At 39.4% G+C, this 60948-nt stretch overlaps 3 protein-coding genes across 3 annotated transcripts; all 3 read right to left on the bottom strand.

The window, feature by feature from the left end:
* Positions 1-3326: 3326 nt before the first annotated feature.
* Positions 3327-10020, bottom strand: LOC131822708 (high affinity immunoglobulin epsilon receptor subunit beta-like). Its single transcript, XM_059158996.1, has 7 exons — positions 9809-10020; positions 8639-8762; positions 7966-8100; positions 5552-5608; positions 4850-5005; positions 4393-4491; positions 3327-3541 (listed from the first exon to the last, which is right to left on the bottom strand). Exons 1-7 carry the CDS (start codon positions 9868-9870, stop codon positions 3443-3445), a joined length of 732 nt encoding a protein of 243 aa, XP_059014979.1. The 5' UTR covers positions 9871-10020; the 3' UTR covers positions 3327-3442.
* Positions 10021-21091: 11071 nt separating this feature from the next.
* LOC131822707 (membrane-spanning 4-domains subfamily A member 3-like) lies at positions 21092-31712 on the bottom strand. The gene is made up of 7 exons (XM_059158995.1): positions 31537-31712; positions 28712-28883; positions 27931-28065; positions 24744-24800; positions 23266-23424; positions 21972-22073; positions 21092-21361 (listed from the first exon to the last, which is right to left on the bottom strand). Exons 2-7 carry the CDS (start codon positions 28865-28867, stop codon positions 21332-21334), a joined length of 639 nt encoding a protein of 212 aa, XP_059014978.1. The 5' UTR covers positions 28868-28883; positions 31537-31712; the 3' UTR covers positions 21092-21331.
* Positions 31713-39509: 7797 nt separating this feature from the next.
* On the bottom strand, positions 39510-48672 carry LOC131812107 (oocyte-secreted protein 2-like). The gene is made up of 5 exons (XM_059141234.1): positions 48598-48672; positions 48186-48294; positions 42323-42501; positions 41222-41325; positions 39510-39630 (listed from the first exon to the last, which is right to left on the bottom strand). Exons 1-5 carry the CDS (start codon positions 48670-48672, stop codon positions 39516-39518), a joined length of 582 nt encoding a protein of 193 aa, XP_058997217.1. The 3' UTR covers positions 39510-39515.
* Positions 48673-60948: the final 12276 nt, after the last annotated feature.

Here is a 60948-nt window from a genome sequence, read left to right as displayed (position 1 = left end):
AAACCCCTCAGATTGTTTTTCAGAGTCCATAGTCTCTCATGGTTCACCTCCCCTTCCAATTTACCCCAATTCCCTTCTCCTCTCCATCTCCCCTTATCCTCCATGCTATTTATTATGCTCCACAAATAAGTGAAACCATATGATAATTGACTCTCTCTGCTTGACTTATTTCACTCAGCATAATCTCCTCCAGTCCCATCCATGCTGTTACAAAAGTTGGGTATTTATCCTTTCTGATGGAGGCATAATACTCCATAGTGTATATGGACCACATCTTCCTTATCCATTCGTCCGTTGAAGGGCATCTTGGTTCTTTCCACAGTTTGGCGACCGTGACCATTGCTGCTATAAACATTGGGGTACAGATGGCCCTTCTTTCACTACATCTGTAGATACAGATGTATCTACAGATACATCTTTGGGGTAAATACCCAGGAGTGCAATGACAGGGTCATAGGGAAGCTCTATTTTTAATTTCTTGAGGAATCTCCACACTGTTTTCCAAAGAGGCTGCACCAACTTGCATTCCCACCAACAGTGTAAGAGGGTTCCCCTTTCTCCACATCCCTCCAACACATGTTGTTTCCTGTCTTGCTAAATTTTTAAAAATCTTAAAAAAAAAAAAAAGGAAAGGAAGGAAGGAAAAGATAAATGAAAGTAGCATACCATGCTACCATGCTACCATGCTTACCAAGGGTAAACCTACCAAGGGTGTGGTCATGTGATCATTTCTTTAGTCCGAGGAAGCTAATATCTTCTGTCACTTTCTAATTTTGGCACTCTAAGTACATAAAACATAATTATTTTATTAATGACTTGTGAATACTACCACAAGATGATTTTTCAGGACTCATCTGCTTAGCCTAAGATGTGAACTACTTTTTCCTCCTCTTAATAACAAAGACAGCAACAGCAACATAAATATTTTGCTTACTTTTCTTCATAACTTGCTGCTGGTCATCTATTTTCTTAGTTCTCATATCACATGCTCTCTTTTTAAATGCCTCTGCAAATGTTTTATTCACTTACTTACCACCACGCTGTCGCTTGAATTTCTCTGCGACTCTGGCATTCATTCACCGTTGCAATTGGCTCTGCCCTATCTTTGTGCCTCACCTGGAGGCAGACTTCTCTCTCACCCATGCCGGGGGCAAGATTTCTCTTGTAGATGTCTCTCTTGCCCAAACCAGCAGATACTGTCTCTGATGGTGAGTTATTCTCTCTTTACTGAGCCTCTCTCTACTTTGAGCTGCCTGCTGCCTGCTGTTTCACAGTGCACTTTTCTGACTAATTCTTGTAACTTCTACCCTAGATTTGTTTTTCCTTCTTTTTTTCCCCCTGTGATGATCAGTATTTGAAGGTTAACTTGGCTTCACTTTTATCTAAAAATAATTTCCTCAGAGTGTTAAACGGCTTCATTTCACGATGATCTCTCTCATAATGACGCCAAATTTCATCTTTCCCCAAACTCTGTATTGGACAATCAGGCTCACTCCATGGCATTTCTCTTTGGTCTCCTAAAAATGAAAGTCTGAGACTGAGCTTAATTTAGGTCTATCTATGTTCTTCCCTCGTCGATTCATATTTCTGACTTCCTATCAGTTCTTTCGACTTTGGCTGGTGGCCTCCTTTGACCTGAGACCCAATGACAGAATGTGTTCATCAACTGGTTACTTGTCTAACTTTATCCTTTAACTCAACTTGTTAACAAGATCTACCAATTTCTCTTTCACTCCGTGTTTTAGGTATGACCATTTCTCTCCACTCCCACTGACTCCACTCCATGTTTTAGGTATGACCATTTCTCTCCACTCCCACTGACTCCATTTCAGCTCAAGTCTTCATTAATTTATTTTCATTTCACATTCTTCATTAAGTGATCTTTCCATTTATGATTTTCCTGTTTTCACCAGATATTGAGTAACTTAGTGAAACTTAGTGAAACTCCCCTCTGCCCATTCATCAATCTGCAAACATTATTGAACAAATTGTGTCAGTGAATGTAGTGGTGATTCAGGAAATAATACAGATCTTTATGAGACTTTGTGTCTGTGAAAAAGTATGCTATCATTAAGGGGATGTAAAAATACTTGCATGTGAAAACTAACATATATGGTAAGGTGTGTGTGTGTGCGCACGTGCGTGTGTGTGTTCCTACAACAGATCCTGGCAGGTAAATTATTTCCAATATTCTGGCAAGTAAATTACTCCTAATATCTTAATCTTACAGATGAGAAAAGCCAGAACAAGCAAAAAAAAATTAAATAACTTGCCACAGCACACTCTAATAAGCTATAGTCCTGGGATTCCAAAGCATTTTATAAGATGGATGATCCTTCAGCATTCCATGTTGGTTTCTCCATAGAAGATCACACATAAATAAGCAGGAAGCATCCATTGTTAAGTTGATATGATAAATATTCATCAAAATGATTCGTACAAGCATACAGGATTCTATTCAAATCTCCATCTGACTATCCTCCTAATGCTAATTATCTGCTAGGTTGCTCTCCTCACCTCCAAATTCACTTCAGAGTACTCTCTTTCTCCTCGTCTACTCTACCTCTCACCTAGCTTCATGGGATACTCTCCCAGAATGTTCACACATTCACTCTATCAATACACATTGAGCTCCCATGATGAGGGAAACTGGGAAACACAAAGTGAAAGAGACAAATGTGGGCAATTTCAAATGCCTAAATTGGTCTTCAGTGTAAGTTTCCTGTATGGGCTTTGCCCTCTAAGTGATTATAGTGCAGTAGGGAGACATTTATCAAGCACCTGTGTAGCTCTTGTGAACTCTGAAAAGGGCTAAGAGCCAAACATGATCAAACGGTCAAAAGTTGTTTTTTTTTTTTTTTAAGATTTTATTTATTTATTTATTAGATCAAGAGAAAGAAGGAGTGGGAGAAGGGACAGGGAGAGAGGGAAAGAGAGAATCACAAGCAGACTCCCCACTGAGCAAGAAGCCTGACATGGGACTCGATCTCACAACCCAGGAGATCATGACCTGAGCCAAAATCAAGAGTCTGACCCTTAACTCACTGAGTCACCCAGGTGTTCCAAAACTCTCAAAGTTTGACTCAGCTCTCAACCAGCCTTCCTCTTGTTTAGTGGGTGTTAAAGGCACACAGCTAATACTTGCTGATTACATGTTGATTTCCCACAAAAGTTCCTATGCGAAATAGCAATAGGAAACAAGAAAAGTAGGAGTGTATCACATATCCACAAATGGGCGGGGTAGGAGAAAGTTTAGGTGAACAGAAACCTCAGACAGAATATTACCATCTGGAGATGTAAACCTCAGACAGAATATTACCATCCTAATGTAAACCTGGAAGACCATAGACAGAACTGAATTTTTTCCAATATCCCCTTAAAGAAAGATCTTGGCCTATTCTAGACTTTTGCCATGAGTCAGGATGGTCTGAAGACACGATTCTTATGAATCAGCTGGAGAAGAGGCCTCCACTTTGTCTTCCAACTCACTGTAAATCGGTGAATATATGTTTAATTCCTCATAAAGACGATCTTCTGCAATCTGATGAGGGAAAAATGATTTAATATCAGACACGAGGAATTTTCTACCACTAGACAAAAAATTCATGCAACATAACTCATCTCTTTTTGCCTTTCTGAGTCTCATACTCTCCCTCATTACACCATAATTATTCCCTCCATCTCCAGCAAATCAAGCCAGACTGGCTGGTCAAAAATAAGTTGGCAAGGCTATTATGTGTCTGAACTTGGGTATATCTGCTGTCTTATTTATCTTTGGAGGAAAGCAATTCAAAAAGTCCACCAGACTTGAATGCTTCAGGCAAGTGGACAGATGGAGATAGTGTGTATCATCTGAAGATTTGAGTAAGTGTATGCACATCAAGCATTGGTGATTCTTTGTCATACATCAAAGGTAAAATGGATGGGAAGGCAAGTGAAAATGCAGCTGGTAACTGTGAATAAGGAAGGAAAGAAAATTGAGGCTTCAGAGCATGTAGGAAGATGAAAGCCAAGAGAAAGGAGAGAGCAAGAACAAATATAAGGGAGCTATTCTGGAAGAGAAAATAAGCCCAGATACCTGAATGTTTCCATCATATGCTACCTGCATATTCATCTCTCATGCTCAACATACTTAGAAGCATATCTGCAATTTCTAAAATTATGAAGATTCCACTTTCCTAATCCTCAGTCACGGGGCTATACTATGAGATTTATGCTCTTATGAGAGGAAAATGTGATTTAAAATAAGAGATCTGGAAATCAAAATACTGAAACATGGACAAAAAATTTTCTAGAAGAAATGTTGTAGGAAATCCAAGCCATATTTTTAAGTGATGAAGCTTAAATTCTTCAGCTTGTCATTCAGGATTGAGTAATCAGGCCTCTACCTACCTTGTTCCCTTGGACTACTTCTCCAACCCCATAGATTATGAGGGACACGGCACTACAAAATCCCAGAATGGTGAGAAACAGGATCATTGCCACAATTTCCTGTTGAACAATAGCCAAGACAAGTAGAGTCACAAGACAGGTACCCCGAAAGTGGGCTCCTTTATAGCAGCCCCTGATTTCATCACCATTTTATCACAAACCACCACCCCCTGACGTGATCAGTCCCAGTGAAGTGACACACACATGGGAAAGCCACAAAATGGTTCAATGCAGGTGACTCCAATGTCACAGGATTCAGCAGGAGAGGGGGCGGCAGCCAGCATCTCTGTGCATGAACATCCAGAACAGCACATTATGGGAGAGAGGTTACAGCAAAGGACGATGTTCACAGAAAAGGAAAAGAGGGATCTCACTTAGAGTGGGACCCAGATCTTAGCTCCCCACAAGTAATACATACAGTGGAAAAACAAGCCATAAAGCAGAAGTCCTCTCCGTAAACTTCCTGGCAGTTGTAGATAAAAGCAGAGCTCTTCTTCAGATTGACCGTCAGGATGAAGATTCCTATTCCGGCAGCTATGCTGCTGACAGCGTTGGCCCACAGGGTTCCCCACATCTGATGGCGAAGGACAGCACTCAGACCTGAGCCTCCATCTGCCCATGCATTCAGTAGGCCTGTCTGCATTTTTAGAGCTGGGTTGCCCACAATTAAAACCTTGCGTTGGATCAAAATGTAAATTAAAAAAGAAAATCTTGGAAATATACTCATTGTTTAATAAGGTTCTGTAACCTTCTTCCCAAGACTGTGTTTAGGAAAGACCACATGGACACACATCGTCTCTCCTCAAGCAATCTCCTTAATCAGAAACAAGTCACATATCTGATCAGATGATTGTACTTACAAGGACAAGTTCTGGTGTAAGGATATTTTTTAATCAAGTGCCAAGGTAATTATACTCTATTGTCTTCTAAAAAAGACAACTGATATTTTAGTGATTATTTTTTAATGGTTATATCCAACACAAGGATTGGGGGGGGGGGGGAAACCACATATCCACGTTCACTCATAATATGGGAGATGATGACACGTCTTCCTCAAGACTCCTAAAATTCCATCTTTCTTGTCTTCTCAAGGATGGATAAAGACAGAACGGTAACTCACCAGACAGGTAGTGTGTTTCTTTTCAGACATAATTGGCAAAAATCCAGAAATAGCAAACTGTACAAAAGGAAATGGGGGAAAGCCCAGTGAGTCTTAGACATTTATTTCCCCTCCAGCCCCATCCTCCAAATATGACGTAAAGTTGTGGGTACTCTATAATAACTTTTTAAAAAAGATTTTATTTATTTATTTGACAGAGAGATAGAGAGCACAAGTAAGCAGAGCGGCAGGCAGAGGGAGAGAGAGAAGCAGGCTCTCCGCTGAGCAGAGAGCCCGATGCCGGGCTCAATCCCAGGACCCTGGAATCATGACCTGAGCCAAAGGCAGCTGCTTAACCAACAGAGCCACCCAGGTGCCCCATGTGGGTACTCTATAAAGCTATGTATTAATATTCCCCAGAAGCTCATTATATTCTTATTCTTGTTTCCTATAGAGTGCTTCTCAATATTAAATGTGCACGTGAATCATGTGATGACCTTGGTAAAATACAGATTCTGTTTTTTTAATTGAAGTATAGTTGACACACAATGTGACATTAGTTTCAGGTGTATCACATAGTGATTCCACAGCTCCATCCATTATGCCATGCTCACCACATGTAGCGTGTAGCTGCCAACTGTCACCATATAACACTCTTAGAACACCACTGACTATATTCCCTGGACTGTGCCTTTTATCATTGTAACTTACTTATTGTATGATGGAAAGCCTATATCTCCCACCCCCCTCACCCATTTTGCCCATCCCCCCAATCTCTTCCCTTTTGGCAACCACCAGCTTGTTCTCTGTATTTATGTATTTCTCAAAAGGCAGACTTTTATTTAATTGGTCCTGGAGGTTTCTTTAGTTTCTTCATTTCTACCGGCCTCCCCGGTGATGCTGACCCTGACAATCCATTGTTACTTTCAGAGTAGCAAGGTCCTGCAGACCTGCTACATGACTATTATGGAATGACTCTAATTTGTTGTAATTACTTGTTTGTATGAGCATCCTGTGTGTTAGAGTGTAGTTCCTTTGGGCAAGAAACATGTGTTTGTGGCATGTAGTTCTCAAGTCTAACATATGTCATATAGACATATAGTAATTACAAAATGTACATGGGAGAAGATTCATTGAAAATGTAAATCAACAGCACAAATTCAAAACAATTTCAAAGCTTAAATTTCAAAATTTCATGTACGATGGGTTGAGAGACACCTAATAAGCTAAGCATACAGAATGAAGGACAGTAGAGAGAAGGGTTAAATAAAATACGGCAGGGGCACCTGGGTGGCTCAGTGGGTTAAGTCTCTGCCTTCAGCTCAGGTCATGATCTCAGGGTCCTGGGATCAAGCCCCACATCGGGCTCGCTGCTCAGCAGGGAGTCTACTCCCCCCTCTCTCTCTGCCTGCCTCTATTCCTACTTATGATCTCTCTTTCTCTGTGTCAAATAAATAAATAAAATCTTTTAAAAAATAAAAAATAAGAAAAAATAAAATATGGCAGAAGTTCAAGGAGAGTTGTGAACAGGTAGGTGACCTGATAATTCCTAAGTACTTAGCAGGTGCCAAGGGAATGCAATATTTCTTAGAGTTAAAGTATGTCCTTGTGAATGAGATGTCGATACAAAAACCAGCATGGACTAATTAAAAATAATTATGCTGAGTGAAGGAAGCCAGAGTGTAGAGAAAATACGCTGTGTGATTCTCTTTATATAAAATCCTAGAAAATCCAAACTAATCTAAAGTGACAGAAAGCAGATCAGTGTCTGCTTAAGAATGGAAAGTCAAGAAATAGAGGGAGGGATTACTAAGGGGTGTGAGGAAGCTTTTGGAGGTGAGGGATATGTTCATTATATTGATGTGGTAATATTATCACATGTGTATACAGGTGTCAAAATGTATCCAACTGTAGACTTTAAATATGTGCAATTGATTGCATGTCATTTATACATCAATAAAGCTGTATATTTTTGTGATCTCATTGAATCATCTAGTTTAGAAACAGTACAATGATTAAAGGAGATACAACGAGAAAGCACCTAAATGAGTTGCTAGGACGTAGTAGCAGTTCATCAGATGTCTTTGACCTTGTTTGACCTTGTTCTCCCCACCTCCTCAGTCTCTTCCTCCTGCCTTCATGAAGATAACTTGATGGATAAGTAATGTTAGGGATATTTTTCTGGAATTGGATCCTGAAAGTTTAGATTCATTTTTTATTAGCTAAATGTCCCTTGGGTAATTCATTTAACTTTTATCAATCTCAGGTTTCTCGTCTGACAGAAGTGTGCTAACATGTTTAACCCAAGTGCTTTGCAAACTACTATATGTTTATGCACTTTAAATACTGGAATAAATCATTGGTTGGACCTGACCTAGACAAGAGAAAAGCTATGTGCAGTGTTATTTCAAAAGCAAATGTAGATATTTACTCACAAACACGGCTCCCCAGAATGGGTAGCCTGCTTTAAATGATGAAAAAACATCTTCCTTAAGTTCTGAAATATTGATCACGGAGCAGACAATTGTTCCAAAACAAAGACATATCAAGCCAACCAGAATTTGTGTTACCTGTAAAAAATGCATATGTTTTGTAGACTAAGAAGGATTTCTCCAAGACTCCCTTAACACATTCACATTCCTTATGATTGAAGCCCAAACATGAGAAATTGCTTTGGTGTTTCAGGCAATCCTGAGACAGAATTCAAATGCAATATTTTCCAGTACCATCAGGTTGCTCTAAGGGTGGATTCAGGCATGACCTAAATGCAGGCATGGCCAATCATTTCTCATGTACCTTTATTTACATAGTCATGGTGGACATCAACAATTGTTCTTTCCGTTGAAGTGTAGACAAAAATTATTAATTGGATATTAATGATACTAATCTACCAGCAACTGACCAGAGTTGGCAGATCCTATTTGCCATTCTTATCCTAGTCTTCATGAAGAAATGCTTCTCTCTACTCAACTGGGCCCAATGTCACCTCTCCACCTACCAGGTTTCTCATGCCTCATGAATCCAAGTGGGGAAACCGTGTTCATGCACGCAACTACTCTTTCCTAGAGCCAGTCCTACTCTGGTTAAGGTCGGAAGATGTTCACTCACCCCCAGAAACTCCAGTTCCCTCTTCAAAAATATCAGCCATGTGTGGCATGGTGGGGATGAGGCAGTCTTCTGTAGTAAGGGGTTTTCATGGAGAGATACTTCTGAAAGCTCAATTTCAGGCGCACTGTGAAGTTCAAACAAAAATTCAGCCATGAGAAAATTCTCTCTCTCTGTGAAAAGTTATCAACTGACAGAAGAGGAGGATTTTGATTGTATATTTTTTTCAAAAACAATCTTGTAATTAAAATCTTCATTGAAATGTGTAAGAAGCTGAGGCTCAGGGGGTCCAAAATGGTGGCCAAAATCACTGTCTAGCCAGTGACGAGATGAATAAAATGGAACAGAAAAGGAATCAAGTCCTAATCCAGGGTTACTACACCAAATTCTTTCCCAGGGATCTATGCTAATGAGTAAAAATAAAAACAGGCCCGTTTACCCATGTGTGTCTCAGTATTTTTAACACAGAAATGTACCTGAATATATTTTGTCAAAGACACATTCATAGTCAACTTCCTGTGCACAGGAACAGCTCTGGCGGGTTAGTTCAATCTCTATTCCCTCTTTCATCCTCAGATGAGGCTAATTGCAAATACTGTCCCTTCTAAAACTTTGGAATATACTCAATATTTTGCAGTGATAGTCAATCCAATATTGAGAATCCAATATTGATTCTCAAACCTTTCCTAAAAACTTTAAAAGGAAAGTCTTAATAACAGGTTCATCTTCAGTATGCAGAGGAAAACAGAATCATGCTCCTCTACCATCCTCACTCATGAATGTTTCCCTCTAAACAGTAGGGCAGGATTCCCTTAGCCTGAGGTTCATAAAGAGTAACCAGTAAGGAATCCCAGGTCATGTTGAAAAGTTTCCCTTAACATACACCAGTTGCTGAGGCAAGAAATCTCAACTGATAGTACAAACTCTCCTACTTCAATCCCAGAAAGTGAGCCCCTGCTGCGAGAAAATTTATTTCCAGTTCACAAGCTATGTTTCAACTTCCTCATCACCCCGAGAGAACTACTGGCAAAGTATAGCAACATGTTTCTTTATAGTCCATATGTTAATTCAACCAGCTGGGTCTGTGCCTACATCCAGGAACTGGCATCTCCCTAGCACCGTGACTGTCTCTGGCCCACTGGGAATAGGAAAAAAAGAGTAGCTTGTACTTACCTGGAGGGCCCTTGTGGGTTTGGGAGAGCAAGACCTGCCCGGCCACTATTTTCTGGGTCCATCTTTTCATTAGCTGAGCTGTCCGCCGGTGAGGAACGTGGTTACAATGAGCCTCAGGGGCCTTCCTCCTACAGAGGGCTCCAGACGGACAGTCAGCATGGGTTGGCTAATGATACTGACGACTATCTTTACACTCAAGACATTTGTCAGATAAGATTCCCAGCTGATTAAGAGCAATAGGGTTTTTCATTTGTTTGTTAGAATGAAGAACAAAATTAAGGGACTGAACAGAGAGTAGTGTGAAACGAGGACATTTGAGAGTCCTGGAGAATGAATCTGCCTGAGACCAGCACCATTTACAGAACCAACCAAGGAAAGAGTTTACAGGAGACTGAGAAGGTGAGAGAGAATGGCAGAACAGAGAGAGATGTTCTTCCCTTCTGGAGCTTTCTCTCCTTGGCCATTTCTGTGCCAGAACTTTACCCAAGGTACCTCTGAAAAGCCTGTCTTCCCTGTTTAAGGCATAGGTGGCTTCACACATCATCTAAGGCTGATGCATGCTCACGAGTGTGTCTTAGCCTCTGAATCTCTGGATTTGCCTCTGAATCCGGTATTTGTTGTCTTTCTCTCTCTTCCTGTCTTTTGGGCATGACTCATATAGCTCTGTGCAGCAGATGGGCTCTAAAACTGGACAGGAAGAATGCTCTGGGCCACTCCTGATAGGGTGTGGGAGCTAAGTGTTCATCCAAAAGACTCTCTGGGCTGCTAAACATTAGACTGACTCTCTGCTCTTTTGATTTTTTTGAGGGCAAGGATGCAGCCATGAAGCCCTGAGGGGCATGAACTTGATAAGCATTCCATGAGTAGAAGGAGCAATGTATCTAAATTAGGGTCAGAGCTTAACTGATGTGTTCATCTTAATAGCTAACTAGCTAAACAAATAAATACATGGTAAAATGAATCACAGATGTGGGATTCTTTTATTTCAGATTAATTATTGACATAACCCTAAGTGGCTCTTCCTTAAACTGTAAGATACTCCAGATTGCCCCTCTAGTCACCTGTATTGTCTCTCTGGGATGTGATGAAACTTCTTCTCATTCTCCAGGAAACTAAGGTATGCTTGTGAATAGAGGACATTAAAAGATATATGAGGCATACCTTTCATGACAAAAATAAATGAAGCCATGCACCATCTTCCCACAGTGTCTTTGGGAACTTGCGGACTAAACCAATGTGTTACTGAGATTAAGGAATAAAACTTCTTTATGTACACATTCATCCAAAAAGGAGTTTGGGCTCTAGGTCAGGCATTGCTCTGTCACTGATGTCACTATGTCACCACCACACAGAGGTGGATACCATGGTATCAGCCCTTGTCCTGACTGCTCTCACAGGCTGTAAGAGTAGGTCACAGATAAATGAGTTCATGTTACTAGTATGCCAGATGTTGCTGGAACACACAAGAGGATGAAACAATTCTACCTGCCAAGGGGTGTGCAGAATTCAAGGAAAACCTTTCCCTAAGAAAATACCGTGGGAGCCAGGACTTAAAAATCATGGCCTCAGAAGTTTTCATCTGCAGAATGAGACCACATCTGCTGGCAAAAGTCCTAAAGAAATGCCCGTTGGTGGTGTTTTCTGGGAGCATGTAAGAGTGCATTATGTGTGCAGCAAATAATTAGAAGTCAGGCTTAAGGTTTAGACAGGAAACAAATTGTGGACGGTCTTTGGTATTTGGACATGATATTATTTTTCTTGTTTTGTTTTGTTTTTTAAATTTGTTTTTTTAATTTCTTTTCCGTGTTCCAGAATTCATTGTTTATGCACCACACCCAGTGCTCCATGCAATACGTGCCCTCCATAATACCCACCACCAGGCTCACCCAACCTCCCACCACCCCCCACCTTCCCAAAATCCTCAGACTGTTTTTCAGAGTCCACAGTCTCTCATGTTTTGTCTCCCTGTACAATTTCCCCCAACTCCCTTCTCCTCTCCATCTCCTCATGCCCTCTGTGTTATTCCTTATGCTCCACAAATAAGTGAAACCATATGATAATTGACTCTCTCTGCTTGACTTATTTCACTCAGCATAATCTCTTCCAGTCCTGTCCATGTGGATACAAAAGTTGGGTATTCATCCTTTCTGATGGAGGCATAATGATACTGTTTTGTGAGAATTTTCAATAGAGACTTGCAAAATGCAAACCAGAAACTAAAACCTATCTTCTGGCCCCCCACTTGCTTCATACCCTGGTTTCACCAGCACGTTCTTCTATTCCTCTGGAGATGCTTACCCAATCCTGTCCCCACATCTGAGTCCTTAGAACATGCAGTGTTGTCTTTTGCGATTGTGAACATTGAAACATATGCCAATATGACTTTTTTTTTTTTGGTGGAGGCAAGATTATCAAGATGAGGTTTAATTATGCCTCTGTCTGAAAGAAAGAGATACTAGAGAGATCATTTCCTGCACCGCTGGGTGTGTGTAACATCCCGGCAGAACATTTGCACATGCTTTCCACGAGCATTTTTTTTTTCTCAGTACACACTGGACTTACTCTTTCACACTCAGAAGAGATGTCCTTTCAGATCCCACCTCAACAATTGTATTCTCCAACTGAATACTCAATTTACTTAAAATAAATATGCACCAATTTTCATTTTACAAATGGGAAGATGATATTCCTTGTATTTTCTGATACTCCCAAAGGAATCATTACAGCTTTGTTCTCTCTGTCTCTCTGTCTCTCTCTGTGTGTCCTTTTGTCTCTCTCTTTAAGAGGCCCAGAAAGGCCAAAAGGGACACAAACACCAAGGTTCCATGGGAAGTTGGGTTATAAAAAAGAAGGAAATAAGAAAACATTGTTCAGAACTTAGAACTGGTGGATCTAAAAGCGAAAGCCATTGTCTCTTCATTTACATGACTTAAGAAATGCAAAGAGAAAGATTTACACAGACAACCCAGGTACTTAAAATCTCTTCAAACCTTTCCTGAAATTGGAGCTGATCTGCCTGCCATTGCTGCTTCTGGGCCACTCAACTGCCAAGGTCCTGCACGTGTCTGTTCTCTATCTGCTCCCACCCCTTCTAGCTCCCAAAATGGCAATTTCACAGGGAAAGTTATGTGTCTAATGTATTTGTTCTCTTGTGACCAAAAATTTCTGCTTAGTGTGAGGTTGTGGCAATTTCTCACCGGCTGCAAGCAGTGGTTGGTGCATGGTTGCAGGAACTGGGAGAGATTTTAGTCCTTTTCTTAAAAGCAGGAGATAAAATTCTTGGGTGATGGACTCTCTGCTAGGCAGGGAGCCTGCCTCCCTTCTCCTCTCTCTGCCTTTCTCTCTGCCTACTTGTGATCTCTCTCTCTCTCTGTCAAATTAATAAATAAAATCTTAAATATATATATATATTCTTGGTCGAAAATACTCTCCCTTGCTAAGTTCATCATCTTCCTTCCTGCGGCAATGCCCGCTGTGGGGAATGGTATGTGTGCAAAAGCACCCCCTGTAGGGCTCCCTAGTTCCATTTTGATTTGCCCATGAGAGGGGTAGAACACACTCTCCAGTTAAATGCTGAGAAAGGGTATCTGGGAGATAGAGTTTTTGTAGTTTTGCTGGCCTGAACATTTTCTTTTTACACCCCCCGTATTTGATTGAATTCTAGAGAAGTATGGCATTTGAACTGGAAAATATTCTTTTACTCAGAGTCATTCACTCTCTTTTCTTCTGGCATCTAGAGTTCATTTTGGCAATTCCAATATAATTTCACAATTATTTACAAAATTACAAATATTTGTATATGTCATGTATTTTCTCTCTAGACGTCTTTATAATTTCTCTCAATCCATAAAGGTAAAAATACATGATGTTAAGATTTAATGTAAATTTTATGCATTAATTCTACTGGATAGTCAGTAGCGTTTTCAAACTAGAGACCCACCCATGTACTATGTTCTAAAAAAAATGCCCATGTATTCTTTATGATACCTTCCTCATATTAAAAAAATCTTACTAGGATCTATTACTAGGGAGATGGCAGACATCCAAAATTTGTCTCTATTTTCATGTCCTTCTCACATATGCAATACACTCATTCCAGCCCAATGCCCCTAACTCATTCCAGCATCAGCCCAAAGTCTAAGTCCCGCGTTTTATCTAAGTATCACCTGCATCAGATATGGGTGAGACAATTCATCCAGAAGGGAATGCTTGTATAGATGACTCAAATTCATCTTTAACCATTGATCAAAATTGTGACTATTTATGTAACCCTTTGTCTGGTTGGGGTTTTATTTTACACATTTCACTTCATTTATTATTGTTCCATGAAAGTAGGGACAAAATGATTCCACAAGTTGCACTTTTATCTCTGAATTTTTAACAGAAGGACAAAGCATGTGGTAGAAACTCAATACTGAAGAAGTGAATGAATGAATAGATGAATCATTCATTAGGGAGGAAAGGGAACATTTCCCCCTTTACTCTTAGTTCTTTGGGCTGGTCTACTAATTAAAGTAAATTATGGGAGAAAAATTAATTTTGTTGTCTACTATGTGGAATCCACACAAACACGTGAAATTCCAAAGGCAAATAAAACTGGGCATGTATGTCAACCTAAACGAAGGAGGAGGGGTAAGTGTCTGGGACTTCAAAGGGACGGGAAGCAACTCACAGGAAGATGATAGAAAATGTTTGGTAAGCAAGTGTTTGTTGGGACATGCAGAAACAATGGAGCATAGGAGTTTCAACAGACTTTGCTAGGTCTCTCCGAGCCTCCTGCACCTGGTTCACATCATACTGTAGTTCTTTATGATGGTAGCTCTCCTTCCGGAGGATGTTCTCTATTGAAATGCTTTTAGGCAATTAGCAGAAAGGTCAAAGTTTCTTCTGGGTCTTTTAGGCCTTGGTTTTTTTCAGCTCAAAATCATCTGCATGCCAAAATGGCACATCATGGCCCAACACCCTCTGGACCCCTATAATTCCCACTATTCTAAACCCAACAGTGAACCACTGCCCTGACCCCAGTCTAACCCAAAATAAAACCCAGGCTTAACTGAAGGAATTTCACAAGACACAGTGGAGAAAAGATGAGCAGGAGTACTTTACAACCTATAGAAAAATCATTTAAAATTTTTGAGTTTTGGGGTGCCTGGTTAAGTATCTTCCCTTGGCTCAGGTCATGATCCCAGGACCCTGGGACCAACCCCCATGATGGGAGCCTGCTTCTCCTTCTCACCCCTGCTCATGCTCTCTGTCTCTGTCTCTGTCTCTGTCTCTCTCTCTCTCAGATAAATAAAATATTTTCCTGAGCTGAGGTTTTATTATTGCAAAGCTGTGCTACTTTCTCCAGGTCACAGGGCTTCTGTGGGGTGACAGGAGGAAAGCCTGAGTCAGGCAGAGTCTAAATTAAGGACCATATAAATGATCTTACAGCAAGTCAAAGATGGAATGTGACTTCCTACAAGAGAAGAATTCCCCCATATCCTTTATTTTCCCTCAAAGCTAAAAAGAAGGAGGGAAAGGAAAGGAAAGAGGAAAGGGAAAGAAGAGGAAAAAAAAAAAAGTCAACCAGGATAACTGTGGGGCTCAGGATGTGATGCAGACTGTGAAAAATGAATTAAACCTTAGTAGAAACACACGGAAACCTCACTGGAAGAGGAGGGAGTTAAATGAAGCTGACCTAAGTGGCTGACAAACAGCTTCTCCGACTGCAGACCACAGACAGAAGACAAAGGGAGCTGTACATCAGTGCCGTGCTCGTATTGGTAAATTTAGTATTACATAATACCGGCGAGCAATTCTGAAACAACTTTACAAGTATGCTAAGGTTAAACAAACACACAAATAAATGTTGAATAATCATTGCCAGATTTCCTACATGTTATAAACAAGGTTTATATATATAAACAGGTTATTAACAAGCAGGGCGGGGCTGCTGCTAGAATGAAGCCTGTGGGGCTAGATTTGAGTAGAAGAGATGAGTATGAACTCATGTATCCTTTAACATATGTGCGGATAACAGGTACAGCAATAAATATAAACATGTGTGCACACAGGTTAGTGTTTTATGTATATTTCTTCACCTTGTCCACTGAGGGGGTCTAAAACAGTGACTTTCGTAGCAATAAGCATACCTAACCCCATATTAGGTTTTTTAAAACATAATTTCCCTCCAAAAAGAAACCAGGTCTCCCTATAGAAATGGAAATTCTATGTCTGCAACAGGGAAATGAACCTGAACTATCTTCTGGTTCTAGAAAACAGCAAAGTGCTAAAAAAAGAAAGGGAACATTGGGAGCATGTCAAAACTACACAGAAAGTCAGTTCAGCTCTCAACAGCAAAAACTGGAACAATTGGACCAATTAAAAAAATATGTGTCATAACACAAAGAGTAATATAAATATGTATTAGTCCAGACAGATATAAATAAGTGATTTAATGAAGAAAGAAATGAGAGAAAAGGGACAAATCTTCTTTGCAGAATTCAAATAATAAAGGAAGAAGAAATGAGGGATATAAAAAATCAACTTTTGAATGACACAGAAGTAATTGCTGCAAAAAAATTCTATATGTGAATGATAAAATTAATGAGTGAAACTTTAAGGAGAAATAGGATATTTATATAGCCTCAAAATGTCTTTTCTAAAATATTTATTACAATGGTGGTTTTAACGAATGCCTGTCTTTGTTTTGATAGCCCTTTCTCCAGGAGGTGGAGCTCATTTCTCTTCCCCTTGAATGTAAACTAGACATTAATTCACTTCTAATGATTGGAGGATGGAAGAGAAAAAATAGCAACTTTTCAGTGAAGACATCTAAAAGATGTTGGGGAGGAAAAATTTTATTCTTCCCTTCAAAGTTTCCTTCAGCTGGTCCAAGAATTAAATTGACATGAGACAGATTAACCAGAGAAAATAAAATTTAATTTCTTATGTATGAGAGTTCCACATATATGAGAGGCACAAAGACAAAAAAGGTAAAATGAAGTCTGAGTTAAGGAATGGGAAGGGATCTGGGCCTTCAAAGAAGAGGAGGGAAAATCACGGGGCAAGAAGAAGAAAGGTACATGTTTGGTAACTGGATGTTTGTCCTGCCACACAGGTGGGTCACTCATATAAAATTTATCTTTGGTGGAGTGCCTGGGTAGCTCAGTTGATTGAACATGTGACTCTCGATTTCAGCTCTGGTCATGATCTCAGAGTCATAAGATGGGGCCCCATGTCACGCTCCACAATCAGTGGGGAGTCTGCTTGAGATTCTCTCTTTCCATCTCTTTCTGTCCCTCCCCTGCTTGTGCATGCTCTCTCTCTCTTTTTCAAACAAATAGATAAATCTTTTTAAAAAATTTTGTCTCTGGCAATAACTCTTATTCTGGGAAAGATCTCCAGTTTAGATCCCCCTAGGTAGTTAAGGGAGGGACAAAGTTTCTCTTGAGCCCACAGAGTCTTGATTGCCTTCAGCTCAAAACAGTCTACAAACTAGAGAGGCACATCTTGGGGAGACTTTAACCAAGTAATCATGGTTTACTACACCAATGACGCCATATTGATATCATGAGTATACTGGGTGTCCTTACATGATGTGATGAGAAAGGTACTTCAACTGTATGAAAGTCTTCCTCCAAAACCATAAATCTATTTGAATCATGGCATATATTATCACACTGAGAAGACATTCCACAAAATACCAGAACAGTGCTTTTCAAAAATGTCAAAGTCATGAAAACAAGGAGAGTCTGAGAAAATGTCTCAGATGCGAAAAGACTAGGGATATATATTGATCTTTAAAAAAGAAAGTAATTTTCCCACATTTGTAGATGTAAATATAATAAAAGATGAGCAAGATCTTGAAGGGAAAAATCCTATAGTTAAAGAGAACAATTAAAAACCATAAAATATCAGTGAAAAAAATTAAAGATGACAAAAATAGATACAAATATATTCCATGTTCATGGATTACAAGAATTGATACTGTTAAATGTCTATACTACCCAAAAATAATTGTGCAACTAAAACAATGTGTTATTTTTGTAACAACAAAGTCTCTGAAGTAGGAGGCTCTGGGTATGTGCATGAATGTATGTGAACTTCAGTATGGCAAATAAGGAGATATTCAACCAAAATATTCTAGAATTATTAGCTTTCCAAAAGGAGAATGATGATAATGATGGTGGTGATGATGATGGTGTCACTATAGAAAAAGTAAATTATGGATATATTAAAAATCTTAATATAAAAAGAAAATCTCCAAGGACTTGAGGTAAAGAAGAGTTTCTTGTCCAAAATGCAAAATGCATAAATCATGATGAAAAGTGAGTAAATAAAACAACAACAATTCACAGTGGAAGCAAAACAAGAGGTAACAGAAACACCAAAATAAAACAAAACAAAATCAGAATGGGAGAAGATATTTGCAACAAATGTTTAACAATAAAAACAGAATGTATGTGTTCATGAAACTTCTAATTCCAGATATGGGTTAAATTTCAGATGTGGGTAGGTTAGGGTTTGGTTTCTGTTTTCTGAAATTCTCTCACATTGCCTTCAGCTTACTACTGAGGTTGGTTTTCGCCACGGCCACTATAGCTACTAATTCTAGCTTCAGCTTAGTTCACAAATATGATGAAAGGGAAGGTCATATTTTACATTCATAAAAGAGCCTCTAACTTAATGTTGATGGTTCCACACATGAATCAAGCCCTGGTTAAGGGACATTTCATGGGCTGATACAATCAGGAATGGAAGTGTTCTTATGGGTTCAGATTTACCATGGTGAGTCCTGTAGTCTCCACCAAAATCTCAAGGTTGCCATCAAGCCAGGGATAGCTAGAATGGCTGCCAGACAGGCAATCCCAATGTCCACTATAGGATGTCAATATGTTTTGATCAAAATTTGTTAGCAGATATCTTTGGAAAAATACCAAAAAATGATTTGTTTAATTATAACATATTAAGAGGAGAAAAGTAGAAATAATGAAAAATGATAATACAAATGTTACTATAAATCACTTTTTTTCTGGAGAAGTCTATAGGCACCTACCATTTGCTTTGTGTACTGTATCAGACTCCTAATCAACCTCTTCTTCACAAACTCCTTGCAATACACTCTACATTGCAACCAAAAGGATATCTCTAAATTTCAAGCAAGTGTATGTCCTGTCCATATTTTCCCAGTAGAGTGCTGTAAATTTCAACAACTGGCTTTCCAGAGTTGGAGGGTGTGAGTGGGAATGTGACTTGCGGCTTACCAGTCTCTGAGGTATAAAAACTACCACCACAGCTAATTTCAAGTCACCTTGAAAATTTAAAATCAGCTCTCACAAGTCTATATAACCCAGCTCAACACCACTACATACAATTTTCAATTGCTTCTGAAGACTCATAGAGTTTGTCTTATGATCTCCTGTGATGTGTGTAATTTCCCTCTCTCTCTAAAGTTTTATCTTGCCATCTGCCTCTCACACATCATAGATACACTAAACTCTTTTGTTAGTTCCCTGAATATCCCCAATTCTCCCCAGCTTAAAGACTTTTGCATGCATCCCCCTTCATCTTGCCAACTCTAGTTATCTTTAAGAGCTCGGTTTAGAAGTCTTCTAAGAAAAAAATGTTATCCCCTCTTGCCTGAGTTAGAAACTCTTCCTACATCTTCCCAGAATCCTATACTCTTCCTATCATAGCCCTTATCACTCCATGTTGTAATCACATATTTCCATAGGTCTATATCTCTTACTATGAGCAACTTGAGAGCAAAAACTATCCATCATTCTCTATCATACATTAAACTTCTACCACAGCTCATGCACATAGTTGACACTCTCCAGATATTGTTGAATGGATTAAAAAGCAGATTAGAATACATATATATACATATATGAATACATATATATACACATACACACATATATATATATCCAGAGCATGCACACACATACACACTCATTTTATATATATGTGTATATATATGTATTATATATATGTATATATACATATATGTATATATGTATTCTAATATATATATTATATATATATATAATGAGTGTGTATGTGTGTGCATGCTCTGGAGAGGCAACAATAAGTTGAGAAGAGTGTGGAAGAATCTTTGCATACATGGTAAACAAGGAGCTAAGAGTAGCTATGGGTATGAACTTACGGACACTCTGAATGACACAGTTTAGTATCAAGAGAAGGGAATTCATTTATAAATGTGAAACATAAGCACTTCAGCAGTAGATAAATCAGGAATCACATATATCAGAAGGAGGTTTAACATCAAAATGCCACCTTGAAAAGATAACCATTAATATCCCTAGGGGATAGGAGGAGCCACACAGAAGTGAGGGTTTCTGCTATCTTCCCTGCACATCTGACCACCACCCCACCTCAGCCGTAGCAGCAGCAGCAGCACCATAACACCAGCATTATTTAGTACTTGTAGGTCTATTTTGCCTCATAACAACTGATAAGGTCATTGTTATTTTTTAAGATTTTATTTTATTTTATTTATGCACTTATTTAGAGAGAGAGCACAAGCAGAGGGACAAAGGGAAAGGGAGTGAGAGAACCTCAAGCAGACTCTGAGCTGAGCATGGAGCCCAGTGTGGGATTCGATCCCAGGACCCTGAGATCTTGACCTGGGCTGAAATCAAGAGTAGTTTTCTTAACCAAGTGAGCCACCCAGGTACCTGAAGGTCATTGATATTATCACACGTCTTTTATAGATGAGGAGAAACAGATCAAGGAGATTAAGTAACTTGCTCAAATTCACACAGGTAATAAGTGACAGTTATCAAAATTTAAAGCCAGATCTGTGAGATTCCAAAGGCTTATTTTTTACGTCTCTGTTTTGCAGTTTCTCACAATCCTTTGAAGAACAAATGTTGATACTGCTCTCAAAGTCCCTGGTCTCCACCATCCTTTATGTATCAGGGCATATTGGAATCTCAGCAGCTGACTGAAACAAAATCTCTGAGGCTTGACCCTCCCCACCTCAAATGTAGTAAAAATGTATCTTGAAGATAATGATGGATTTTTATTTGAGTTTTTACAATGCATATGTCAGCTAAAGTCAGGAAGTGTTTTTCTGCAATGAAAAAAAAATATATGACTCATTTTCTTTTTTAGTGGGTGGTTGGGAGTTGGGTTTAGAGAAAACACATAAAACAGGAATTTTTCTATTTGACTTCTTTAAAACTTATTAGGCAGTGGAATAGGTAGGTAAGAAGAAAGACACTGATTTTGCGAACAACTTTGGAGCGGTGATCACAGACATTACAAAACCAAGAATATCTAAAGAAGTATATTTTTCCTTCCATACCCAAACATACTAATGGGGTTTATAATTGGAACAGAAGAAAATTGAGTCAAATATTCAAGTTTCTCATGATTGGTGCCCTAAGAGAACAGGATCGCGTTTTGCAGGCTCCCATCCTCCCAAGTTCTTGGATGAAGCTCTGACTCACTGGAGATTTAAGCTTGAATTTCCTTGCTCTCAGACTTATTTTCATCAGGAGGCATTCCTGCTTATACAGAATTGGAAGGAGTGGAAATCACCTGGAAAATAAAAATATCAATGTCCAAGAATAGGATCATCACCTCCCTCTCCTTCCAACCCTTCCTTAATCATCATGATCATCACCAATAACATGTGATTGCTGATCATTACTGTGCTCGAAGGTTTTATGTACATGATCCTCACAACAAACATTAGAGGAGCATGAAAATGTTTTCATCTTATACTTGAGTTACTTAAAATCTGTAAAGAACTTATAATTTTTTCCTGGCTATACAACAAAAAACTGATAAGTTACGAGTAAATAATTGAACTTAATTATATCTGAATAAAAATGTACTAAATGTTATTATAATATTTATTATCTTGTACTAATTGTATTATTATTAATATTTTAATTTATTGATTATTATACTAATTATATGACTATAACATGATACTATGATTTTATACATGTATTGAATATTATATGAAATACACTGTTTCCTCATTTTTCCAGCCTTGATTCCATCCCACATATTCACACCATCTCTAACTCCAGGAACCCCACAAATCATTACTGCATAATTGTGTCTTTCCAATTCTGGGACTCAGTGAGAACCTCAAACCCTAGCAGTCCATGTGAATTATTAGTTATGGAAACAAACCCACCTCAGTCGAATTACGTGAGCTTTCTACACACCACATGGCTGAGACAGAGATGCTTATGCACAATTCCAGCAAAGTAAGAATCAGCATTACGGACATCAGGCCCTAGGGGATACGATGTCTCATATCAAACCCAGCACAAACATTCAGAGGGAAAAAAGTGTCATCAGAAAACCAAATATAACGTCTCCTGCCCTTAGAACAAAGTGAACCACAGATTAGGTTTAAGACACAGACATACACGAACACTCTACAAGAGACAAATTACCAACCTAAAAACATGGGAATACTTTCCCTAGAGAGAGATACATTGCATTTATCAACGCACGTGAGGTAGTCACGGGTAAAGAAACTGTGGAGGCGAAATGCTGATACTCTCATTAACATCTACTAATTTGAATCATAGCAAACTAGGCAGACAAGTAAATAGACAAAAATGACCCCTCCATCATTTCATTAATGGAATTTCATTAGCGGTTTTATGCATTTACACCATCGCTAGCACCCAAACACTAAAATCACTAGACTAGCAATTCCTCTGTTATCACCGAGGCACCTTGAAGACACAAATATAAAATTGCTCCAGAAGGAAAATACTATGAAATCCACAGGAATAAAAAATCAGACCAATATAAATATGAACTTATAAAATTAAAAATACAACTTAGGAAAATTGATGCACAAACTTCTATGCCAGCACACAGGAGTTAGTCAGTAAAAATAGATCATAAAATAGGTCATCATGGAAAAAATAGGTAAATTTGAAGGAAAATCTTAATTTTATTGGACCTCAAAAGGAGAATTTCTAACACAAACAATGAAGTCATTTGAAAAGGTTTTTAAGGAACTTCCCTCTAAAAGGAAGACAACTGCCAAAATTCAGAAGTCAGTCTTGATTTGAAAATCCCAAACTACAGAGAACACTGCAAAACTCCCAAGTCAATTTTATTAAGATGTGAAATAAATTTTTTTTTCAATTTAACTCCTCTGGAGAGTGTAATAGTAGTAGTAATCAATATTAATAGTATAACAAAATGTGCGTCTCAACAGTTCATCAAATATTAACTTGTTTAATTCTTACACCAACTCTGCAAGAATGATACTATTATCATCCTCTTTTGAAAGATGAGCAAATTGGAGCACAGAAAGATTGTCTAATTTGACCTTCATTACAGAGCTAATACATGGCCAAGCCCAGATTCAAATCAAGGTTCCATGATATCTGATACATTATTCTTCTGTACATTTTGGGTTGTTTGAAATATTTTATAATTAAACATAATTTTGGAAAACATACGTTTGAAAAGATGCCCACGTAAATGCATAAGTCCTGTGACTGTGAAGCCTCACAGTTCTTGAAAGACTGCTTATTAACTGCTAAATTTATTGAGAGAAAAACAAACCCAACTAGAGCCACAGTAGCGCTGGCAATATTCATTCCAAAAGTGTTTTGCACCTAAAAAAAGAATAGGAATTTTCATTTAATATAGGAAGCACATCCTTCCTTCCTTTGGTGGTGGTTCATTTAAATAAATATCAATTTAAGGTTCTTTACACACCCAGAATCATCTTAGATGCTGGGCACACATCACAGAACAAAGATCCATACCCCCGTGGAGCTTACATTCTAGCAACAAAGACAAAGAAAACAATTAAGCATACAAATTGGTAAACTACGTAGTATTTTTGAAGGGGAATAAGTATTAGGGCTAATGGAGTGGAGAGAGGAGGACCTGGACATCCAGAGAGAAGCGGAAGTGGGGGTGTTAATAGGAATGCTGCCTAGGAAGATGCAGTGAGGAGCCCGATACAGGATTGGATCCTGGAACTCCAGGATCATGACCCAAGCCAAAGGCAGTTGCTTAACCAACGAAGCCACCCAGGTGCTTAGAAGTCTTCAGTAATCTTAAGGAGAATAGTTATGGAGATGGGGTAGAGAAGAAAATAAAGCCTTTTGGAATGAGTTTAACTGAAACTGTATATATTTTTTCTAATTAGAGCAGTTACTGGATGCTTATAGGCTGATTAAAAAGATCTAGCAGAAAGACATTTGGAGTGGTGCACTTGGATGGGAAAAAAAAAAAAAAAAAAAAGAACGGAATCTAGTATTCAAGGAGGGATACCGGCTTTAGAGAAAATAGTGGAGAGGTCACCTGCTATAAGAGGTTAGAATGAAAAGAGAAAGGGTACAGATCTGGTCCACAAAGTGGATATTAGAGTGGGGGTCTGAACGTTCTCTCCAGTGGCTTGCATTTCTCAGAATAGGAAGCAAGGTCATCAACAGAGACTAAAGGTGAGAGAAATGGGATTAGGGTTCGAGGTGGCCATCCAGGGAGGGGCAGAGAATGAGCTAGAGAAGCTGTGTAGCTGGGCAGATGATTTAGAGAGAACACATAATAGGGGCATAGTAAGTGCTTCATGAATCACTGAAGGAATAGAACTTTTTGCTTTCTTTCGGTGGTGGAATCAGTGGTAGAAAGGGTATGTTCTAAGTAATTAGAATTCATCAAGTTTCACAACACACAAAAGTCAAGAAGCCTTTTTCTGAGCTTCAGATTCATCAACTATTAAAGGGAACCATCCCAATAATCACTCGAATCTCTATGACTTTCTGATAATTTACCATCTGGGTGCCTTAAGATAAGAGAATTAATTTTCTTGTGCATTACATTAGACTCAGTATCTCAGTTGGATTCACCAACCTCTACTCTCCTGCTATTAATAATTTATTTCAAGTCCTATGATCATAGGAAGACAAGAAGAACTGCCACTTACCAGCGCTCTTGTGGGTTTTCTCCCAGTTACAACAGATAAGGATCCTGAAACAATGAACTGCTTGAACACAGGAAACAAAGCAGATTAGAGAATACTAAATCTCAACTATTTTTTCTTAGTACTCTTTGGATTAGTAGCTATTTAGCAATGGTTGTACAAAGATTCTTTTTTAAATTAACATTCTACCACATGAATTATACTTGATGTCGTTCATCATTTTATAGCAATGAAATTTTTTTTATTTTATTTATTTATTTGACAGATAGAGATCACAAGTAGGCTGAGAGGCAGGCAGAGAGAGAGAGAGAGGTGGAAGCAGGCTCCCTGCTGAGCAGAGAGCCCGATGTGGGGCTCGATCCCAGGACCCTGGGATCATGACCTGAGCCGAAGGCAGAGGCCTTAACCCACTGAGCCACCCCAGCGCCCCATATAGCAATGAAATTTTAAATTCATTAAAATTTTGAGCAAATATATATTATCATCATGTTATATGTCTGGCTTTTTATAGGTTACATGAGTGTGCATACTTTAAAAATATAATAAATACATATATTTAATGTAACATAATTTATATTTAATGTAGATAACATTTATTTATATGCACATTCATATGTAACATTATTCTTGTGTTCTTAGCCAGGCTTCAGATAAGGGTTTGAGTCATTGGATTAGATGTTCTTTTTTTATTTTTTTAAAGATTTTATTTATTTATTTGACAGAGAAAGAGATCACAAGTAAGCAGAGAGGCAGGCAGAGAGAGGAGGAAGCAGGCTCCCCGCTGAGCAGAGAGCCCAGTGCAGGGCTCAATTCCCGACCCTGGGATCATGACCTGAACCAAAGACAGAGGCCTTAAACCACTGAGCCACCCAGGTGCCCCTGGATTAGATTTTCTTAAAGAACTTCTGCAAATCTGTCTATATTGAAATGTCCACTAATTTTTTAAATGATTATTTTTGATAAGCTCTTGTTTTCATGACTCTAATTTGATAAATTGAATTCTCTACAAGTTCATGGTTTTCTTTTTTTTTTTTTTTTCAAAGATTTTTTAATTTATTTTGACAGACAGAAATCACAGGGAGGCATAGAGGCAAAGAGAGAGGAAAGGAAGCAGGCTCCCTGCCGAGCAGAGAGCCCATGCAGGGCTCGATCCCTGGACCCCGGGATCATGACCTGAGCTGAAGGCAGAGGCCTTAACCCACTGAGCCACCCAGGTGCCCCAAGTTCATGGTTTTCTTAAAAGGTAATTCTGTTTTATGTCTCATATATCTTACAACCCTTTATCAAACCAATCCTAGGGTTTGAAGGCAAACATCAAAATCATGGAGAGCTAAAGCTCGCTACATAAATTCAATTCTTGAATTCTGACTGAACATGAAGGAACGGGTTTTGAATTCCACTTCAAATAACAAAGTGGTTGTCACAAGAAACTCCAGGCTCATTAGACCCTCATGGTCAAGAGCATATGCTCTGTGTCTTGATGCCATCTTAACTTTTCTCATTCCGTTTCCTGAGGCAAACTGTCACACCCCTCTTTGCGTGCGTTTCTTTTTCTGTAAGATAGAGATGTTCATAGCTCCATGTCACTGATCTTATAGTTATATGGGGATAAAATGAAATAACACATGGTAAGATACTAGATATGGGCCCAGCAAACATGAAGCACCTATTAAAAACAGCTAAGGTTTTTATATATTTTTTCCACTTAATTTCCTAGTGACCCAGTGAGAAGGTCCTTATATTATTTCTACTATCCTAGGAAGCTGGAGGGCAAGAGCTAAAATATCTTTTCCAAAGGCAGATGGTTTAATAAGGATTAAGTAAGAGGAAGATGTGTAAACAGAAGGAATCACACATCAGTGTGTGTAGATAGCAGGGTCTGTATACAGAAGAAAGGGGAGGGAGACAAGGGTATAGAAAGGCCAGATAGGAAACGCTTTGTTCCAAGTCACAGATCTTAGACTTTTGCTCCCCTGGTGATACAGAGCCAGAGAAAAGTTTCTGGCAATGGGAATCCAACAATCAGATTTGAATCTTAGTCTTGAGGATGCCTTAAAAGAGTGAGTTCTAGTTCCCTGACCACTTTTTTTCAACAAACTGACCTCAGCTTTCTGAGAAAAGAGTATTCATTTCCAGTTGAATAATTGAGACTCTCTATTATTCTCTTTTCTATAATATGGAAATTTCCCATTTAGATAGGATTTATGATGCAGAAAAAATGTGTACTCCTGATTTTCTGGAAAAAAAAATCCAGATTCTAGCTAGGTCATCTAAATGATTATATTAACTACTTAAACATTTCAGAAATGTTAAATCCAAATTACATGTGTTAGACTATATCCAGAAACTGAATATACTCTTTTGTCAGAACATGAGATCTGATTTGGGTCAAGAAATTTTTGACCAGATAATGAGCAATTTTGTTTTACAGGACATCTGAAGGTCAATGATTTTGGGGGAGAAAAAAAAAAAAACAAGGTATGAATAAATCAGAGCTCAAAATTTGCTATACATTTTTTCTTCTTCATTTGCCAATTACACGTTCTATTTACCATTTTCAGCTAACCCTTCCCATCTTTGATATGCCATGGTAGCACCTTTGTTTGAGAACAAACACATATAAATTCTCGAAGTTCTAATACCAGAATCTACAAACAAAACAAACCCTACCTAATTAACAAATACTTCCTACTAATCACCTTTAAAAAAAAAAATAAACCATCAGGTAGGTGATGGTCAAATAACAAAGCTAAATAAATAAATTTTAAGATCACTTAGAACCAAAGCCCATTTTATTGATTACATTTTTACCTAGATAGGGGAAATCAATCTTCTGATTTCAAGACTGTGATCAGCAGGCAAATCTCTTATGTCTCAAACCAGGACTCTCTTGGCTACACAAGACAATTCACCAATACTCAGTTTCCATTTGATTTTCTTAGTATCCATAATACCTGGGTTTAATACATGAATACATTAACTTCATGTTTGGGACTTAAGTTGTACTCAGAAAATATGATTTCTCTTGGTCAGAAAGGCACTTTGTTTTTAAAACATGTGTAAAGAATACAAATCAAACCCATAGCAAGCAATCTTCAAATCACCTAAGAACGACACTATAATAATCCAACACATTTCTAGCAGTGGTATCTATGTAGTGATCTCTGGTCAGGGGAATAGGAATACTCACAAATATAGGGCCCCACAGTGGATAAGCTGTGTAGAAGATAAAGAAAAACACACTGAAGAAATGGAATATGTTTCTTAAGGAACCTAGAAAAACACCTAGAACCAGAATAATTGCTCCACTCAGGATCTGGACGGCCTGTAAGAAGCAGGGGGGAAAAGGCATAATGGTCATATACTAATGTACATGGAGAAGAGACCATTTTAATATCCTTCAGAAAGCAGGTATCATTGCTTGAAATGATTATAAAGTCAACTAATTTAACTGGGCTAGGGCTTACGCTCGGAGGTTTTCATCCCATGCTATCGCCACCGATCCCAGGGGCAGCCCTTCATCTCCACCTCTCTCCCTGCTCCTGTTCATTCTCACAAACCCCTTCCCCAAAGTGGTAGAAGAGTACAGGCAACATGGCTGACCTCATAGATAAGGTCAGTCATCTTCCTAGCATACTTTAGGGCCATAATATGATGGGGAAGGCACCCAGACATTAAACAACAGTTCATTAAGCCTTCCTCAACACAATTTTTAAATTTAAGATGTGGAGTATGAGTTCATAAGAACTCAGCCTCCTGATGTGCTGCTCAGACTGGAGTCCATTCTCCAATGTTGATAGGATGTTTCCTACTCTCCAAGTCTAAAGTAGATCCTGGTATTTTCTTTAAAAAGTACATTATTGACTCAGTGTTAAATAACTTAGATTCCCCCTGATGGGAATAAACAAGATTTCCCATATGATAGGTATTTTCTTCCATCTTAAACCTTTTTTAAACTAAGGTTGACATACCCCAAAGGCTTGTAGTTTCTCCTTCAGATGATTTTGCAATTCACCAATGGGCTGGTAGACAGAGTTATTTATCACCTCTGGTTCCGCCTGGCTTGCTGGGGGACTACCTGTTGAGGCTATCCTAGGTTCTTCATTACCAACTTCTTGGGAGGCCATCTGGGGTTATTGATGGCTGTCACAAAAAAGAAGTCCAAAGGATTGACGTTTTCCCCTTTACTGTTAGCTAAAAATTTTTGAGCACAACAGATATGTTTGATTCAAAATGACTTCAAAATGGTGCAACAATTTCCATTGTTGAGTTTCATTTTGTCTTGGGGTAGTAATCATTAGACTATTCCAGTAAGTCTGGGTGTCTCATTTAACCTTGAAACAGTGAAGAGTCATTCCCTTCTCTTTTTTATATACAGGTATACATTATTACATAGGCCCCTCTCTCTGCAAATCTATCCTAGACAACTAGACAGATGGCTTCACTGAGCGGTGAACCCTTAGGTAAGGAAGATGCCTTTGGTCATATTCCTATAATAACAATAGGTATAATTTATTGAGTACTTACTGCTACATGCCAAACGTGGTCTAGTTCCTGCGAATGTCTGAACATATTTAATGCTCCTGACAGTCTATGTTGGAATATTATTCCCACTTTAAGATGAGAAAAGGGAGGTATAGAGAGGTTAATTGCTTTCTGGGCAGCCATATAGCTGTGGATAGTTTACTCACCATGGAAGAGCCAAGTCGAAGTCTGAATTTGGCCATTTACTAGTTGAGTGATCTAGGAATGGGAACTTCAGTGTTCACATATGTAAATGGAAATAATTTTAATTTCATATTAGCTTTATAAGGGGCAACTTTGATAAGGTATGAAGTCCCTAACCTAACAAGCAGTTACTAAATGTTGACTTTAACTTGCACTCTGCTTTGTGTCAAAAGGACTTAAAGTATCATATATAAAGATCACCAAACAACCACCACAATCATTGCAACTAAAAAATACATTATCACTAAAATATACACAGTATGTTCCATCTTGGACAGTATAATTTCATAGTATAAAAACTGATAGGGGCACCTGGGTGGCTCAGTGGGTTAAAGCCTCTGCCTTCAGCTCAGGTCATGATCTCAGAGTCCTGGGATCTAACCCTGTATCGGGCTCTCTGCTCAGAGAGGAGTCTGTTTTTCCCTCTCCCCTCTGCCTGCTGCTCTCCCTGCTTGTGCTGTCTTTCTCTTTTTCAAAAAATAAATAAAATCTTTAAAAAATAATAAAATAAAATTTCTCCATTGGGAAAAGTGTGTGTGTGTGTGTGTGTGTGTGTGTACATATTTAAAGATTTTATTTTTTTAAGTGATCTCTACACCCAATGTAGGGCTCGAACTCACAACCCAAAGATCAAGAGTCAAATGCTCCACTGACTGAGCCAACCAGCCACCCTGGGAAATATGCATATATTTTAGATAAGACATCTACTGCTTTAGAATGTATGTAATGTGGGGAGCAGCGCTCCTTCATGATCAGAAGCTGCTTGCCTGTTATTCCAGCTTCATGCCTCCCCCTCCCTATCTCATAGCTCCATCCAGCCATGGTTTCTTTTAATTCCCCAAGCATCAAGCTCTCAAAAGTCTCAAACCCTCCTTCTCAGTATTATTCCTCCCGTCTTGAACACGTTGTCCCTCAGGCTCCACCTAGATAATGTCTGGTCTTTTTCCAGACTGACCCCTTGCCCACATCCACAGTTTTCATGCAGGAAGCCTTTTTCAGTCCTGCCCAAGTCTGGAGGAAGTTCCCTGTTATTGAGAATGTCTTCTGCTTCCCTTTTTATACCACTTACCCTTCTAAGCCTCCAGTGACTGGAAGCTCAGCTTTATCTGCTGTCTTCCCAACATAAGAAGTCAGTGCCTAGGTCCTTGTCTGTTACACACTGGACACTCAGGGAATACATGCTTAACAAATAAATAAATTTTTGGTCCAGCTCAATGGAGCCATGCTGTACTGAAAATCTGTTTTCAAGGATTGGAGCCTCTCCTACGGAGAAACTCCCAGAGAACTTCTAGAGGGGAGAAATCAAGTCTAACCACATCATTTAATTTGATTTTTTTTTGAATAACTATAATTATCAGGGAGAATTTTCAGCCTTTAGGCAAAATAAATTATGTTCAATTATTTGCTCAATTTAGCATTTTTTTTTTTTTTTTTTTTTTTTTTTTTTTGTGAGAGAAGTGTAGATTTTCTGAGAACCCCAGTTAAGTTCACCCATCTGGCTTTTACTCTGTGTCAGGCATTGTTCTAAGTGTTTTACTCATTCAACCCATTTATCCCTCACACGTCCACATGAATAAGTACTACTCTTGTGATCCTTTCCATTTTACAGGCAGGAAAGTTATGTCACTTCCCAAAAAACACACAGCCAACAACTGAGGAGATAGGAATCAGAACCTGGTGACCCAGCTCTAGGATGTCATTATGATCCCTCCGAGCTTATGCAGAAACCCACTCACTAAATCCCAGGCTTCAAGTGTGTCCAGACCATCCCATTCCCAGAGCTGGCAGCCAAACTTGGAGGCAGCCCCTTGGATGGAATACATCTCAGGGGTGTGTGTGTGCATGCCTATGTTTGTGCGTGCACATGGCTATGCATGTCCAGGCCCGTGTCTTCCCAAAGAAATAACTATATACTTATATCTAACATTTTGGCACCAAAATGAAATTCCAAATCTCTACAAAGCAACCGTACAGAAAACTCTGCAGACATCCTCATCCGACTGGGGGGCACCCCGAGCAGATAATTAAAAAGGAGGCTTTCTCTGCAGAGGAAATCTATAGGGTTTACCTTGGAGGCTTCAGGCCTTGGAAGACGTCTTGCCTCTGAAGCCAAGTAGGAGACACTCGAAAATGATGGCTAGAGTGTCTTTTCTGGAAAACTGCCACCTCTTCTGACTCCGACTTAACGTGCCTTTGCCTTGTGCAACAGTGTAGAGGAGTCAGTGAAAACGTGTTGGCTGGAGAGCGTGCTAAGACCACTCTGAGTTCACTGTGCTTCCTGAAGGCTTACCGTTGATTAGGAAACTGGCAGCAGGAGTAACTGTCTTCTGGCATTGAGACATTGCCCAATGCATTGTTGGAACAAGAAATACAAGCAGGACATACAGGGAGATGGCTGGGAAAGCACTGGGGCTGGGCACTGAAGAATTATGTCAAAGAACAAAGTCAGTAAGAGCAGTGTCTAGATGAGGGAGAGTGGTCCCATGCCTCACATTCAGGTCTTACAGGCTTCGAAAGGCTAGTTAAGTTGCCAACATTATAGGTACAAAAAGTATATCAACTGTAGTTTAAATACATTGAATGATTGCCGTGGAGGGGTCATCACTCTACATGTTCTACATGCATTGACCCACCTCCTCCTACATGACATGTAGAACATGTAGAATGGGTCAATGCTAACTCCAGACCAAGGAACAACTGTTAGGCCAATTTCATAGAAAAGAAGACTATCGCAGGGAAACGTTAACCAGCTTTCCTAACATCAGCCCATACCTGGCCAGGCTGTGTGCAAACTTCAGGCTCTGGGTACCGTGAGGTCAGAGCAGTGCCTGTTACCCCCAGCGCGATTTTAATAACACCTCCCTTCATTTTCAGAGGTGTCCCAGCTTAGAAGATGAATTATTGTGAAAATTAATAAAAAGAAACCTTGTTTAAAAGGGTGTTTGGAAAGGGGCACCTGGGTGGCTCCATTGGTCAAGCACCTGCCTTCAGCTCAGGTCATGATCTCAGGGTCCTGGGATGGAGACCCAATTCAGGCTCCCCGCTCAGTGAGAATCCTGCTTCTCCCTGTCTCTCTTCTTTTTATCCCTGCTTGTGCTCACTCTCTCATGCTCTCTCCCTCAAACAAACAAACAAACAAACAAATCTTTAAAATAAAATGGTGTTGGGAGGTCAAAGCGGGGAGCTCTCACACCCTACCACTTCTCGAGGATTGCAGACCCCACAAGAAGAGACGTACCCTCTCAAGCTACTTTACCTACTTTACTACCCAGTGCGAGGAAGAAAGGTGCTTCCCTAACAGTGGCCCAGCCACAACTCAGCCAATGAGGAGGCCCTATACTTGGAACTCCCTCTTTAGTCCAGTGGACTTTGCGCTTATGGCAGCTTTCCCCAGCTCCCCACAGCTTCCTCTATAAAAGAGCGGTCCTCCATCTGTTGGTCTGCCTTGGCGGTGGTTTGTTGTAGCTTGCTTTTCTCAAGTTGTAATTCTCTACTATTCCCAAATAAACCCCTTTCTGCTGGTAAAATGACTGGCAGTTTCATTTTCAAGGTTAACATGACATAATCATCCTCAATAGATAAGTGTCCTTAAGTAGGTGGTGGAATGATCAGAGCCAAGAGACAGTAAGGAAATAAGTAACGTGAAGATTTGCACTGCCATCTTTAGGACAGTCACAGGGCAGGACTGGTGAGGAAAGGCTGGAACGGGAAGCTTGTGAGGAAGAGGAGAATGTTCCTAACAAATTGGGTGAGGTTCAAGTTCTAGAAACTGGAAGAGAAGTGGGAACCTGGTCACAGAAAAGAGAAAAAGAGGGATGGATACGATGACCCAAGGAGAGCTCTGGTAGACTGTGAACTTGGGCACTGGATATCAAGTGAGCAAAGGTCCCGCAGCCAGTAACAATATGCAGGAGCTCTGCGACCACGGCTGGCACCTGAGCCTGGGACAGATGCTGGGGAGCGAGGGAAGACAGAGAAATTCTAACCGTAAATCATGAGGAAATAGCTAACAGGATGGCAACAAAAATATATTCCTCCTGTTTAACTTTAGCCAAAGCTATTGCAAATGGAATACTGAAGAGGAAGCAGGAATAAGATGGGGAGGAGAGAGGAGGGGGGAGAGAGGGAGAGGAGGTAGACGAGGAAAAGGAGGTGGAGACGGGTGGGAAGGGGAGGAGGAGGAAGAAGAGGACAAAGAAGAGAAGGAGGAGGAAGAGAAGGAGGAGGTGGAGGAGGAGGAAGAAGAAGGGAAGGACAAGAAAGTGTCTTCAGGGAAAGAGAGGAAGAAATATGAGTAAATGAAAAAAAATGTCGTTGGCAGGCCCCTGGCCAGGGTGGCCTCCGCCATTAAAAGATGGCGCCTGGCTAGTTGCCAGGTTAGGATTGCCTCGTGAGACTAAGCGGAACACCCTAAGAGGAAGTAAACAGCATTGGTTGCTAGCGAAGTTGTTCGTTTAGGTGCACAGCCTGATTCGCTCCCTCCTGTACCCTGCTCGCTGATTGGTCATGTAAGCGTATATAAGTGTGTAGACCTGCGGAAATAAAGAGAGAGAGAGAGAGAAAGAGAGAGAGAGAAGAGAGAGAAAATGCATCTGAACCAGGACGTCTTGTCGTCCTTGCGGGGCGAGGGCGATAAAAAAAAAGTAGTTCCTTTTAACGTACTTGTTTTAAATGTAGAACTGTAGAGGGGTGGAAAGAGCTCTGAAAGGAAGTTACTTAAAGTCTAAGACTTCATTTATCTCATTTGTAAGTATAAGAGCTAGTGCCCACCTTAGAGAACAGTGCCTGTAAAAAGCAAATGACAGAATGCATCTAGACATCTTAGCAACTAAGGTCTTTACATGCATTCAAAATAAATGAATAAAAATGGGAAGCCTCTTCAATTATTTAGGAAGAGAATGATTATGGAAACGGCTCTCAAAAGACTCACAGAAATGTCCTCCACGGGTGTGTCATATTCCCTGATTCCAGTGGCTGTGGAGTGTCAATGCCCCTGTGGCACGCCCCCACTGTCACGGATCTGCTGGCTCACTGGGCACAGGACCAGACTGGGGCTCAACTTCTCCTACTCACACCAGGTCTCCTCATCCAGCCTCTTCGAGTCCTGGACCAGGTGTTCATGCAACACCATGGTGACGGTGCCAGCTTCTGCAGGTCCTCCACATGGTCAAGGTTGGAGACAATGAGAGAAAGAGGCAAGTTCCAGTATGTTCCCAGCCCTGCTGACCTTCAGCAGCACTGGGCTTACCATCAGATGCAAAATGTATTTCTACCCCAGTTTCCAAAATGTATTGTTCTTTATGACAACTATGTTATCAATATCATGCATATTGGTTCTGTTCCCCTGATTGAACCCTGTCATAAGGTCTGAGTGATATATCACTACTCTTTCGGTTCTCATTTCGCTATTAGCTTTGGACTTTCTTCCCTATGAGCTGTCAGGAGAACTATCTGATTAGAATAGCATAGAGTCTGTTTCCTCCAGAAATAGCTTTCAATCCTAAAATGCCTTTTCACTCTTCTCCAAAGGAGAAAAGCAGTAGACCCTGGAGAACTCTAATGTTTATATACAGTATGGAATCCTCTTAATTGTAGGTAGTTTAGGGTCACTCCTTGTTTATGGGGAAAATTTATAAATATCACTGTTTGTCATTCTGTTTCATTCAGTGTGATCTTGTGATATTTTGGCTCCTATTTTAGAAGAACAGGAAGAATACAGGCTCTATAATCAAAATGGGTTCTTTTTTCATGTGATCCCCTTGCTAGCACTACATCTTACTAAATTTATGTCCTGACTAGAAATAGAAGTGGGTGCCTATACATATTCTAATTAGTCCTGAACATTGATCGAACATGTGTCTGCTGATGTAGTATGGTGGACCAAAGCCCTGTAGTCTCTCACTCATGGTTCCTACCCAGGCCTGGATAGGAAACTTCTGGTACTTTTTGCTCATGTAAGAGGTCCACCTTGAAGACCCAGGCTCTTGTTCAAGACAAGGCTCATAGCCAACTTGCCCACCCGCATCTCAGTGTCCCCACTGCCCGTGAAGACAGGGCTGGTTTCCAGTTCACCTGGCTTCTGTGCACAGACTGAAGTTCGCTTGGATTTTTGCAACAGACCTTCTTTCCTTGGATAAAGCCACTGTACAAAGCACTTCATCTTCTACCCACTGTATTTCTCAGGAGAAATTCTCTCTTAGTTACATGACTAGGGGTTCTTGCTCACATGGTCTTCTGCTAACCCCCTGGTCTGGGCAAAGGTAGCTCTTCCCTCTGGCTTAGGAGGCTCATAAACCAGCATCTTTTCTTCAATGCCCCCTTCATTTGTATCTCCTAAGGTTCCCTCTCTATTCAACTGGCATGGAAATTAGACTTTCACTCTTTCTTGGAACCCGAAAAAAGCAATCTGCGCTCCTTCTGACGAGGCTGCTCCCTCTAGTGTCCAAACGGGGATACAACACTTGGGAAGCCACCGACTTCACACTGGGCACCTGCCAGGGCTAAATCAGTGGGATCACTTTGATCCCTCAGTCAGCAGCACACGTTCTGTAAGTCTTCCCTGGACATTGTTCAAGCCAGTCCTTTGGCCCTTGAACAAGTTCTTAAATTCATTTCCAGTGCTCTTTTTCTACAGTGAGAATGACCTAGAGTAGATACAGCCTTGGAGAGCATCTTCCTGACCTTCCCCGCTAGCCTCTGCTGCTAGAAGACTGCTTTGCTCTGGCTGGACTGGGACTAAGGTTGCCAGACAAAATTCAGAAGTCCCAGTTAAATTTGAATTTCAGGAAAACAACAACTTAAAAAATATTTAAGTATGCCACATATGATATTTTATTATTTAAAGTCCCAAATATTGCATGAAATATAATTACAACAAAAATAATACTATGAGAAATCCAACTTTAACCGGGAATCTTGTATTTTGATCTGCCAAATCTCATCAACCTTACTTAGGGCACAAATTCCACTCTATTCCCTTGGATCATTTCCTGACCATTGCCAAACATGTTGTCAACTCTGGGCTACCACTCTGCCCCTCAGCCCACCAAGGTTCTTGGTAAGTCATTCCCTGAGGGAGCCACCAAGTCACTCTTGCCTCCTTTTCAGAGTCAGCCTACAGGTTTTTAGCAGGGAGTTTTGGGGCCCTTTAATGGACTATTTGGCGGCAGGCGTGGGGGGGGGGGGTACTCTCTATTAGTTGGGCTGTGGTTGAGCTACTCAAGTAGAACTTGCCTGGGTTCCTCAGCCCAAATGTCTTTAGATCCTTACCGCTTCCTGCCTCCACACTCCCCCGCCTCATGATTCCGTCTCCTTTCCATCTCTCCACCAAAATCACTATTGGCCTCTCAATACTTTTCTTTTTAAGAGCATATATTTCATAGAACAACTTTCATTTTCTAATAGAACAATAAATTCCAGTTGAAAAGTCTAACTGATGTACTATTAAATGTATTTCCATGCCATTAGGTTCATATGGGATGAGCTATTGTGCCTTGTAATCAGGCTAGCATAATTTTTTTACGTCAGGCTCTCTGAAATATAATTTATAACAATCAGTTTCCTTTGTCAGGTGTATAGTCCTATACATTTAGGCAACATCCATTAAAGTGTAAACTCTACCATAAATCAAGCTAAAACAGCTGCACATCTAATTCTTAGCACGTCAAAGTTTTCTTCACATCTACAACTGACCTGGAACTCCATTGTGTCGCTGAAAACTACTTCTCAAGGAAAAGATTCCTACTATCACTTGCATCTTTCTGTGCTTCCCAAGGAAAGCAGGAATGTATTTTCAAAAAGAAAACAGGTGGTGTTTAAGCTTGTGAACTGATCAGTACCTTGTCTTTGATGAGTTGTGATTACACCCAAGTCCAGCTTTGCTTCCCTTAAAACTGAGAAACGAAGTATCTATCACTATATTGTCTTTGTAAATGTTCTGCATGAGTCCACCCTTCAGTCACTTACATAGAATGAAACAGAAGGAGCATATACACAAAAACTTACAAGGCTCTTCAGAGTCAAGGCAGGCTACCTGCTACAACTTAAAAGAGGAACATCTAACAACAGAGACACTCTTGTGATTTTCTTTCTAGTTTTGATTTCCAAAAAAGGAATGACGATTATTTAAGGGACACCTTCACCAAAATAATTCAGCATCTTTTCATGATAAACTGTCAACCAATTACAGAAAGATAGAACATACCTTCACATAGTAAAACCTGCATAAAGCAAGCCCTTAGTGAACACCACACCTGAAGGTGAAAAACTGAAAGCTTTTCCTCTAAGAGTAGGAGAAGATCACTAATTTTAAAAGCAGCTGGGAAATGATTTAACTGATTTTTTTTTCTTCTCTGTAAAATTGGTGTAATATTCACACATAACTTTGGGGTTATTAGAATCAAGTAAGTTGTCATTAGATGCTGGTAATATCACCTGACACATGTTAAGCCTTACAGAAGGGTTACCTCTTACTTTTATATTGACTGTAAAAGGTAGATGCCCATTGTGACAATATTTAAATTCTCTGATGAGTAAACAACTCCAAGCAGCATTTTATTGAAAATGATATAATAGTAGCACTAAAAATTTAATGAAAATATTTTAATGAAAAATACCTTGGCAAAAATCAGACTCCAGGCTCATATGACACCAAAAATATATATATTTACAAAGCGATTGAATAACAAATTGAACAACTTCTTTCTCCGAATTGATATAAGAAATATACCAAAAGTCAAGAGTGACTTTTTTGTATATTACACGGGAAGACTCCCTCTTTAGGGAAAAGATGTCCAAAGAAGGAGTCTTCCCATGCAATATACAAAAAAGTCACTTTTTTTTAAAGATTTTATTTGTTTATTTGACAGAACAATCACAAGCAGACAGAGAGGCAGGCAGAGAGAGAGAGGGAGAAGCAGGCTCCCCGTTGAGCAGAGAGCCCAATGCCGGGCTTGATCCCAGGACCCTGAGATCATGACCTGAGCTGAAGGCAGAGGCTTAACCCACTGAGCCACCCAGGTGCCCCAAAAGTCACTTTTTTCTATTTATCACCAGTTACATGATGAATATATCATGATGAATATATCATTTATATATATAAAGGATGAATATAAATTCATGATTATATTGATAGCATGGTGGGAAGATACTACCCTTGACTACCTCAATCCTTTGATTATTTCAAGTGTGGAAAAATCCCATCAGGGAAAGAACAGAAAACCTGACATCAAATTTCAATTAAGAAAGTGGTTATTTAGGGGCACCTGGGTGGCTCAGTCATTAAGCATCTTTCTTTGGCTCAGGGCATAATCCCAGGGGGTCCTGGGATAGAACCCCACATCAGGCTCCCTGTCTAGCAGGGAGCCTGCTTCTCCCTTTCCCACTCCCCCTGCTTGTGTTCCTTCTCTCGCTGTGTCTCTCTCTGTCAAATAAATAAATACAAATCTTTTTTTTTTTTTTTAAAGAGAGTGGCTATTTAAATTCTAGAATATGAATCTAATTTCCTTCTGCAACAATCAAATATGACATACATTGAATTATTTTTAGGAAACGATTGTACCAATTAATTAGGAAAGCCACACGAGTTAAAGTGTCTTCACACAAAAGCACTTTGTCCTGAGAGTTAGTACATTAAATTTTAAACTCTGCACCAAGTTAGTCTCTGGCATATTTAGATACCTATCTCCATTCTTTACTTTTACTAAAAAACATTTAGAACATATTTCTCAAAGGTTCATATCAACTGGATCAAATTATTGTCATTGGGGACATTTTGTTCTACTGTATAGAATAGAAAATAAAATTTAAATGGGTGGTATAAATTACCAGTAGTTAACATTAAATTAATAAGCTATACCCCTGATGAAAAATATATATATATTTATATATTTTTGTGTATATATATATATATTTATATATATTTCTTCCCTGAATCAGGGATTTTTAGGGAGAATATATCTAAGAAAAGATTTATACCAACTTTTTTTTTAATACAAAAAGGTTTTTCCAACAAAATTCATGACGTCAGTTCCAATGCTCCATTCTTCCTTAAGGACTTAGTAAGCCTAGTTCTTCCGGTGTTGTCTCAAAGTCAGCAATAAAGGGACTGGGGTCCAATTTTATTTCATTTTCTGTAGAAACTGGTGTAAGCCACACTGATTTCCTAAAGAAAAAAAACAGGAGCAGATATTGTTGGCATACTTGGCACCTGGTCTCCCTGAGTCTATACTTGGGTCCAAGTTATTAAGTTATTTTTACCCCTGTGGCCATTTTCAGTATAGTGATTTAAGGATGTGGCACAGTGCCCAGACCCTCTGCATAACAGGTGATTTGAAATGTTGCTTTAGTCAAGTACCAAAATGCCCAGGAAAATGGATTCAGACAAGTAGATCCTAAGAATAGTAAGTAAAAGCTGCCAGAGTTTAATCTTAACTAGTGTAGTAGTGGCACAGGGTGTGTGTGTGTGTGTGTGTGTGTGTGTGTGTATAGCAGTAAAAATGTATGCTGTAACACCAGTAAGCTGTCTATCTTTTTTGGCCTAGTTTTCATTTTTCCCAAAGGAAGATGAACTGCAAACAACACAAAAATCACTGTTGAAGCAGAAATGCCGGTGTTATCATTAGTGATCAGGTAGCCTATGGAGAAGCAATAGCTTCAGAGCATTATTTCACAACATTTCATATTACTCTAAGCACTGGCTAATATATAGGAATGAAAACTTGTGTGTGTGCATGTGTATTTCTCTACAGAATCAAATGTTAGTGCCAGCTACTTCCCAGAGTGTCACTAAGCTCCTCAGCCTTACACGTGCCTTATGGAAGTAAGTTAAAGAGTATCAAGAGGATGTAACAATATGAGTGTATATAATGTCACTGAGCTGTACACTTGAAAATGGTTAAGATGATAAATTTCAGCTTACATATATTTTACAACAATAAAAAAATAAAATACCAGGGGTGCCTGGGTGGCTCAGTCTTTTGAGCGTCCGACTCTTGATTTTAGCTCGGGTCTTGACTCAGGGTTGTGAGTTCAAGCCCTGAACTGGGCTCCACATTGGGCATGGAGCCTGCTTAAAAAAATTCTCCCTGCAAAAAATACTGCACATTTGCTCTGAGTTCTACCTTCTTTTTTTATGTCAACTATTTTCACATATTAAACAAGGATAAAATTTTTTCCAAGATTTGTAACTGATAACACTCAATGTAAATATTACAGTGACAAGATTTGTAACTTGTGACATTCAACGTAAATATTAAAGTGTTTCACCACATACCATTTTACTTGGACTCAAAGTTCATGTGGGGTCCCTTTGGGATTCAATGTCTCAGCTCCACAGAACTGCAAGCAAAATGCTTTTAATGATTAGGTTGATAAACCTTTCCTTTCATGTATTCCATGAGTTAGTATTAAAATGAAGAACTTATATTCCCTTCTATTAACATGGAATTAAACCATGAGGTGTATTAAAGTATTAGGAAGGAGGAGACACTGAAAAATAGTATCAGGCTTGATTCTTCCATTTATTAAGGCGACTGAGTAATGAGTCTTCTTTGTGGTTCAGTTGTTGCAAAATAACCTCATTATACTAGAATGTATATAAAAAATAAAAGTATTAAGTATTTTTAGGGAGGCTATTTTCACATTTGGACGTATGGTTATGGGTGAATCAAGTCTAAAGTTCGTGCTTCTGCAGAAGTATCTTAAGTAAATGGGAAGCAGATACATCTCAAAGAAGGCTGGTCTATTGGACTCACCTAGAGGCAGAACACTCCAAAGGGATCTTCTGAGGGTCACAATGCAGATTCCGAGGGTTAAAGTACATCTCAGTTTGGAAAAGGAGAGTATCCTCCGAAACAACCTAAGGGAGCAGAAAGGTTAAATAGAAGATACTTCTAGTAACAGGGGAGGCATACACACATTTGAGTAAGAGGTAGAAAACATTTACAATCTCAAAGTTGGCTACTGTCACAATGGTCTGACAACCCGCTGGGACAGAGAGAAGTATTATCTGTAAGAGCGTATTTAAAGTGCCTGGGGGAAAAAATCTTAATAGAACATAGGAGCAAACCTAAACTGCCAATGAGAGCCATCTTTATGACTCATTAATGGAAAGATTTCCAACAGTTCTCTCAAAAAGGAGGATTTGGAGGTCAAATAACAGAGTGGTTTAAAGTATAAGCTTTGAAGGGTAATCGTCCTGGTTTGGTGTCTATACTACCATTAACCAGCTTTGCGCCTTCTAAAGCTTCATTCCATTCTCTCATTTCTAATAGAGCCAACACCTTATTTGTAGGTGACTATTACAGTTAGTCACTGGACAAAATATCTCTGTAGTATGAATATAACCTGTTCAAATAAGGGAATCTATGAAAAGATAATATTCCAGGATAATAATACAGTTGAAGACTTATGCCTAGAAGAATACATGAGAGACTTTATCCCAGTGAAAATCTATTTGCTGTATAGACACACATCCTCAAAGCACAGGCAACTCAAATGACCCAATGAATAGGATATACCTTTCCAGGAACTGTGACCTTCCCATTAGGAGCACCAAAAGGAATTTAAAATTGTCTGCTAAGCTTTAGTAAAATACAAGCATAGCCTAGGGACAACTTAAAATCGGTTTCCTAACCAGTCTGGAATTGCATGTCCTCAGGTCCTACGCACACAGACGTCCCAATGTCTAGTGAATGATAAGTAAGGAACTGTGTTTTTGTCACCCATAAATTATGATAATTAGAAGCAAAATTTGCTCTTTAAGACAAAACAAGAAAGACAATAATTTTAGTGCCAGATATAAAGATCTAAAAAACTATTTAGAAGTTATTTTTATAAATAATCACGAGTCTCACCTTTATCCTGATCCCACAGTCATATACAGGGTATATAAAATCATATGCATATGTTTGTATCCGAGTCACAGGGCAACCTGATCCCAGATATAATTCATCAGCAAATATATACAGATTGCTGCTGTACCCACATGGGCTAACTGAAATCATCAACCAGTCCATAGAACAACTTACTTTCACTGCGGAAAGAATCATAAGAGAAAATATCAGATATGTATTTATCTCAGGGAAGAATTCAAAGATTATTCAGCTATGCCCTCTGTGATTAACTAAAAGGTATTTCTTTCTCTGACATAATCAAGGCTTAAAGAACAACATATAAAAGTTTTCACATCACCATTAGTTTCCAAAATATCTGCATCATTATATCCTCAACTAATTAGACTTCAGTTATTTCACAGGGAAGAACATCGACCCATAAGAATAAGAAAATGACCATCTTCTAGCCCTCTGCCTCCTCTTAAAAAAATTAGATGCCAAAGAGGGTGGTCTACCTAGGGCTAAACATAGGGACAGAAGTAAAATGCAATGCATTTGAGTAGAAGAGACATATTCCCAGGAATGCTTGTTGGAGAGGAAGAAGAAAAAGAGCGGAAGAGTACAACCCATGTCCAGAGAAACCAGAACCAGAGACAAACAGAGCCATAGAGGAAAGACTCTGAAGAGAGAAAGTCCACTGAAGAGAGAAAAATCAGTCCTTTAAGAATAATCACTATTTCTAATGGATTAATGTATCCTGTGGAAGTAAAAGTGTGCTGGATTCTGACCAAATATGCCAGATGGACATTAACCACAGTTTCTAACATGACACTGAGCAAGCCCTTCATGTGTCAGAGGGACTAATTGCCTAATATCTTCTTTCCTATAGGATTGGTGCTCACTTACATGTCCATTACAAATTAATAATAAAAAGCCAGAATTCACAAAGAAAAGAGTAGCTAGAGGTTCAAACCTTGACTAGGAAAGCTCCTAAAAGAGTAATAGGAGACCTTGGAATGCATCCAGGATATTTTTAAACGCTTTTAAGATCTAAATCTTCCCAGCATGAAAAAACATTCCTATGTCAGAAGCAAGAGATTCCAACATTATTTAAGCCTGTCAGTTCTTGGTCTTTACAGATAAATCATCAGGAAAGTAAGAAAATTCAGGGAGATGTTTTGAGGGGAAAAAGTAGCATTGGAGAAGGCAGGTGATCTACATCAGTGATAGTAAGCTCCAAATGGCTCCATGTGTTTGAAATATTATCCTAGCGTTTGGATTATTATCCATGTGTTTGAAATATTATCCTATTATCCTAAGATCCTTCCCAAAGGAAGAAGAGAGTTCCAAAAGTTGATTAAAGATGGATTTGATAGGTAAGTAGACATGGACATACAGGAAAGGGAGCCTCTGGCTTCATTTTTTTTTTTTTCATACTATATTAGGGTCATTTCAGTCTGACATCATGAGGTTATGTCTCAAGTGACTGAGAAATTATTTGAGGGAAAGCCTGAGGAGCACAGGTAGCTGCTACACAAATTGGATGAAACAGAATCTTCCTTGAACCCCAGAATCATGGATCACAACCAAATATCAATGCCCTCCTACCCTGACCCCAGATGGCCCTGACGCCCTGTTCTCCCCAACCCCAGATGGTCCCAATGCCTTGAGTCCCCCTCTACAGATGGTCCCAGTGCTCTGCTCTGCCCCCCCCCCCCACTGCAGATGGCCTCAGTATATAGACTCCAGTCTTCTTTGCCCCAAAGCATTTCTCTTCTATCTAATTGTAAGGTCCGATCTCTTTGAGAGAAGCGTCCCTGCAAGGAAAGTGACCATAACCCTTCCAAGGAAGTGTTCTCCAGAGCTGGCCATTTACCACAGATACTCTCAGCGCAAGGCCAAGTCAAGGCAGCAAGGAGCGTCCAGACCCCTAAAGCCACAGAGAACTTCATCTGAGCAGACCCCCAGCCAGCACTTCTCAGGAAACAGGAAGAGGGGCCGGCCTTAAGTGAGTATGTGTGGCATCCCACTCAGCTGCCTTCATTTTTCTACTGATTTAGAGAGCCCCCTGGGGCACTCTCACAGTGTCAACCACCTGAAATCTACAATTCTCCAGACTCCCCAAACACTGAATCTCCAGGAAGCATATCAGGCAAAAAGTGCTGTTTGATGAGGGTGTCTGCCTGAGGCCTGCTGAAATGGCCTGGGAGGCTGGCATGGCCCACAACACTTCCAATAAATGCTAAATTGTAGGAACCTGTTTCTGCCAGGTGATTTTTTTTTTCAGGTGTCCTTCTAATAAGCAGAATAGCCTAAATCATATATATGTGAAATCAAAAGATATTTCTTTCTTTTTTTTCTCCAGGTTTGTCTGGAAGAAATCAGCAGCAGAGATACCCAAGTGACAAGTCCACATGCTGTTTTTTTGTCTTTCATTTTCTTTTTTTTTTTTTTTTTTTTTTTTTACTTTCTCCTGATCCTAACATTTCTATGATCTAAAATTCATAAGCTTTACTTTACATTTATCTTTTAAATCATTCCAGGGCTGCCTCGGTGGCTCAGTCGGTTAAGTATCTGCCTTCTACTCAGGTCAGGATCTCAGGCTCCTGGGATGGAGGCTTGGGCTCCCTGCTCAGCATGGAGTCTGCTTCTCCCTCTGCCCTTCCTCCTGCTTATGTTTTTTCTCTCTATATATTTCTCAAATAAATAAATGAAATCTTTTTAAAAAGTAATTTTCAATGATTCCAATGCAAGCATCTATCAGTGTTCCAGAAGGCATCAGAGTCCACTGGTGAAGAGCTTAACCTCTGGAATCATAGATCAGTTTCTCTACTCTCTGTTTACTCAAGTTTGGGAAAGTCAAACAAGCTAAGGCTCACATTCACACTCTGTAAAAAGGAGGCATAATAATATTATTTCCCTTGTAAGTTTATTGTATCAAAAGGGATAACAAATGTAAGCAGTCTAGCCAAAGTTAATAGTGTACAAGAAATACATATAAAAACAAAGTAGAGGGGCCTGGGTGGCTCAGTCTCGAGCATCCTAGTCTCAATTTTGGCTCAGGTTGTGAGATTGAGCCTGGCTCAGTTCTTGAGAACTAAGATTCTTTCTCCCTCCCTCTTCCCCTCCCCCTCCAGCTCATGCACGCGCTCTCTCTCTCTCAAAACACACACACACTCACAAAACTAACATAAATAGTGTACAAAAGTACATATGTTCGCCTCAAACTTAAGCACAGTGAGTTCAGGTTTTATACAGTTTCCCAAGGAAACATTATAGGCGGGTAGAGAGTGGGATGATCTATCCAAAGTGCTGAAAGACAAAAACTGAAGGTTTGCTGTATTTGTTACTCCCAAATGACTTCTCAAATTATTATGCTGAATTATAATTTTTAAAGATGCTGGATTGAATACCATAGTGTTCCAATACCATAGATTTCTATTTTTTTATTTTTTTATAAACATATAATGTATTTGTATCCCCAGGGATACAGAATCACCAGTTTTACACACTTCACAGCACTCACCATAGCACATACCCTCCCCAATGTCCATAACCCCACCCTTCTCTCCCTCCCCCCTCCCCCCAGCAACCCTCAGTTTGTTTCGTGAGATTAAGAGTCACTGATGGTTTGTCTCCCTCCTGATCCCATCTTGTTTCATTTATGCTTTTCCTACCCCCCAAGCCTCCCATGTTGCATCTCCACTTCCTCATATCAGGGAGATCATATGATAGTTGTCTTTCTCTGCTTGACTTATTTCACTAAGCGTGATATCCTCTAGTTCCATCCACATCGTCGCAAATGGCAAGATTTCATTTCGATGGCTGCATAATATTCCACCGTGTATATATACCTATATATACCACATCTTCTTTATCTATTCATCTGTTGATGGACATCTAGGTTCTTTCCATAGTTTGGCTATTTGTAGACATTGCTGCTATACACATTCAGGTGCACGTGCCCCTTCGGATCACTACATTTGTATCTTTAGGGTAAATACCCAGTGGTGCCATTGCTGGGTCATAGTGTAGTTCTATTTTCAACATTTTGAGGAACCTCCATGCTGTTTTCCAGAGTGGTTGCACCAGCTTGCATTCCCACCAACAGTGTAGGAGGGTTCCCCTTTCTCCACATCCTCGCCAGCATCTGTCATTTCCTGACTTGTTGATTTTAGCCATTCTGACTGGTGTGAGGTGATTCCTCATTGTGGTTTTGATTTGTATTTCCCTGATGCCAAGTGATATGGAGCACTTTCTCATGTGTCTATTGGCCATCTGGATGTCTGAACAGAAATGTCTGTTCATGTCCTCTGCCCATTTCTTGATTGGATTATTTGTTCTTTGGGTGTTGAGTTTGCTAAGTTCTTTAAAGATTTTGGACACTAGCCCTTTATCTGATATGTCGCTTGCAAATATCTTCTCCCATTCTGTCAGTTGTCTTTTGGTTTTGTTAACTGTTTCCTTTGCTGGGCAAAAGCTTTTGATCTGAATCTATCAAAATCCTAGAGGAGAACATAGGCAGTAACCTCTTCGACATCAGCCACGGCAACTTCTTTCAAGACATGTCTCCAAAGGCAAAGGAAACAAAAGCGAAAATGAGCTGTTGGGACTTCATCAAGATAAAAAGCTTCTGCACAGCAAAAGAAGAAGTCAACAAAACCAAAAGGCAACCCATGGAATGGGAGAAGATATTCCTAAATGACACTACAGACAAAGGGCTGTTATCCAAGATCTATTAAGAACTCCTCAAACTCAACACTGAAAAAACAAATACACGTCAAAAAAATGGGCAGAAGGCATGAACAGACATGTCTCCAAAGAAGACATACAAATGGCTAACAGACACATGAATTTGTTCCATAAACAATATTTTTCTATACATTTATATTCATACATGGGACAACAGCTTTGGAATCTGCTATTATAGCCAGTTACTATGAATTGAGAAGATATATGACACCTTTTTTTTTTAAGAGTTTAAGATTGTTTATGAAATGTGAGAATTTTCCTTTGTTTACAGTTAGAAAAATTTGCTTGAATATATCCTATTCCAACACCATTTTACTGATAGATATGTGATGAGTTCTAAGTTCTCTGTCTCTTTAGATTTCTGTCTTTTGAACAGCTACCAAAATTTTACATTAAAAGTGATCACTGAAACCTCAAAAAAAGAATTTTTAATTTCCTCTATATTAATTTATGTTCTTATTTATCATAGTTTCTTTTTCTTTGTAAAACTTGAGTTCCATTTAATTTATTTGTTTCTTTTTTTCTATGCAGTTACTTCTCTAGCAAGGTGGAAGTTCCTATATATTTAATTCTTTGGAAGTTTTATTTTTATTTTTTTTAAAGTTTACAAGATCACCTCTGTGTCTGGGTCTCCAAAACCATCCCCTGTTTTGATGATGTGCTAGGAGGACTTGATAATCATGGCATAGCATGGTCATATCACACCATGACTTAGTACAGGAAAAGGATATAGAGCGAAGGAAAGATGCATGATCCAGAGTCCAAATGAAAACAGGTGCAAGCTTCCAAGGGTTCTCTCCCAGTGGAGGCACACGAGATGTGCTTAATTCCTCCTGCAGTGAGTTGTGGTGACATGTGAAATGTTATCTACATACTCAGCATTCAGGGTGTTTATCAAGGGCCAATCACATCACCATCCACTGCCTAGCACATACCAAAATTTAACACTCTGGAAGGAAAACAAGTGTTAAACACATAATTTGCACAAATAATTGAGGCAAAAGGTGCCTCTGTCATCAGAGTGGCAGGAACTCACCCCAAATCCAAAATTCCTAAGACATGAGCCAGGAAGAAGTTTGTGAAACATAGTGGGAATTAATAGGAATTAATTAATTAATTAAGAATTAATTACCTAACCAGAGGTTGTATGGTATACGTGCTGGAAGGCTGGTTTGTACAAACACATCCTGAATACCCTTGTTAATCACTATCTTGAGAAAGTAGAGATTCCTGTCTTCCCTCTATATTCAATCAAGCAGAATGTGCAGAAATTCATGTTCAGTATTCAAGGTCAGGGACTCCCAGCATGGCCAAACCAGAACATCTCCCTTGTAAGGAAGTGCTCAGATGGCAGGATGTGACCTCCTTGGAAGGCTGGCCCTTCGAGGATGGGAAAGCCTACAAAGAGTTGCTAGGCTAAGTTGCTACACAGATCCCAGCAGCAGATCCTTTGTCCAGTCCACCACTCCTGGAACCTTGAATGTAAGTTCATCCAGTAAACCTATGTCTTGGTCTCTGTTTTCAGATCTTATCTTCACCCTCACCTGATCATCACGCACCTCTGGCTTAGAGTCTGCAGGAGGGATTGGGGTTGGAAGGGAGGTGCAGCACAGAATCATGGTGATGATGGATAGAATAAACAAAAAATGCAGTGGAACAAAGAAGAATGAACCTGACATTTGTTAGCTGTTAGCAGGTTATTGATCAGCAGTGTTAGGCTTAAAATTAAAAATGCTGGTTATTTTACCAGCAAAAGATGGGTTTCTCAGGAATAGCAGAACAAGAAAGAATACAGAACTATAGGCAAGTCTGGAGAACAAAGGAGAGGAACACTCTTTCATAGACAAAGAGGGGCAGTTGGGCAGGCTGCTATAAAACAAGACCTTTGGAGCAACCTGAGATCTCTGAGTATAGTGAGTTTTCATTAGCTGAGTTGTGATTGTCTCACTGGCAGGACTGTTGCTGGGGGAAGCCAAACGTCTTTCTGACCCCTGCTGGGGACAGTAATGCCTAGTAGCCAAAGTATCTAATGCAAGGTTGCAAGGTCTCTCTCTTCCTGTTGGGTTCCCAATTGACAAGGAGTGGTAGGGCGTGAGACCGCCCCCTACCCCCGCTCCTTCTGAAGCTCCCAACTCCATTTTAATGAGAGTTCCTTGCATGAATTTTCATACCAGGTTATTAAAAAACAAATCCCCAAAGTCAACAGCTATATTAATATGTTAAAAAAAAAATCACCCCCATGGCTCGAAATTATCACCCTCCAAAATTCCCTGTTTCTCTTACAATAATTAAGACTATAAATCAACACAGAAAGCACGAGGAGCCCTCCTAACATGCCAGAAACCTTCCTTGCTTCAGATCTCAAACCAAGGTACGACAGGAAAAAGAAATCAAGGAGGTGAGCCTCTTCAAGTGTTTGTAAATCTCTTGCCTCTTCAGCTGTGAGTGGTGACCTAGCATTCTAGAAAGTACCCTCAGCACAGTTTTAGCTTTTCCTTCTTATAGCTGAAGTTTTTATAATTCTATTTTTTAAATTAATATTTATTAACATATAATGTATTATTTGCCCCAGGGGTACAGGTCTGTGAATCATCAGGCTTACACACTTCACAGCACTCACCATAGCACATGCCCTCCCCAATGTCCATAAGCCAGCCGCCCTATCCCTATCGTCCACCCCCCAGCAACCTTCAGTTTGTTTTGAGAGATGAAGAGTGTCTTATGGTTTGTCTCCCTCTCAATCCCATCTTGTAGTTTTTATAATTCTAAGTAAGAAAAAAAGTCAGGAGGGAGAATGTGAGAAGTGATTCTAGACTATAGCCCCACACACCAGTTGTGTCTTCCCCAAACACACGGATGTGTCTGAGACTGTGTCTCACCTAATATTTGATACATTTGATTGGACTGTTAAAGTGGGGTGGGATTATGGACATTGGGGAGGGTATGTGATTTGGTGAGTGCTGTGAAGTGTGTAAACCTGGTGATTCACAGACCTGGGGATAAAAATATATGTATATAAAAAATATATGTTTATAAAGTAGGGCTTTGCAAGATGCTTTGAGGGATCCTTCTGGGTGATACAGAAATATCCCTTATGAATTCATTGAAAATACTGCATTTTATATTTACTCTGGATTCTCATGTAAAGAATCCAATGTCCCTGCCTCCCAGCCAATGATTCAGACCCACTAAACTGGGACAAGATGTGCTAATCTGTACTTGTAACCAGCTCCAGGAGATTCCGACAAACTCACAGAATCGTGGTCTAAGTTTGGAAAAACACTGCTTTCTGATTTAATTTTCCTCGACCAAAAGGCGTCTTATGAATGTACATTCTTGCGGGGGGGGCTGAAAAAAGGTACTCACAGAGCACTTTTGTCCAATTAAAACTAGTGCAAAATCTTGAGACAAAGGGATTGTGGATAGGGATAACCTGGTTCTGTTATTTTGGCAAAAACCATCCTTTAAGAAGCTCCATATCAGAAGTAAAAGCTTAATAAATTAACCATTAGAAATTATATATGTGTCCCATGGATTGCCTCAGCTTCTAAAGGCAGGATAGGGACGCCTGGGTGGCTCAGTCGGTTAAGCTGCTGCCTTCAGCTCAGGTCATGATTCCAGAGTCCAGGGATTGAGTCCCACATCAGGCTCCTTCCTCTCAGGGAGCCTGCTTCTCTCTCTTCCTCTGCCTACTTGTATGTGCTTTCTCTCTCTGATGAATAAATAAAATCTTAAAAAAAATAAATAAGTAAAGGCAGGATAATTGTTGGTATGCATTATCAAATGTAGCTATAGGAATCTCCAGGATTATGAATTGATATAACAAAGGACACCAAAACAGTACACCTGTCATCATAAGAAACCTCAAGGCTATGTCCGTTCTACAAAATATTTTTACTGTATTTTAAGTTCTTTAAAATCAACAGGAATTTATTTTAGGTGTCTATTGCTTAAATTAAATTTGGGCATGAGAGCCTTACAGCAGATTAAATATGCAGTTCCTATTTGTGAATTATATTTCAATATAGTGGGAAAAATCCTTCTCTTTTAAAACTTGGAGGGGAAAAGGATCTGAATTTTAACAACGTCCCTAGCTGACGGGCATGCATTTTGAAGTTTGAGAAGCAACGGAACAGTGAATGGGTAAGAGCATCAGACTGGAATTTGAATCCTGAATGTGCCCCTTACTAGCTCTATAATCTTGGGCTGGTTATTTAACTCCAGACTCTGAGTTCCTCATCCATAACATGGTGACAATAACGGCTCTGAGGGTGGTGTGAGGATTAGATAAGATTATGCTCCATATCTGGCACACTGTACGCACTCCAAAAATGGTAGCTAAACGTGTACAACTCTTGTCATTGTCCTAGTTGGAAGCTTTTTTTTCCCCCCACATGGACCACTGTGATAACTTCTTGTTTTTCTAGACTTAGCCTATCCCCATTCATCCCATCACATACTCCAGGGCCAGCTCTTTCCACTAGCAAAGATCTGATTGTGATACTGCTCTCCTCCAAAAGCTTCAGGCCATCTCATTGCATCTATGTGCCCCTCACTGCAGTCGTAAGCCAAAATTCTTTGCATGAAATCCACAGCCTGCTACTCTATGAGCCCAGCCCAGAGAGAATGATACGGTGGATTGAAGGAACCCTTGAGTTGGGAGCTTCAAATTTTTGCCCTTGTTTTAACAAAAATGAGCTGTTTGACTATGTGTACTCTCTTCAGGCTCCAATTTCCTAATGGATACAATTAAATAATTTGGTTAATAGTTTTACCAAGGTCTTTTACACCTAGCAATGGATGAGGCTGGAAATTAAACCTATTCTATGGACACACCAGGAATAATTTAATAAAGTGGCATAATACAAAGCCAACATACAAAAATCAGTGACATTTCCATATACTAGCAAGCCATCTGGAAAGAAAATCAAGAATAATCTAATTTCCAATACCAATTAACAGAATAAAATAGAAATTCCTTGTCATATCCAAGGTTATGAAAACTTACCACTATGTTTTTTTTGAAGGATTTTATAATTTTAGCTGCCACATTTAGGTCTTTGTTACATGTGGAGTTAAATTTTATGTATGAGGAGTAGTAGGATTCCAGCTTCATTCTTATACATATAGACATCCTGTTGCCCAGCACCATTTGCCAAGAGATTATTCTTTCTTCATTTAGTGATCTTGGCATCCTTGCTGCAAATCAGTTGATCACAGATGTAGTGGATTTATTTTTGGATTCTCAATTATATTCCATTCATCTATATGTTTATCCCTATGCCAGTAACATAGTTTTGATTATTATACCTTTGTAATGTGTTTTGAAATTGGGACGTGTATATCATCTCAGTTTATTCTTTCTCAGGATCGTTTCGCCTATTTGGGATTTCCATATGAGTTTTAGGATCAGTTTTCCCATTTCTCTTTTTTAAAAATGCTACTGAGATCCTAATAAGGATTGTATTCGATCTATAGATTGCTTGGGAGCGGGGGGAGTATTGTCTTCTCAATAATATAAATTTTCCAATCCATGAACACAAAACTTACTTGGTCTTTAGTTTCTTTCAGCAGTGTTTTGTAGTTTTGAGTTGGTTTCCTTATCTACTCCTACACCAATATCACACTATCTTGCTGATAATCAATTTACAGTTTGTCTTGATATTAGGTATAGTAAGTCCCACATATACTCTGAGAGGGTCAATTGCCTGCCCATAATTTCTTGAAATTTGCACTTCTATATATTTTTCTGTATTTTACTTATGCTTTTAAACAAATTTTTAAGTGTACAGTATGGGGTGGTTAACTATAAGCATGTTTTACAAGAAATCTCTAGAACTTTTTCATCTACTATTTCTTTATTTTCAAAAACTGCTTTCCAAGTTTAAGTTTAAAAGAGAAAATCTGATGTGGGGGTGCCAGCGTGGCTCAGTCGCTTGGGCATTTGACTCTTGACCTCAGCTCAGGTCTTGATCATGGGCTTGTAAGTTCAAGGCCTTGTGTTGGGCTCATGCTGGGACTGTGGAGCCTACTTTTTAAAAAGTGTGATTTGACCTGTATTGGAATGAATCTATAATGCATGGCTTTAGTTCATGAACATAATATCTCATCTTTTTTTTAGCTCTTATTAGGTCTAAGCAGGAAGCTTGATAATTTTCTTTTTGGAGTCCTTGCATATTTTTTTCAGGTTTATTCATAAGTATTTGATATTTTCATGCTATTGGAATTATATTATTTTTTTTACCTGTGCTGGTATACTAAATTTTAGTTGCTTTCCATATAATACTCTAATAATTTATCTATAGATTCTTGGTATTTTTCACATATGCAACTATTCACCTGGGGACAATGGCAGTTTTCTTTTTACTTGATAGCTATTTTATCTTTCATTCCTTAATGCTACCATGTACTCTACCCAGAACCTCCAACAAAGAGCGACAAAAGTGGTCATAGTGGGTACCTTCACCTGATTCTTGATCTCAGAAGAAAAGTTACCATATTTCATTACAAAATGTGATATTTCATATAGGATATTTGAGTCAAACTTTATCAAATTAAAGGTCTTAAATTTATTAAAGTTCTTTAATTTGATATATGTGGTCAAATTTAATAAAATTAATAAATTTAATCAAACTAAAATTTTTCTCCTTAATCACCTATAGTTGATTGATTCTACCAAATATTTTTACTCATCTATTGAGATGACTATATCATCCATTAATCTGCTATTGTGGTAAAACACATGGATAATTTTCTAGAACATCAAGTCTAGATTTCATTATTGATGCAAACTCAATTAGCAGTGTCTTTATTTGTGTAATTCTGGACTTGGTTTTTTTCTAACTTTTTTTAGAATTTTTATACTTGTGTAATATCAGCAAGTGATGACCTATTATTTTCTCTTTTTATTACCCTTTTCAGGTTTTCTTCCAAGATTATTTTAGTTTCATAAAATGAGGTGGCAATTATTACCAATTTATCAATTCTCTCAAATAATTTATTCAAGATTGAATTATTTTCTTCTTAAACATTTAGTAGAAAAATATTAGCCCATATTAGGTTCTTGGTAGACACTGAGCACATGACCCATGGCTGTAAAATAATCTTAGGACCAGAAGTCCCAATCATGTTGTGGATCTGAACAGAGGCCCCAAGTTACCGAGTTCGGGGGGCTCAGAAATCCTCTGTAGTGACAAAGAAATGGTATATACAGGTCTTCCAACTTGAAAATATCTCAGAAATGCCTGTCTCCCAGACATATCATTCTTAAAGCCATTGACTCTACCAGCCTAATGAGGACCCAGATAAAGAGACCTCCTAGATGATGTGTGGGCCTGGTTCACGGATGGCTCCTCCTAGTTACCTTCTATAAGGATGCACAGGAGAGAGGCTACATTCTAACCTAAAAGGGACCTCTCCCTTACCTACTCTGGTAAAGAACATGTAGCACAATGGGCAGAGCCTCCTGCAATATGGCTATCAGGGCCACCCCAGCCAATGAGACATGCTGTATTTTCACCAACTAATGGGCTGTGGCTAATGGCCTGGTTGCTTGGTCAGCTCAGTAGCAAGGCTCAGACTGGTGTATAAAATAAGCCCTCCTCTAGGGATGAGATAGTCAGATAAAAATGAACTCTGCTGCTAGTAAGCTTTTTGTTATCCATGTGGATACTCACTAAAAGGTCTCTACATTAGCAAAGGGGAACACAATCAATAAGTAAATGCAGAGACCAAATTATTCTCTATCTCAGAGCAAGTAGATGTGCAACCAAGTTACTCCTGGATCCACAAGAGGGTGGCTTATGAAAATTCAGACACCATCGTGGACTGGAACTACATGCATGGAAGGCCACTCTCATAGAAGTTGCCAGAAGGACATGGAAAAGCAGTTCTGCCTGCAAGACTCCAACCAAAGCTAAAAATACTGTTCAGGGACAAACGCCTGCAGCCAATGGCCAGGATGTTCTTAACAAATAGACCCTGCTGGGCCTCTAGTCCCACCCAGAGCATCTGGCTGGATCCTGACTACATTGACACTTTCTCCACATTTGGCCTAATCATCCCTATACATTGCACTGACTTTGGCCACACTATCCAGGCCCTGTGAGTCATTTGTTTGCTATTTATTTCCCCAAGCATATTGCATCTGATAACGGATGCAGTCCAAATTTGTAGTCTAAGCTACACATCAATGGACCCAGTAACAGAGCATCTGATGGGTTCTCCATATTCCATATGACTCCTAAGGCCCAGGGATGGTTGAGCATTTGAACTGGCAGTGTAAAAACAGGCTAAAGTGGCTGATGGGAAGACACAAGATAAGTCTCTACTACAATCTCAGGTAAGTAGTGTGGGGTCTTGATATAGCAATTCCCCTAAAGGGTAGTATTCATTTGTACTACATGTTTGACTAGGCTACTCATCTCCTTCCTTCAACTGTGAACCACTCTTTACAATCTTTTACACGTCAGTCTGGCGTGTGGAGGGTGGGGAGCGCACAAGGCACTTCCATCTCTTCTAATCCTTTCCCGAAAATTCAAATCAGTGGCAGATCAGGATGCCAATTAAACAACAGTGGGCAAGGAGACACTACCTTATTTCCCATTTACCCTCCTGGTACAGATCATGCATTTTTGCCTACAAGGACCTCAAAAAATAGTGGCCATCAGTTGAAGGTCTGAAGTTCCATATTTTCGTTAATATAGCCCTGCCACTTTGCCTTTGTATCCCCATAATCTGGGTATCAATATAGTAAATAGAAATCTCTATTAAGCCACAAAAGTATCCAACCCAGAAAATTTGTGTTCACCACTCTGGGTGTGGGATCAAGAGCATTATCCTTGACTGTGGTACAGGATAAACTATCTTTTTCAGTCAATGGGGAGGAATTCCCTCAATGGATAGGACATGACCTCCTTTGGGTCTGAGAACATGGCTTCAGGGATGAGAGGGGGCAGGGATCTAACCTGTCTTCTTTCTCCTGCAGGGTAGGCCATGTGACTCTTGCCTTGCTGATGTCAATAGTATGCCAGTCTTGGGAAGCTGCTACTGCCCTGAATTTGATAAACTATTAGATATACAACCTACCCTTCAATCCCACAAATATACATCCAATTGCTATACCACTGAATACCACAAACAGACATTTCTCTAACCATGGATGTTTTTGGTACCAAAAGTATCCCAACCTTATTAATCTGGACCTATTTCTATAGCTGGAACCTAACATCACAGGAGAAAAATGCTTTCCTAAAAGTCAACTCACTCATGTCAAAATGGGACACCTTGAGAAAGGAATACAGCTCAGAACACTTTGAGAAAGGAATGCGGGAGCCACTATAAGGGCTGTTTTGACCATGACCCTTGCTTTTTGCTGTGAATATTAAATAGATCATACACACTGTTTGATTTGAACATTGTCCTCTGGGTTTTTTCCATACCTGTGGGAGAGATTCAGCAATATGTATTATTCTGATATTTCCCCCATACAACAGCTTTCTTTGTAGAAAATATATTTCTAAAGCTATTTTGTAAGATTTTTCTTTATTGTATATATGAACCATGTCCTCTTTATCCATTCATCTGTGAAAGGCATCTTGGCTCCTTCCACAGTTTGGTCATTGTGAGCTTTGCTGTTATGAACATTGGGGTATATGTGGTCCTTTTTTTCACTATATCTGTATCTTTGGGGTAAATACCCAGTAGTGCAATTGCTGGGTTATAGGGTAGCTCTATTTTTACTTTTTCGAGGAACCTCCACGCTATTTTCCAAAGTGGCTGTACCAACTTGCATTCCCACAAGCAGTATAAGATGGTTCCCTTTCTCCACAGCCTCTCCAACATTTGTTATTTGTTGCCTTGTCAATTTTTGCCATTCTAAATGGCGTAAGGTGGTATCTCAATGGGGTTTTGATTTGAATTCCCCTGGTGGCTAGTGATATTGAACATTTTTTCATGTGTCTGTTAACCATTCATATGTCTTCTTTGGAGAAGTGTCTGTGTCTTCTGCCCATTTTTTCACTTATTTTTTGGGGGGGTGTTGAGTCTGAGAAGTTCTTTATAGGTCTTGGATACAAGACCTTTATCTGTAGTGTCATTTGTGAATATCTTCTCCCATTCTATGGGGTGCCTCTTTGTTTTGTTGATTGTTTCTTTGCTGTACAGAAGCTTTTTATCTTGATGAAGTCCCCAAAGTTCATTTTCACTTTTGTTTCCCATGCCTTAGGAGACGTGCTTTGCAAGAGGTTGTATGGCTGACTTTGAAGAGGTCACTGGCTATGTTCTCCTCTAGGATTTTGATGGATTCCTGTCACACACTGAGGTCTTTCATCCATTTAGAGTTTATCTTTGTGTGCGGTGTAAGTGAATGGTCACATTTCATTCTTCTCCCAGCACCATTTATTGAAGGACTGTCTTTTCTCTATTGGATATTTTTTCATGCTTTGTTGAAGATTATTTGACCATTGAGTTGAGGGTCCTTATCTGGGCTCTCTATTCTGTTCCGGTCTATGTGTCTGTTTTTGTACCAGCACCATGCTATCTTGGTGATCACAGCTTTGTAATATAGCTTGAAATATATATAGACTATAGACTCCAGGAAACAAACTGAGGATTTTAGAGGGGAGGGGGTCGGGGATGGGTTAGCCCAGTGTTAGGTGTTGAAGAGGGCATGTATTGCATGGAGGACTGGGTGTTATACGCAAACAATGAATCTTGGAAACTACATCAAAAACTAATGATGTACTGTATAATGATAATATAACATAATTTTTTTTAAAAAGACTCATATCCCTCTAAATTTTTATAGCTTGAAGTAGCAGACAGTCCTTCCTGGCTTAGGCGAACAGAGGAAGAATGTGAGTGATTGACACCTTTAACCTTAAAATGACTGCCCAAACCACATCCTGACCTCTCATCTCCTCCCAATAAATCTGGTGCCCCTCCCTGGGTTGGGGGGTCAAGATGGTAGAATAAGGGCATAAGTATGAGGAGAGTTGTAGATGGTTGGAAATGCTCACAGGAAGCTTTGATACCTTGCCTTTCCACATAACCCATCTCATTCTACCCAACCTCCATGAGGAACCTCTACTTACTACCACTGTGACATTGGGGAAGTTACTTCATAATTCTGTGCCTCAGCCTGCCCAACTTAAAAGTGAAGATAATAGTGTGGATTTCACAGATTTGTAGTGAGGATTAAATGAGATGGTGTACATCAAGAGATTGGAACAGCTCTTGCTTACAAGTGGCTACTGTCAGCATTGCTACAGTCCATTCTCATGAGTGTGTACAGAGCTGCATGTAGGATGACAAGTCTGACTACACCACCTACCCAGAAGCTCTTAGACTGAGAAATTTGTTTGTTCTAATTATATTTACTGTCCATCTGACTCTTAGCCAAGACCAACTGAAAATATTAAAGGTCCTGATTCACCTACAGGGGATGGGAGTACTGTGCACGCACTACTGTGAATTTGTGAGTTGAAGAGAAAAGAGAAGCTTACTACAATCCTAGTTTTAAACAGTTTAATGTTAAATATTTTAACTCTCTCTTTTGACCCATGGGATAGGACTCCCATTAGCTTGTTTGGCATCTACTTTTTACAGATGATCTAAGGTCATACTGACTTCTCACTAATTAATAGCAAATCTGGTGGTATCTTTGGGAGGGCCTTCTTTTGCATAACATTTACAAGGTCCAGTTCTTTAACAACCCATTTTTTAAAAGGAGGACAGGATGACAACATTTCATACTGTTTCTCCCACCAGTGGAAACCACTGATGCCAAAGAGGGAAAAGTAAGGGTCAAGGGCTTGATTTCAGGTTCTGAACCTCAATCATCATGACTTACATGGATCTTAATTCCATTCCTCTCTCATTATCTGATTCTCCCTTCTGTAGGCATCCAGCTCCTATAAGAGTAACCACAGGAAATGATGAAAATAAACAAGGTGGCCTCAAGAGAAGCACAGGAATAGCAAATACATTGGAAAAACTGTCACCATGAAAGAGAAGGTGACATCACTGAAAGTACATAGGTTAATGCCATCCATGGATATTTTGTAGTGGCAAATAATAAGATTTTTACAGGGAAATTATATAAATGCCTGTGCTAATGATGTGGGAAACAGAGGCAGAAGAAAAGTTATTAAATTTCCTTACTCACTGATAAGCCCTTGAAACAGGCAGAGTGACATTCCTCTAGGGACTCAACTGCATCCACCTTAAAGCTCTGCTAAGGGCAAAAGGCATTCTTAGCCGACCACCGCCACACGCCCCCCAAAACCAGGATCCTGTGGTTCTACTTTAACATATAAAAATTCCTTTAGAAACTTCCGTTATCTCTAAACCCTCTGAGATACGTGTTGGTGATCATACCCAAGCATATGGCCCACCGATATATATCTGAAGGGTCTCATGACTAAGGTTTTTTTAGACAGTAATAAATGACCTTTTCCCAGCAACAAATATCACCTCAAGGTCCTGGAAACCTTGCTTCCAAAATTCCTTAGAGACTGACACTAATTCTGATCCCCTCCCATCGTGCAAGTATATAATGGACCACTCCTCACAACCCCGGAGCAGCAGCTTTTCTGCCCATGGGACCTGTCCCCATACTTTACTAAACCACCATTTTGCACCAAAGATGTCTCAAGAATTCTTTCTTGGTCATTGGCTCCAGATCTCACCTCACCAATCCTCACTTATATTCTTCCAATTCAGGAAAGGCTGGTTAATGCTCTCTTACTAGAGATGTCAATCTTTCTTGTAGTCCCTTTCCCTTGTCTGTCCTGTGTGAACTGGCCTATTAACGACATGACTCAGATTGTCTTTCAGGAGCCCTGGAGGATGAGGCACTAGGTGGCTCATTCTTACCAAAATCAACATCAGTAGAATATTAAATATAAATGTGTTAAAATTAATACTAAGATCATAGAATGTAGACTTTGATAATGTAGATAATCCATGAGAATGTGCACTCATAAATATCTTATACTCAGACTCAGTCTTGAGAGGTTTAAATGCCTGTCAGGGAGTACATATCCTAAATTATATGGATTTCCCTTCCCAGGTAACTAAGAAGGAAATTCTGAGTATACACTCTTATATGTATTACACACAGGGATGTTGCTCTCCATGAACAGAAAGAGCTATAAGCTGGAGATGGTAAGCACTTTTTAAAATTTGAGATATGTGACAGATGATATTTTAAAAAAGATATATATTACATATCTCTGAAATAGTCATGGTTAAAAGAAGCAAAAATACTTACATCCTTAGACACATATAACTCCTATATTAATTCTTTCTGGACATGACCCAGAACCTCTTTTCTTTTCATCCTCACTGTCCCTCCCTGTGACTTGGGGAACAGTAGGCTTTTGGAGGCAAATAGTAGAGAACAGCTTTGGAGTGGATTCTGGATCCTTCTCTCTTTGGAGAACAACTATGTTAATGCATAGTTTTGTTACTTAAGAAATCACATGGCTCATCTTTCTCCACCTGAGAATTTGGAAGGTGAATATAAACCCCTAAAGTTGTGATAAGTGAACTGCATGTTGGTAGTGGGAATACTGTAGGAGGATCCTGTGTGTTACCTTACATTTTTAAATGTTTTAGAAGCCTGTTTTTTATGGAATGGCCCTTTGTTTTTTCATGATCCCTTATTTAGAAGGGTCTGCCTCTGTTTTATTAACTTCATAAGGAATTATAAAATGTGTTCTCTTTTAATGGGTTATGTATGATTTCTTAAGTTGCAGTGCTATGGTACTTCATCATATGTAAAACCTGTTATATGCAAGCTTATGTTTTCATTGGTTGTTCAGTGCCTATAGTCAAAGGTTAATGCTGGTTATACTGAATAATACAGTCTAGAATTTCAGCCAATCTGTTTG

Source organism: Mustela lutreola, chromosome 1 (assembly GCF_030435805.1).
Source record: "Mustela lutreola isolate mMusLut2 chromosome 1, mMusLut2.pri, whole genome shotgun sequence".
NCBI lineage: Eukaryota > Metazoa > Chordata > Mammalia > Carnivora > Mustelidae > Mustela > Mustela lutreola.
This window is presented reverse-complemented; position numbering and strand designations above follow the sequence as displayed.

Bases quoted from the DNA above. Each gene is read 5' to 3' on its own strand.
- LOC131822708 (XM_059158996.1), bottom strand. From the start codon at position 9,870: ATGGACCCAGAAAATAGTGGCCGGGCAGGTCTTGCTCTCCCAAACCCA. The intron at 5,609-7,965 runs GTGAGTAAATAT...CCTTTTGTACAG, and splicing joins CATTCTGGGGAGCCGTGTTT to TTTGCTATTTCTGGATTTTT. The intron at 3,542-4,392 runs GTAGGTAGAGGC...TTCCCTCATCAG, and splicing joins AAGTAGTCCAAGGGAACAAG to ATTGCAGAAGATCGTCTTTA.
- LOC131822707 (XM_059158995.1), bottom strand. From the start codon at position 28,867: ATGGCCTCCCAAGAAGTTGGTAATGAAGAACCTAGGATAGCCTCAACA. The intron at 24,801-27,930 runs GTGAGTATTCCT...GTGTTCAAGCAG, and splicing joins CACTGTGGGGCCCTATATTT to TTCATTGTTTCAGGATCCTT. The intron at 23,425-24,743 runs GTAAGTGGCAGT...TTCTTTTTTTAG, and splicing joins GAAAACCCACAAGAGCGCTG to GTGCAAAACACTTTTGGAAT.
- LOC131812107 (XM_059141234.1), bottom strand. From the start codon at position 48,672: ATGATTCTGTGCTGCACCTCCCTTCCAACCCCAATCCCTCCTGCAGAC. The intron at 42,502-48,185 runs GTAATTAATTCT...TTCTTTCCGCAG, and splicing joins ACCATACAACCTCTGGTTAG to TGAAAGTAAGTTGTTCTATG. The intron at 41,326-42,322 runs GTGAGACTCGTG...CTGCTCCCTTAG, and splicing joins ACTGTGGGATCAGGATAAAG to GTTGTTTCGGAGGATACTCT.